The sequence below is a fragment of the Tasmannia lanceolata genome, unplaced genomic scaffold, assembly GCF_043159265.1.
Source record: "Tasmannia lanceolata isolate RefF3 unplaced genomic scaffold, GAP_Taslan_0.1 ptg000025l, whole genome shotgun sequence".
Lineage (NCBI taxonomy): Eukaryota > Viridiplantae > Streptophyta > Magnoliopsida > Canellales > Winteraceae > Tasmannia > Tasmannia lanceolata.
In genome coordinates this window covers 1,947,285-2,019,373 of record NW_027518702.1, presented here as the reverse complement: position 1 = coordinate 2,019,373, position 72,089 = coordinate 1,947,285, and the positions used below count along the sequence as shown (strand labels likewise).

The window sequence follows — 72,089 nt, the reverse complement described above, 5'->3', positions numbered from 1 at the left end:
ATAATCTCTCTTAAACTGTCAAAACAGTCAGTCCAGTCTAGATCGGTGTCTTAGATGTCTTAGGCATGTAGCTTAGGTTAGGCCACCGAACTATGTCGACTCTGATCCCAGTGAGGCTTGGCTACGTAGGCAGCTTGGATGCTTGATGGCATACCAATCACGAGTCGGCCCCACACACAATCAGTGAGGCTTTTTATGGTAGTTTTTATTTTCTTTCATCATTTAAAACCTTAAATTAAAATTGATTAAATCACTTAAGACTTTTCCCCAAATTAGAATTTTATGAGAACTTTCACATAGATTGAATCGAAACGAATTAAGAAAATCAAGATACAAATTAGGAAATACATTGAAATTAGATCTTACGATGCATGTCATATAGTTCTCACATTAATATAGAGTTAAATGAGACATTTAAAAGAAATTTAAGAGAGTTAACTTTTGGAATTGAAAACCGGATTATCGGGCAAGAATGGTGCCTGTGGTGGTAACTCCACATACCTTCCATTCTCGTAATCAGGTAACAAATCTAGATTTCTGGTCAATTATGGGTCCTAGATCTCTTATCTAGGTGGCGACTCTGTCATTCTCTTTTGCGTGAAATTCATATTGTTTTAGTGATCTCAAGTTCACGGAAAAGATGAATTAAATCAATAGTAATAAAAAAACGGCACAAGCCATTCGCGAGGGTACGAGAGACCAAGAGAGAGGAAGGCGGGTCATGTGCCGCGCCCCTCTCGCGGGATCGGGTCCCACACAATGATCGTGTCAAACGGGTCAAAGGGGCAGCCAAACGTAAAAAGTCCTGAACAAAACGGCGGTAGGATCTTGTCAATCCCAGAAAACTACGAATTTCAGGAACATTATTCGGCCTGTTCCATAATGTTACTGCCTCAATCTTCTTTGGGTCAACAGACACACCATCTTTAGAGACAACATGACCCAAAAAGGAGATTGAGTCGAGCCATAATTCACATTTCTTCAGTTTTCCATATAGCTTCTTTTTTCTTAAGGTTTCTAAGACAACTCTCAAATGATGCTCATGGTCATACTGACTTTTAGAATATATCAGAACATCGTCAATGAACACAACCACGAACTGGTCTAATAGTGGTCTGAATATCCTGTTCATCAAGTCCATAAAAGCTGCCGGGGCATTGGTTAATCCAAACGGCATAACAAGAAACTCATAATGGCCATACCGAGTTTGGAAGGCGGTCTTCGGTACATCTTCTGATTTAATTCTAAGCTGATGATAACCCGATCGAAGATCGATCTTGGAAAACACACATGCCCCTTGCAATTGATCAAACAAATCATCTATCCGCGGAAGCGGATATTTGTTCTTTATAGTAACTTTGTTCAATTCTCTGTAATCTATACATAATCGCATACTTCCATCTTTCTTCTTAACGAACAAAACTGGTGCTCCCCATGGTGAAACACTGGGTCGCACAAAACCCTTCTCTAACAATTCTTCTTACTGACTTTTCAATTCTTTCATTTCCAAAGGTGCCAAATGATATGGGGCCTTAGAGATAGGTGCCGTTCTAGGAGTTAGATCAACAGTAAATTTAACTTCTCTATTCAAAGGTAGACCTAGAAGGTCTTCAGGAAACACATCTGTAAACTCCCTAACTATAGGGATGTTCTCAATCTTCATATCATTATCATTAACTTCAACTACTGAGGCCAAGAAAGCTTCACAACCTTGTCTAAGAAATCGACAAGCTTGCATTGCAGACAAAACTATAGGAGTCGAGTGAGCTCCACTCCCTTCAAAACAAAACTTTTCCTCTCCCGAAATTTCAAAACTTACTACCTTCTTATTACAATCTACCAATGCATAATGGGTTGACAACCAGTCCATTCCCAAAATCACATCGAAGTCAGTTAACTCAGCAAAGATAAGATCCACTAACATTTCTCTGTTTTCAGTCCTAATAGGACACATCTTACTAATTTTGTTAGCCATATTCCTAAATCCAATAAAATGCTTAATCAGAAAACTGTCTAAAGCATAATTATATACTTATAATAATACAAACAATTCTCATTTGGAGCCAATATCTATCCAACACATATTTTTCATGATTCTTGCCCAATCACAAACTCGCATGCTTCCCAAGTGTCCCCAGGTGCATTTGAATTTATAATTGAGCCCTGATCACGCGACTGATTTATGTGTTATCAAGCGTCTCTGAAACACACAAACCTATCAAGTACTTCCTAATTGCTCTTTATCTAAATCCCCAGTTCTCACAATCAAAGTCCTTTGTTCAAATGATTCTACCTAGGACCTAAAGCCTAAGCTTTGATACCACTTTCTGTCACGCCCCAAACCCCACCCTGGGCGTAAAACATGACAGCGACGTACACCTGCAAGACAAGTCCCACAAATGTACAAGGCTACAAGCAATAACATAAATAACCTGGCATTCATAACTAAATATATCAGAGTATCAATTAGTGCAGACCCATCAGAGTCAAATCAAAATCTCATCTCTCCCCAATAGTCAAAACAAAATAAATATTAAGGTCTTTACATCTTATTCAAATACTCACTTCCTAAAGAATCTGAAATAACTAAACTAATTTCAAGCCATAGTCCAGTTCCAAGGCTAAGCGTCCTGTTCCTCGTTTTCTTCACGAGGGCTAAGACCTGAAAAATATTAAATAACCACAGTCAGCTGAAAAGCTCAGTACATAATAAAGCACTACTCTAAGTACAGTCTAAGAATGCCAAGGCTCAATAGGGTCAGATAGTCAAAATCAAAGCTGAGTTCTGAGGTCTTAGCTAAATCAATAGGCACAGAGTAGTTATAAGTGCATGTCAAATATGGTTCTAAATTAAAGGTGCAATAAGCCAAATTCAAAGTCTGAGTTCTGACCAGGTTCAAAGGTTTTCAGGGTTCATATTCAAAGGTTGTCAAAGTTCATATACACTTCAGAGTCATCGGCATGGTTCAGAAGACATGTTATTGCTTATACACTGACAGTCCACGGTGTTGGAACTAGTTCCTCAAAGTTCAGATACAAGTCGACAGGGCCAACGTTTTATCCCACTGACGGGCCAGAAGTTCTAGTGTACTACCCTCACGGTGGGTCCAGAATTGCCAATTATTTTACCCCCATATGGCAGGGTCCAGAAATAGTCCAAGCCTCCACAGAAGTGTTCAAAAGGTATCCAAGGTTCATATTCAGATAGTTCAAAGTATTCAAATGGTTCCAATAGTTCAAAGTATTCAAACTGCTAGTGTCAAAGGTTCAAAGTTCAGAACATGTATTCACAACAATTATTTCCAAGGTTCGGAGTTCAGAACAGTTATTTCAACGGTTCGGAGTTCAGAACAGTTATTTCAAAGGTTCAGAATTCAAAACAGTTATTCTAAAGGTTCAGAGTTCAGAGCAGTTATTATAAGAATTCAAAGTTCAGAGCAGTTACTTCAAAGGTTCAGGGTTCAGATACTTCTAAATATTCGTATAGTACTAAAGATTCAAAATTCAAAAGATGGTCCCAAAGGTCTAAAGTCCAGACAGATATTCATACAGTTCTTTCAAAGGTTCTAAAGTAGCAGTAGGTGAAACAAAATGGCATGTTAGACTTCAAAGCTAATTCAAAAGTTCAAAGGTGTCAATATAGTTTTCCAAAGTCAATACTGATTCAAAGGGAAAAGGGTTTACAATTACCCAAAGTAGTACGTTATTACGTACCTCAATGTCGTTCGTTCTTTCCTTAAATCTGATTATGTTTCAATATTCCGAACTGACCAGGGCATAGACAACAAATAAGGGTGTTTTTAGAATTACCATTATCATGGAGTCTTCAAACATTTCTGAATCTATTTTTATCACAAACTACGTCTTCTGCCGAGTCCATAGAGTACATAAACATCGAAAACGGATAAGAGATGAAGAAGTTATGATTCTTCAAAGTTTTACACATTTTCAGGGTTCGGAAGTCCGAAGGTTTCTTCGGAAGTCCGAAGGCCTCGGACCGATTCTTTTGGCCTCCCTTCGGAAGTCCGAAGGTTTCTTCGGACGTCCCCTTTGGAAGTCCGAAGGTTTCTTCGGAAGTCCGAAGGTCGCAGACTGGGTTTTTCGGAAAAATTCCATATTCGTCCTGAAAACTTCAAAAGGCCATAACTTCTTCGTTTTAACTCCGATTCGCACGTGGTTGGATTCATTGGACTCATATCGACGAGAGGAATCCATCTAATCCGATTTCATGCTCCAAAAATCTCAGATTTATTTATCATAATTTAATCTAAGATTTTAGGGCATGAATCAACCCTCAATTCTTAAAGTTCCATAACTAAATTCTTAGTTTATTAGGGATCTTTAAATTCATCCCTAAATTCTTATCCAATTGTTCTGTGAAACCAACATATATCTCACCTTGATTCACGGCTTCGACTCCGAAATCGCGATCTCCTCTGTCTTCTTTTCTTCTTTCTCTGATTTCTTTCTCTAAGGCGGAACAAAACGTTTAGGGTTTGTTTTAGCCTCAAAACGATATATTTATAGGCTTTATTAAGAATCCCTAATCTGAGTCAAATTCAAGCGGACAAAAACGCCCATTTTTAATAAAGGGGGACAAGATTTTAATGGAGGGTATTTTTGGGTATTTACAATAGCAAAAATCCACATGCAATGGCCAAACCTAAAAAGAGGGGCCACATGTGCCAAGTGTAGGCCAACCTTAAAAAGAGGGGCCACACGTGAGGGGGAGTGTTAAAGTATAAAACGATTAAATAATGCCTTCTCCAATAGCTTAAGCTTTTGGAGTAACTGGTTGTTTCACGGTTTCAATATTTTATTTTATTTTTTTTGTGCTTTCTTTAGCAAACATTTTATTCCAAAACTATTACAATTACAACAATTCACATGCACACAAACGTACTTCGGATAGAAGAGCATCTGAGAAGCTCACAGAAATATGAAATCTAATCAAATTGATACTGTAGGCATCCTTTCTCTTTGCTCACAGTTCGACAGAACGGACACCAAAAGAGGCTCGTTAAAATCTTGATAGGAAGCCTTCCCTTTTCCATAATAGCAAAAAGAAGGATCTTGCAGCTGTGAAGATGAGAGATCTAAAGGTATACGAGGATGAATGTATTTACTCCACATGAACCAGTAGTCCCTATTAAGGAATCTTGGAAATCATCAACAAGGTTTTTCATGGCATCAATTGCTTGGATCTGAAAAGATCATGGGATATTTGTGAATAGCCAGAAATTCTCAAAAAAAAAAAAAAAAATTTGGAAAATAGCCAGATCTCTATAGTAAGAGTGGTTGTTAGGTGGAGGCCCTTCGCAATATATCACATTAGATTTTTATGGGTCTAGCTTTGGTAGTTGTGGCCCAATGGGAATTCGTGGTATAATAGGAGATCTTGAAAAGATAGTTACATTAGTTTCTTCAAGACCTGTTAATGTTATGTTAAAGATTCTACTGAGACCGAGAATCTATCATGAGGCCAAGGAATTCAACTCTTTTTTTTTCTTTGAATAATGGATGGAATTCAACTTAAGAGATGGAATTCAACTCTTAGTGGTGTTTCTAACATCCATTTCTGGTAGTCGGTGACTCCTGAAATATTGTAAGTGGATAAATAATCGGTAACAAGGTCATCAGAAGGTAGCAAATCCCATTGAGGTGATTATTAATTATTCATATTAGATGTTCTTTTTTCATCATATGCATTAGGAGGCAAATTTTTTTATTATTATTATTATTTTTTTTGAGTGTGTGTGGGTCGGTGGGTGGTGGGAGGGGGGATTCATTGGTCGAAAAGGGTGTATTGATCACCAATTACCTATTGAGAATTGCTTGGACTAGTGTCTTACTGTCTTGTGGAGTTTATGCTGAGCTCAATCATTCCAGATGCTCTTTTCTTTTTCTTTTGATGTATCTGTTACTATTCTAAAGGGAGACAATGGAACCATTAACCATTAACCATGCCTATATTTTTTTGTTTTGTTGAAGTAGGTTTTCTCATATGGAAGTATGGAACATAATTCAACTAGAAACCAATTGTTTTTTTATTTTCGGAAATCCAAGGGATGATGTGCAGGTAAAGGAATCTACTTAACTCAAGGCTTTTCCTCTCTTTCAAGGAACCATGAGTTTTGCTGGCCGAAGGAGACTCGCATAGATAAAGACTTGATCTATGTTCTCATGGAGATTTGCAGATAAATTTGAGGAGATTAAATATAGATATCTAAGTCTCCTGTATTTGAATGCACTAAGCATCAAATGCAGAAGCCAGCTCTTTGGCTAGAGATAGGAGGTTTTTAATCGGCTTTCTTCGATTTGATGTACTGTTCCTAACTAGGGTTGTTGTCTTCATGTTGTGTCCCTAGTTGTTGGTTATTGGAGTTGACATGTTCTTGACAATTTATCCTCCCCTTTGCATTTGCCTTGATGTACCCGGGGCGATGACACTTGAAAGGGAAGGGGGACAATTGCCCCCCTTAATTTTTTGGAAAAACAAATATACCTTTATTTTTTAATATTTTTTTATACTTACCCCCTTTTTAAAAAAATATACCCCCCTTTCGAATCATCCCTAAGATAGAAAATAAGTTTAAAATTTTAATGTTACCATTTTTATATCCCTTGTGCAAAATTTACTATAATTTTTGCTCCCTTGTGCAAAATTTCAGATAGAAATTTTTTTCTATCTTAATTTCAAGATAGAAAAAAAATTACTATAATTTTTGCCCCCCCTTGTGCAAAATTTCTGGCATCGCCCCTGCTTGTGGTAGGTCCCACCTTGGACGGCTTACGGCTTCGATGAGATGAAAAAATCCTAAGGGGGGAAAATATCATTTCCCGGTAAGAATTGTTGAGATTGATCAATGTGGGCGTGCATATACAGTTGTGTTAGCCCCACCATGATTTAATGGAGTCCTCTCATTGTTCTAATTATTATTTAAATACTTTTCTTGTCTAGCAAAAGCGAATTTGAAAAGAAAAGTCTGTCTTTTCGAACATGGAGGATAAGGCATGCACATTACTGACTTTAAGATTGGATGGGCCCTACTAGACCCATTCGACCATGCCCTCCTTGGATGCTTCTTTTTAGGTCACATTAATAAAATGTTTCTTATGTGATGTGAACATATTTATTGTGTGAGTTAATTTGCATGGTGAATTTAACAAATAAAAAGGAAATAGTTCTCTCTTGCAAAACATATATTATGGAAAATGCTAAAAACGTTCCAAATAGACATTTCATGGTCCCCACTGGTGCCATGTCTATTCGATCAGAACCGTTGATTCTTCAGAGGGTTCCGCCAGTAAAAGATATAGCGTTGTTTTTTTGTAGTTCTTTGTCTACAAGATCAACGGTCTTTATTGCGCATATGCACATCTCTGTGTGGGCCATGGAATTGATTGTGACCAATGATCCCCCACGGTACTCTGCCTGCCAAGTCTCTCACGACAACTATTTGTGTTTGCAATGAAAAATCTTTTTCATTGCACATCCAAACTAGCCATTAGTCAATGTGTTGCCATCCAAGTCTCTCACGACAACTCTCCTCTAGATATGATATCTGAAGACTGAGATGGAAACTTTATCTTTGGAATTCATTGCATTTGTAAATTCACTTCTTTGTGATCTTTGAAATGTACTAATTCTTCATTAATGAAAATAGTGATACTTAATGTAAATAGGGTCCTTATAGGATGGATGTGCAAGGAAAAATATGAGTGCCCCGAAGTAAATGTGGGGCCCATCTGCTTAATGATCCAGACCATTTATTTCCTAGGCCTCACTATGGATAGACCACGGAGCAAAAGGCACTCAAATTGGATGATTCTACTTCTCCAATTTGAGGCTTCTAAATGGGCAGTGACAAAAAACAAAATCAACGGTAGTCTATAAAACCTCTAAAAATTGGAGGCTTAGAATCGTCCCATGTAGGCCTATTCTGCTCCATAGCTCATCCATTGCATTGCCTATGAAATAAATGATTTGTATTATTGAGCAAGTGGTGCCCACTTATACTTTATACTATGCGCCTCATATGTCCCCCCATGAAAATGAGGCTATTTCAGTGAGTTTTCATTATCTATATTGCTTACAAAATACACGGTGAAAATTTCAAGTCATTCCCAAACTCAGACTCAAACTAGAACTCAGCCAACTGTAAAAAGTGAATCAACTCGGGCTAGTCAATAATTGATGAGTCAATTTGTTATTCACTCGTGCTTGTCAAAGGAGTTCTGATCAACTTAATTATACTTAAACAAGAACCTGATCCAAGGTAAAAGGGAGTTAAGTCACACCAAGGTAAAAGTGAGTCGACTCAGGCAAGTATAGCCTATTGACGAGAGATATGAGTGAGATTAAGTTGATAGTAGTTTGTTTTTGAATGATTGAAGCATTAGCGTACAAAAAAGAAGCATTTCTGACATATTACCACTAAGGTTTCAAAATTCATTATTTTAATCAACCACTCCAATTGCTATAAAGCTTAGAAACTGAATAGATACATATCGGAGTGATCGACAAACAAAAGCAGGTGTTGGATTCTACAATACATTATATAGGAAGAATGAAACTTCTTTTCACCTCCCTTTATCACATTAATTAACATCTCAAACAAGAAGAATAAACACACAGAGAGTCTCCTTCGTTCCTTGAAAAGTATCTGCAGCTCTCTTCTTTTATTTGATTAATTTCTCCATCCTAACAAAACCATCTTGGATGAAATATAACGTCTTCCTACTGCAAAAACAACATCATTACAAAATTCAATACTATATTCTCTTATAACCATTAGTCGCAAATAATTATATTTAACTTCAAAGAGGCCCTTTAATACCCAGATGATAATATTAGATTAAGCTTACTTACCCTTTTCTCTAAGACACTTGCTTAGTAGTGAGGAGGAGGAGGTGAAGTGTAATAGTAGACAGGTGGAGGAGGAGGTGGTGACTTGTACTTGTACACTGGAGTTGGTGGGGGTGGTGGGGACAAGAACATGATAGGAGGCTTCTCATTGTGGGGTGGGGGAGGAGGAGAAATGTACTTGTAAGGGGGTGATGGTGGTGGTGGGGACTTGACTAGAGGTGGAGGGGGTGGAGAATGGTACTTGTAGGGTGGGTAGACTTCGTGGGGTGGTGGTGGAGGAGGAGAATGTGGTGGTGGTGGTGGTGGTGACTTGTACTTGTACACTGGAGTTGGTGGGGGTGGTGGGGACAAGAACATGATAGGAGGCTTCTCATTGTGGGGTGGGGGAGGAGGAGAAATGTACTTGTAAGGGGGTGATGGTGGTGGTGGGGACTTGACTGGGGGTGGAGGGGGTGGAGAATGGTAGTTGTAGGGTGGGTAGACTTCGTGGGGTGGTGGTGGAGGAGGAGAATGTGGTGGTGGTGGTGGTGGGGACTTGTACTTGTACACTGGAGTTGGTGGAGGTGGAGAGAAGTATTTGTAGGGAGGATATCCCTTGTGGGGTGGTAGTGGCCCCTTGTGGGGTGGTAGTGGGGGAGGAGAATGCGGAGGTGGTGGTGGTGGGGACTTGTATTTGTACACTGGGGTTGGTGGAGGTGGAGAGACGTATTTGTAGGGTGGATACCCCTTGTGGGGTGGTAGTGGGGGAGGAGAATGCGGAGGTGGTGGTGGGGACTTGTACTTGTACACTGGAGTTGGTGGAGGTGGAGACTTGTACTTGTAGGGTGGATACACTTTGTGGGGTGATGGTGGTGGTGGGGACTTGTACTTGTAGACATGGTGGGTTGGTGCATGGTGGGGTGGTGGAGGAGGAGGAGATTTGTACTCGTAGACATGGTGGGGTGGTGGAGGAGGAGGAGATTTGTACTTGTAGACATGGTGGGGTGGTGGTGGGGGTGGAGACTTGTACTTGTAGACGTGGTGGGGTGGTGGTGGGGGTGGAGACTTGTACTTGTAGACGTGGTGGGGTGGTGGCGGGGGTGGAGATTTGTATTTGTAGACGTGGTGGGGTGGGGGTGGGGGTGGAGACTTGTACTTGTAGACGTGGTGGGGTGGTGGCGGGGGTGGAGATTTGTATTTGTAGACGTGGTGGGGTGGGGGTGGGGGTGGAGACTTGTACTTGTAGACGTGGTGGGGTGGTGGCGGGGGTGGAGATTTGTATTTGTAGACATGGTGGCGTGGTGGAGGTGGAGGAGACTTGTATTTGTAGACATGGTGGGGTGGTGGGGGTGGAGGAGACTTGTACTTGTAGACATGGTGGGGTGGTGGGGGTGGAGGAGATTTGTACTTGTAGACATGATGGGGTGGTGGGGGTGGTGGTGACTTGTATTTGTAGACATGATGGGGTGGGGGGAGTGGAGGAGACTTGTATTTGTAGACATGGTGGCGTGGTGGGGGTGGAGGAGACTTGTAATTGTAGACATGGTGGGGTGGTGGGGGTGGGGGAGATTTGTACTTGTAGACATGATGGGGTGGTGGAGGTGGTGGAGATTTGTATTTGTAGACATGGTGGGGTGGTGGGGGTGGTGGAGATTTGTATTTGTAGACATGGTGGGGTGGTGGGGGTGGAGGGGATTTGTATTTGTATACATGGTGGGGTGGTGGGGGTGGAGGAGATTTGTAGTGGTAGAGAGGAGGTAGAGGAGGAGATTTGGGTGGTGGTGGTGGAGATGAGTAATAGTAATTTGCAGTGGCCTCTAGAGGCAAGTTGAGTGAAATCACAATCACCAAAAGAGTGGCAATGAAGGTGGCCTTTGAGGCCTCCTTCCCTTTCCTACCCATCTTTACTACTACCAAATGGGTTCTAGTTATGCTCTTAAGCAGCCACTCCCATCCCTTTATATAGCTACTAATTTACCTCCTCACTTGCCTAACCCTACTTGGTGAAAACAAAAAGAGGGGGGGAAAAAACTTGCATAGGAATCCCAGGTTATGATGAAAGTGAAATATTTTAGATGGATTTGACTTTTGTTATATTTAATTAGCATTCACAAGCAGCCACGGTCTGCCTGCTAAGCAAAGTAATAAAGTAGTGCATGTTTCCCTTTTTCATGCAATAATTCATTCATAGCACAAGAAAAGTCTCCCATTGTTAACCACGTTCTCTTTACAACCTCTAGACTAGCCGTTTTAAGGCGGCCTCTCTCTCTCTCTCTCTCTCTCTCTCTCTCTCTCTCTCTCTCTCTCTCTCTGTTAAAAAGTAGTACTAGATTATTCTGACGTTGCACTTTGAATGGCTTCTTTTACAGCTGTTATGGGATTTTCCTGTGGGCATTGGATAAGATGATAAGCCCAATTGCTAACTTTGAGTCTTTGATTTCCCTTTTAATTGATTTTAGTTTGTAACTTTGATTTCCCTTTTACTTTTGTCGGTAGAGTTGAAAAGACATGTTCTTGGGGACTTGCTAGGCAATTTCGCACAAAGCCATTTTGAGGCTCAGTTTTTCAGGGAAGAACAGCCACCTGGTAGCAGATTTTGTCTTATTCAATTAATTCACCAAATGACTTTCTGAGAAATTGCCTAGCAAGTCCCTGTTTTTGGTGCTTTGGCTATGCTGGCATACACCTACCCTTTTTTTACTAGAAAAGAGAGAACATGGAAGTTTAATTGGAATTGGCAGCTATCTGATTTTAATTTAATCATTTTACAGCAAATGATGTTGATGTTTTCAGCTAGGTAAATCTACTGAAAATAATTATGTCTTTTATTACCTAGGTAATTTTGCAAAATCAACTTTGCCGCCCCTCTTTTTCCATGAGAGAAATGCCACCTACGAATTAAATGAATAAGACAGATTTAGCAATGAGGTGGCTTATCTCTGCCGAAAAAGAGGGCAGCACAATGGCTTCTTGCAAAATGGTAACCTAATTTGGCTAACTGTGAGGATTTTTAGTCATTTAAACTCATGCTTCGTCCTCATATATATAGGCATAGTTAACAGAAATTGAATGGGAAGCTCACTTCCCCAGAAACTCGCTTCGGTTCACGATTCTGAAATTTAGGGGCCCACGTCTTTCCCGCTTTTTCTTAATTAAGAGTACGCTTCCTATTTAGGCAATTATTTCATCTTAAAAGAATATTTTCTCCTTTTGATGATGTTGAATGGGCGAATTTAAGAAAAGAGTGCAATTAAAACTTAAAAACTCTTCTTAAGTTTCAAATGAAACTTATGTGGATCTTTTTTCCAAAAGTTTGACATTATATATACATCAATAAAACATGTGAAATTGAAAATTCATATAACTTGTAATTCTAATATTCATGAAGTCTTCAGTTTTTTTTCACTTGTAATTCTTACCTATATTAACCCTTGCTCTCTAACCTAGTACATTTCTACTCTTTCCATGTTTCTTATTCACTTCGTGTGGAATTTCATTGAAGCTTCCCACATATTTTCTCTTTAACTTTTTTAGAGCTTTTCACTTCCCACATTTTCTCTTTTCTAAATTCCTCACCTCCCGCTTTTGCTTCCTGCATCGCTTCTCACCCTGGCAACTATGGTTTTAGGGCCTCTTTGGATGCCACAAAAAAGGTTCTTATCTACAAATAAAATTATTTAAGTTAATATATTAGAAAATGGGTCATTAAGGCCTCTTAGGAAATGGTTACTTATATCATTTCTAAAACTATTATTACCATTTTTTGCAAACAATCAGGGGCGACGGCACTTGTAAGGGAAGGGTGGCAATTGCCCCCCTTAATTTTTTGGGAAAGAACAAATATACCTTTATTGGTGAATGTCACCGAATGCAGAAAACAGATGAAAGGGCGCCCCATTGGTGAATGTCACCGAATCCATTTATTGTTCTTTGACTTATACAAGTTATAAATGCACATTGGTCCCGTTCCACCAGTAGGGTTTGCAAGAGAATTTAACATTCCACTTTTTGACGAATGATAGACTGAATGGCGCCCTTGCAAAAACCAGCTCCAAGGGCGCCCCCATTGGTCCAATCTTAAGAAAGTGATCCACTTTCTTACTTTCTTAAGATTGGACCAATGGAGGCGCCCATGTAGCTGGTTTTTTGTATGCCGCACTTCTTTCTATCATTCCTCACTTGAATATGTTTTGTTCTCCGGAACAAGATTGAAATATATAGTCAAGGGCATTTTAGCCGAAGTGATGTTTACGCCGCTGGTGATGGAATATATAGAGGGTTTTTTTTTGGAAACTATAATATTACTTTCATTTGTTTGGAGAAAAAAAATTACTATAATTTTTGCCCCCCTCGTGCAAAATTTCTGGCATCGCCCCTGGATGTACCCATTTCAATTTGAAAGAGCAAGTTCTGCTGGAGATGGACTTCCATTTTTGAGTTATTGATCGACTCTTATTGCGGCTAAAGAGTTGAATACTTGCCAGTTTTTGAGATGGGAAATGAAAGGAGCAGGCTTTATTGAACATTGTACATGGACATTCCATTAAAAAAGAAATGAATTGCCAATTCAAGCACATGTCGGCAGTCCTAATAAGGGTAAGAGGCAGGTTTTCATCAAGTTAGAAAATCGTTTCCGAAATTCTAGTGGATGGTTGGACCCCCTTGAAATAATATGAGAACTTGGAGTCGGGGAACTCAAGTGATATGACTACTAAACTAGACTCATCCTGCTGTGTTCTATACATTTATTTTTTCAAGGTGTAGTTGAATTCACGATTCTCTTCCCTTTCCTGTCCAAAGTTGTCAGAGTGGTAAGCAAAGCGGGAAGTGCCAAGTGAGGTCTCTAGGAAATTAGGAATGGGATGAAGCGAAAAATTAGTGAAAATTAAAAAAAATTAAAATGATATGTTGTCAATGTTTCTCAATTCTAAAATTAAGTAAATACAAACAATATAATCAGATTCAATCCAACCAGCATAAGCAAATTCAAATTCCTGTTTGCAAATTTATGTTTATGATTACATAGTAAGTGATGAAAGCATAATATTCGAATAAAGTGCTAACAGTTTTACATTTTGATTTTACGAGTAAATGTTTACAACTTTACATAATGAGGCAAGAAAGTAAGCAATGTATACTTAAGTCTTTAATACAGTTGAAAGTAACAAGCATTTACCATTGAGGCAAGAAAGTAATCATTGTAAACATAACTCTTTAACACAGAAATTAGCAAGCATTTATCTTAGTCAATTCACAAAGTAACTTACCTTGATAAAAAAAAAAATGCTTGTTCCTTTTTTTTTTCTTTTTTTTCTTCGCTCTTATTCTTTCTTCCTCCGGTCGTTGCTCTATTTCATCGATATTTCCAAAAAATATTAGAAATAGGAAAAAATGTATATCTTAGGAAAAAAAAAAAGAACAAACAAAATTCATTCCTATCCTTTTATTTTTTCTTCTTCTTTCTTCTTCTTCTGGATTTTCCGCAGGGATAGAAATAGAAATAAAATAAAAAAATTAGTCCAAATATTAAGAAAAGAAAAGAAAATTGCATTTCCTCTTCATTTTCTACTTTTTTTCTTCGTCTTCTTCGGGTGGTAAGCAGTCAGTTGCATGCAGGGAGAGAACCAAAAATAAAAGATTTCACTCCAGGCATTAAAAAAATTGAAAAGAAAAAAATACGACTTCATCCATCTCCCCCTCCTCCATCTTCTTCTCTCTTCTTCGGCCTCAGCTTCGTGCTTGGAGAGCGAGAAAGGGAGGATCTCGCACGTAGGGAGAGAAAGAGAGAAGGGGAGAGTGCACGTAGGGAGAGAGAGAGAGAAGGGATTTATCCTTTTTTTTTTCCTAAATGGTCACATTCTTGATTCTGAAAGAAAGGGAGATTTATCTATTAACCCTAGATTTTAGAATTTTTCCTAGTTACCTAAATTCCCTTACAATAAAATATATTTTTTTAAAAGCAGTATAGAGCACTTTATGTAAATAATATGCATTTTATGATTATTTTAGAACTTAAATGAGATTCTTCATTAAAAGTCGGGAAACGTAATTTTCGAATTCAAAATTTGTGAATCTAATTTACAAACAATGTGAATACAAAAATCAAGAAATACGACTTCAAAATCCAGCCATTGTCCAGCCATTGTGATTCTCGAAAAAAGGAAAAAGCTCCTCCTTATTAAACAAAATGTGCTTCCTATGGTTTGAAAATGTGATTCCCAAATTTCTGGGAATATATAGTTGTGAATTATGATTCAGAAAGGTGATTTTCATTAAGGGCTCGTTTGGATACCTCATATATTGTATTTGGATTTGGAATTGAGTGTTGAATACAAAATGAATAGATCCGACAGCTCATGTTGAGCGAGAGAGCGAGAGAGGGAAGGGGGTACTTCCTATTGGAGGGGAGAGGTTGAGGAGCAAAGAGGGTGAAGGAAACTGCCAGATCTGTGGATTTCCAATTTCTTATTTGCACAGCTTATTGTTGTCGTTGCCTTCAATTTGATAAGGCAAGCAAGTGACGTATGCAACTCTTCTTAGGTTTCTTTTAAATAAGAAACTATATTAATATGGGACTCTTGAAGTCGGTGGGGAAGAGTTATCTTTTAACGCAAGAGACCCTTGTATACAGAACAACACAGCAAAGAGACCCTTGTATATCTTTAACACAAGAGACCCTTGTATACGGAACAACACAGCAAAGAGACCCTTTTATCTTTTAACGCAAGAGACCCTTGTATACGGAACAACACAGCAAAGAAAAAAAATAACGTAAAAATGTTACTGCTGTGAGAGTTCTTTAAGGCTTGGTGGAAAAAATTAAGAAAGGCCTATATTGGGCTTTGAGAAGAGAGAGAGAAAACATCTTCAAGAATTGATTGAAGGGCTTGTGTTTCTTGGATCTCTCTTTGGCGAGGAAGAACAAGAAGAAGCAAGGTTATTCTAGGGAGCGAAGGCGCTTGGATCCTAGAAGGCGTAGAGATAGTTTCTTGTGTAATCCGGTGAAAGCTTTAGGCTTTTGTTATCCGGTGAGTGCTTCTTGCAACCCACTTATTTTTCACATAGTGAAATCTTTTAAAGTCTTCTCCCGTGGACGTAGCCACACACATCGTGTGGTGAACCACGCAAAATCTTGGTGTTCTTGTGTGCTTTGTTTGTGGTTTGGCTTGCACGTTTTATTATTTTGTTCTTGCAAATTTACTTCGAATACGTTGCCTAGTGTTAATACGTTACACCGGAAACACACTTTCGTGTTCGGATTCTTAACGCGTCACAGTGGAGGGCTGATTTGAGCCCAAATTCCGTAACACTTATTTGGAAATCTAACTTTTTCACTGTCAGTTGCTGAATTGGAAATCCAAGAATTTGATCGGATCCAAATTATAATGCAAAAAGGGCTTCAAATGTGAGAAATCCAAATCAAAATCTTCTCTCCATCCAAACAGGCCCCAATTGCATTTCCCACCTTCCAGGGGCATATTTGGCATCATTGTTCCTGTCAAATGACCTTTCTTCTCCTGAGTATGCGACTCCAACACTAGGCCTCTACCTTTTCCAAAGAGCTGACGACATGTACTTGTAAAACTTTTTTTGTTTGAATGGTTTTTTTTTTTACGTCCTTATAAAACTTGCCTTGTCAAATCTTATAATAGGTCACACTCTTGGCCGAGTAACCTCCCTATTTCGATTATTCCCCGGTACATATATGGCTGTCCGGAAAGGCGCTAATCTCACCAACGATTTCCTATTCTTTATATTCCCATTTAGTAACTCAATTTCCTGATGTGATTGTGTATACCATTCACATCAGTAGGTCGTATCTTAAGGAGATTAGCTTTGATTGCTTTTTTGTGTCTCATTTGGGAGAAGAAGAACAATTAACAGTCTTTTAGCTAGGATTCTTCGGGACATGTTCATTACATTTAGCCACAGATCGTCTGATCTTCTCTACAGTTGTGCATTGGCTGTACTTCATGATTTTCGTGGCATTTTGGAGTCTTCTATACGACATTCCTGGAATGAGGTTTGGTAAATAAGATTGTGGTGGACAAAACTTGTCCTAAACCCCCACAACACTCACCTCCTGCTCCCTCCCAAAAAAAAAAAAAACAAAAAACAACTTGTCCTTAGGGGTGTCAATGGATCCAGACGGTCCGATGGATCGTCTGAATCCGAACGTTAATGAACGGAATCTAAACATATGAATAGGATCCATGGGCATATTTCGGATCATGAAATCTGGGATCCAAAAAATTTTGGATTGTGTATAGGCACGCCACAGATGCCCATTGGATAGTCACGATCCGAAATGGTTTACAAAAATACCCTCCAAATTTTGTTAATGCTAACCGTTCTATGAAGGGTATTTTGGTCAAAACCTCTCTTATCACTTAATGAATCGGATGGGAATGCGATTTCACTCATTTCAGTCGTTTCATTTCATACTTTCACGAAGGAAAAGAGAGGAGTTTTGTTCTTTATGCATCGTATTCTTTGATAATAGTTATACCTTATATTTGTGTATGTAATATTGATTAGTTTTATTGTTTACAAGTATTATTATACACATAGATTAAACATAAATACAATTTTAATTTAGTTGAAGAAAATGCATAGAGACACACTAATAGTGGACTGTCATTCTATCTCTTTTTAAAAAATTAATTGTTTACATAGCTTAGTAGGACATAATAGGACAATCCGATGGACGGTCCGAATTAAAATGGATCATGATCATGACATGGAAAGTAGGATCAGAAGAACAATCCGATTCTGACCCGACCGATAAGGAATTTGAATGGATCGTGACTGTGACATAGGTGGATCCGACCCGAAGTGGATCCGTTGACACCCCTACTTGTCCTAGGTCGTCTCCCCCTCCTACCGAGTGTTAATCTGAATTTTGATGGTTGTAGCTCGGAGAATCCAAGTCCGGCTGACATGAGGGCCTGCTTCGAAATGATGTGAGTGAGCTTTGGTTGGCCTACTTGCTTCCTATTGGTGAGAGATTCTAACGACGCACAGAGGTTCAAACTGTCTGAAATCTTCAAATGTCCTTGGCTTCTTGATTCATAAGTCCTATATATGTATTTTTTGTTAAGCCTTACACTGGCAAATTGCAGCTTTGAGAAAAATGACTGCAAAATAGAAAGTTTGCTTCCTTATGTAATTTTTTTAGCCTAACGATAACTGAAACAAGGCACAGGGAAGAATTAATAGTATCATTAAAAAAAAAAAGGACGAATTAAGAGTGAATATATTTCGACGGTTGTTGCTGTTGTATGTTGCTTTGCTCCATGATCCAAGCATGGTCAATTGACATCTTTTTTATCATAATGTATTCTTCATTGTAAGATGTTTTGATTGTTCTCTCTTGATTCCTTTGTAATGAGCCGATATACAACCTCTGGGCTATGTATTCAAATTGTGTAGAGCATCTTCTAACATGGTAGGATGAAACGTATTCCATCTTTATGGAGTTCAATTGTTTTTGCCATGGAAAGTTCCTGACTGAAAACATTTACCAACATTCTGATGTGATCTGACCATTGGATCTTTCATCTTAGTTGATACTTTACTCATTGGATCTTTCATTTCATTCTCATAACACAGTGCCTGCAGTGACTGCTCCCACATGGCAGTCACTTGTCATCGAGGGCGATCTCCCCATGCTTATTGAGTTCTGGGCGCCATGGTGTGGGCCCTGCCGTATGATCTACCCTGTGATAGATGAACTTTCGAGGCAGTATGCTGGGAATTTGACATGCTTTAAACTGAACACTGACGAGAGCCCCGCTATAGCAACCCAGTATGGAATCCGAAGAATTCCAACTCTCATCATCTTCAAAAGCGGCGAGAAGAAAGATGCCATTATCGGCTGCAAGCATCGAAAAATTCGTGGAGAGGTAAGGAAGCTTATCTTTCAAAGGATTAGGTTTCTTCTAATCGTGCTAGCTTATCTTCAAGGCTATTCATGTTTTGAATTTAGACTCTCTGTTGCCATGGTATATCTATATTTATGTATATATAGTTATGGAGGCTGCAATTCTCTCCTGTTTTTTTCTGTAAACTCCTGTTCTCTTATGGCTTAAACCTCATTTTTCAGAATGAAATTTCTAGTGTTTGCTAAACTTATTTTTCATGGAAAGTTTTTTTTTAAAGGGATTTGCTAGGCAATCTCTTGGAAAGCTATTTCGTGACTGGCTTTTGCAGGAGGGAACAACCACCTTAGACGAGTTAAATTAATAAGACCATCTGCTAAAAGTGAGCATGTGTGGCTGTTATCTCATGCAAAAGTCAGATGCATATGGTTTTCCGTGAAATTGCCCACCAATTCCTCTTTTTAAATAGAAATTTTCCCTATTTCCAAGGGAAATTGCAAATCTACCTAGACCATATAATATTTTTCCTTGGAATTTTTTCCTTTGAATCCAAACAGGGGCGGAGGCACATAGAGCATGAGGGGCCATGGCCCCCCAATGACTTGCAACATCTCTTTTATGGTTTTCTGCTGTACATGCATTCTAAGCTAGTTTAGTGGCCATGGCCCCCACAATGACCAATGCGGGCAAGTGTAAATTAGTCCCCCAAGTGTAAGTTCCTGGCTCCGCCCCTGAATCCAAAGAATGCCAAAGATTCACTTCATCGAAAAACAAGCCAACATGGTGGAGAAAGGAGAAAACAGGGGAAGAAAGAACAGAGTAAGCAGAGGAAGGAATAGGGCACTTTTCTAAGCTACACCATTTGTTCTGACGAAAATAGTGATATGAACTTCAAGTCGTCCAACAATTTTCAATTTCAGGAATCCAAACAAAAAATATAACAATTTTCAAAGTTTGTTTCCATGAAAGAAAAAACAATAAATCCAAAATCTTCAAAGCTTCATATAGACAACCAACAAGAAGAGTAGAGGCACATGGATCTGGGTTAAGTAAAAGAAATTCAAATGTGGCGCAGTCCAAATACCAAGATCAAACAAAAACTAAGAAAGAACAAATAACAAGACGAACTCGTACGAAATCTCACGTATGCTGTGAAGATAAAAATTTATTCACTCTCAAAAACTCCCCCAACTCCAATCAATCCATCTCTTTTATTACATTTCAAAAATATTTCGAAGATCTAAAAAGTAGCTAACATCATATTTGTATATCTACCTAAAATACTAAAGTTTCCCTATGCTCAAAACTAGCTACAAATAAGAAAAGCAACTATAGCCTATCAAATCTAGGAAATAAACTAAATAAGAAAATGCTAACCCAACTTTAGGAATCAAAATATTAAGAGAATAGCAAATTGAATTTTTCCAAATCTTCAAGTTTGCATGATCTTGCAAGTTTCCCATAACACACGTTTCCACTATCTCAGTCATGTAAACTTGCAAGTTTCCGCCGAGATTAGGTCCTTATTCATGGAAACTTTCCCTATTTTCAACTTGTGAAACTTCCACTTGCAAAGCTTCCCAAAATAGCCATCCTCAAAATTTCCTGCTAATTTTTGGATTGCATCAAAATGAGAAATCACTTTAGCATTCAAAATCTTGCTTTCCTTAACCCCTGTTTATTTTGGATTTTGAGAACTGATTTTGAGTCCAAAATTGATTATGGGTCTCAAAATTAAACGTAAATTTGAGTCCTATAATCAGTTTTTGTTTTTGTCAAAAGCCAAGGCGGGTGGTGTGTGTGGTCAGCGGTCAATGTGCGGGCGTGCCAGATTTTAGAAAGCAATTCGAAATTCAATTCTAGTGGTCGACAATTGATTTTTTTGTCCGGATTGGATCTCATGCGATTGAGAAGAAGAGGAGAATGTCACTTCTTCCCTGGGTTATAAATCCTTTTTTCTAGAACAACGCGGTGCGAGATTAGAATGTCGACATGTGCAGAATGATTGCCTTAAGGCCACATTTGGATACCTTATGTTTTTTGTATTTGGATTTGGATTTGAGTTTTTGATACAAAATACATCAATCATCCTCATGCTCATGTTGTGTTTGTGCATGTGTGTGTATGAGAGAGAGAGGGAGAGAGAGAGAGAGAGAGAGAGAGAGAAGGGAGGGGGGGGGGGGCTTTTACACTATTGTAGCTGATTTGGAAATCGAAGGATCTGATCGAGGTCCAAATCTCAACTACAAATGTGAGAAATCCAAATCTAAATCTTGTGGGTATCAGTGGCGGAGCCAGGATTTATACATATGGGGGGCAGGCTTCAAATTTTAAAGGGGGCTGGGGCCAATTGAGTTTGGTCTATTGAGGAGTTTTGCCCAATTCAACAGGGGAGCTGCCCCCTTATGCCACATGTAGCTCCACCCCAGGTGGGTTTCCAAACGTGGCCTAATGGTAATTCCAAATTGGGATCTTAATGTGGATGATTGTTGATTTGTGAAACTATTGATGTAAAGAAATGGTGTCGCTTACCCGTTAACGTGGCTGAAAATTGATGGTTGGACTTTTCTCGATAGAAATATGTGGCCGATGGTTGATGTTTGAACTTCTCTCTATAGAAAAATGAAGCCGAAGAAAACAGACTAAACGCAAGGATAAGTGAAAGGTGAAAATTGATAAAGAAATGAGGTTAAATTGCCTTCAAGGGCATTTTTGTCTTTTTAGTATGACACAATTGTGAACTGACTTCAAAATTGGCCGCCAGTCTTATACTTGGAAAAAAAAATGCTTGGAAGGAAGCTCTTGCAAAAATCAGCTTCAAGGGCGACCTATTGGTTGATTTCTGCAAAGTCAACATGGTTTTCACTTTTTTAAGGCGTCATCCACTTTTTTCAGTGCCACTTTGTAAAAATTCAACCAATAAGGGCGCCCGCGCCCTTCATTCTATCATTGCTCTTATGTGTAAATCCTTGTTTTTGCCATCATTTGACTAAAATTAGCCTGCACTAGTGCAGTGATGAAAAAGTGTGGCCCATTTATTTTGTACCACACGCATTTAGGATAGTTTTTCCAAAGGGAAATGATTTTAGCACAAACATATTTTGATACATATACTTGCTTGTCTTTTAGTATCTAAAGCTATAAAAAGGTTATTATGATGAGGAAAGTGTCTCTAGTCTGGCAGACTAGAGATCATTCTCTAGTCCGCCGACAAAAAACATATAGGTCCCACCTTATTTAGGTGATGCAAAGCATTCATTTGATGGGCCCTGACATAGAGAGGGTGTCCACAAAAAATCAGCTCCATAGGATCATCCCAACCCTACGATTTGTGGAGCTTAAAATGGACGGCTATAAACCGCCACAAATCTGTCCATTATTTAGCTCCACAAATCAAAGGGCCTATCTATGATGGGGCTTATCAAATTAATGCTTTAGATCATCACAAAAAATGTGGGACCCATATGTTTTTGGTCGGCGAACTAGAGAATTATCTCTGGTCAGCAGACTAGAGACACTTTTCTCTATTATGATTCCCGAAAATCAATTTCGAGCCAATAAAATCCTAAATGACTAGCAAAGTGAGCATATGTATCAAAGCTTGGTTGTGCCGAAATCATTTCCCTTTTGCAAAACAAATTTTGGGAAATTTCCTATAGAAATGGAACTAATATTCTTTCATTTTTTACTTTCTCAATCCTATTTGCCAACAGGTCGATGGCAAGGTAACAAAACTTGACACTTTTGGTTCAAGTAGTGTCATTATAAGCCCTCGTTGCTGATATATTGGGGCATGGTAAAAAAACGAAGTTAAAAAAAACCACATTAAAAACGCTTAAAATTCTGTCATTTATCAAATATAGGGCGATGATATATTCGCACCCTATGGAGGATGATTCGCACCCTTTTAATGTCTAATGACGTCAAACAGCGTAGTCACATACCCTTCTTTTTTACGCTTTTTGACGTCAATTCAGGGTAAAAAGTGGTGCGAATCATCCTTCAGGGGGTGTGAATATATCATCTCGCCAAATATATCGAGGGTAAAGCCATAAAATTGGCCAAAAACACGTTTAATTAAAAAATTTCCTATAAAAATGGAGTTTTTTTGGTATAAAACTATAAAAACATTTTTTCCCCAAAAACAAAAAAAAACACCATTTAAAATGAAGTTTTGCTAACTATGGCCATAAGGTGGGAAAAAAAAACACCCATTAAAATGAAGTTTTGCTAACTATGGTCATAAGGGTGGCCGGGGAAGAAAAGGGGGCAAATATATCACTTCCCTATAAAAATTAGGAAAATGAAATCACAACCAAGTTTTAATAATGGCATAAACCTAGCTTGTCTTTTCTTTGTTAAATTGGCATGTGATAGCCTTTGACAGCTCGTTAAATAATTAAAGAAAAGATTGTTAGTGCAAATATCAAAAATTGGTTGTGCTGATATCACGTCCCAAAAATTAGTGACTATAACATTAGACTACTGATATTTGCACTACCAAGTTTTAATAATTGCATAAAGTAACCTTTGCTTTCTCTTTCTCTGCTTTAATTGGCTTCTAATAGAATATGGGGAACTGCAATAACATTTGGCACCTGTTTTTAAACAGAAAAGACAAGATGAGTTAGTGCATTTATTAAAACATGGTGGTGCCAATATCAGTAGCCTACATAATTGATTTCTGTGAACTTTGGTCCAACTGATATTGCCACACCTCCTTTGGTCCATAAAGGTGGATCATTAGATGAAGGTCCTTGTCCTTGTCCATTAGATGGGGATCGAAATGTGGGCCCAGCTCTTGGTAAGCAGTCCGTAGACTTTTTTTTACACGAGTCCTGAAACTAGACCCGGCAAAATGGGACCCGTACCCGTGGGTACACCGGGCCCACAGGGGTATGAGTACCAATTTCAATACCCGCGGAAAAAAAGACCCGCACCAACCCGTACCCGTGACCCACGGGTGGGTCTGGGTCGGGCGTCGGTTCCCGCGGGTTACCCTCCATTCGGTTTTCAACCTAGACCCAAGTGGGCGATCCGTGCGCATAGCATCCCCATAATCTCTTGCTCAGTCACAAGGCTAAGATAGTAAAAGTATATATATGGTCACTCTCACCCTCTCACACTTCCCATATAGGACTAAAGTTTTTTCATGACTTTAGTCCTTTTGGAGGGAAGTTCAAATACTTTGAATGATAAGCCCAAAAGCATAAAACAAGTCCCAATAAAGGACAAACACAAATGACTAAAAACACCACATTGGAAGTTTGAATTAGAAAAAGACTTTTTCACATAAAAAGTCAACAAGTACGTCTTCTTATTGTTTTCTAATTCCAAAGAGAACACTATTGCTATTTGGTAGATATTTTCAAGGACAACGTTTTGGGCCCTGGCTATTATTGTTGATTTGATTTAAGGTGCAAGTTGGTTTGAAAAGAACTTTTGTACAAGGCCCTCATTTTAGTAGAAGCACCCCTTTATAGGGTTTTTATTAGATGTATCCTTTTTATATAAATTGTCCGAGATTCGTAAAAGGGGCCTTCAAGGTAAAGCATAGTGAGCTTGTTTGGATCATGAACCGGGCATATATTACTTAGACTATAGATGGACCCAATTCGGATTGGATCCACCAAAGTTTGTGTCATGAATCATTTGAATCCTAACTAAACTGAGTCCTACATGCTGGGATTCACTGATCCTACTATTAATTTGCATAATTAAGATTCTAAACATTCGTCAGAATGCTCTAGATCCTACTATTATTTTTGCACAATACAAATTTTAAATAAAATTTGAATTTTCTGTGTTTTTTTGGTTCTTTACAAGGGAAAGTATGCATCGGTACTATTACTCAATCTTCAGCAAAGACATGCAACGAGTAGCGAAGATCCATGGAAGAGGATTTTAGGGTTTTAGTGTTCAATGAGCAAGGGAGAAAGAGTAGATAGATGGACACTTTGTTTAATTCAATTCATTCAAATGAGATTTTTTTAAAAAAAATTTGTTTCTTATATGTTATATACCTCAAAGGGATTTGCTAGGGTCCATCGCATAAGGCATTTCGTAGCTGGTCTGTCGCATGTCAGACCAGCTACCTCATGAATGAAGACAACATCTTTTATCTCCATTCACGAGGTGGGTGGTCTGACACTCAGACCAGCCGTGAAATGCCTTTTGTGATGGACGCTTGCAATTCCCTACCTAAAAATATAAAAATGCACCTCATGTTTAATCTGAGGCTCAGTTTCGTTGGAGGTGATTTTTCCACTTATGAATGGGCGTGAAATTTGTTTTGCACCCATTTTATGTCAAAAGAAATAGAGCTTAAGTAAAAAAATATGAAGGGTATTTTTTTTATTGAGGAATGCTAGGCTGACAGGCGCCCTTTCAAAAAAGGGGTAAAACTGCACTCTCATTAGTCAATATACATTTACAATGACACATAAGATTACGAGTATACCTGTCAAAAATGGATATCGAACAATGGGGAAGCCCTTTTACCCATTTTTTTACAAGGGCTTGTCACTATTGCTCTGTTTGGATGCCATTAATTCGTTGGGAGATCTATATCCCAGCGGTCAAAGGGGAGATTAAAGGGGAGATCTAAAGCAGATTAGTCAACGGGGATATTAAGGGTGGAAGAAAGAAACATTGTTTGGTTTGTCTTGCAAATATTGGGGGGTTTGGGATAAGGGCAAAAAGATCTCCCCAAGATCTTCTCCACAAATTTCTTTGATTTGAAGAAATTTGGAGAGAAGATCTCGAGCGCGCCACATCACCCGACCGTCGCCCGACAGTGCTAGTGGTCAAAGACCTTAAAAGGCAACCAAATAATCTCAAGAAGATCTCAAGAAGATGTTCTCCCCTCAATCTCCATAAAAATAGCCAACCAAACAGAGCATATAGCATTCCTCTTTTGAATTATAGTAAAATATATTCGGATCTCGGACATTCAATCAAACTTGTTTCGCAACTTCTCGTATTAATTAGGTGCTTGTCTCTACATCTTACATGAGATACTCCAACTGATCCCCATCGGCTGTTCATATTCCATCCAGGCTTTGTATGGATCAAGGGCGGAGCCACGTGTAGCATTTGGGAGGGGGAGGGAGCTGCCCCTGTTGAGTTGGGCCAAACTCCTCAATTGGGCCCAGCCCCCTTTAAAATTTGAAGCGTACCCCCTGATGTATAAATCCTGGCTCCGCCACTGGTTTGGATTCCACATTCCAGGCTTGCCTAAGGAATTCCCAGTCAAAAAATGTACAATAAAATGCACCTTTCTATTGTCTTACTAAGGGGCAAAAGCACATATAGCATGCAGGTGGCCATGGCACCCAATGACTAGCAAAATCTCTCTCTCTCTCTCTCTCTCTCTCTCTCTCTCTCTCTCTCTCTCTCTCTCTCTCAAGGTAAGCTTAGAGTTAACATGTACTTAGGCGAGGACATGGTTCAGGTCCAACTCGAGGAAACGAACCGAACAGGCCACTTTGTTCGGCTCGGTTCCATTCCAAATTTAAGTGGTTCGGTTCCGGTTCAGTTGTTTGGGAACCGATTGCAATTGGTTCGGTTCTGGGTTTGGGATCCTGGAACCGAGATTCATGACATCCCCCCCAACCGATAAAATCACCCCCCTCCTTATAACGGTTCCATGAGAATGGTTTACTACTGCTTGAGGATAAATTCACCCCCCTTTAATGTTTTCTTTGCCTTTTAAGTTTTAAACTTTACGTTTTTGGTTGCCTTTTAAACTTAAAGCTAGTTTTAAACTTAACGTTTTTGGTTGCCAATAAATGGGAAAAAATTTATAAAATAAGGTTAGGTAAAGCCGGAACCAAACCGATCAAGTTCGGTTCTGGTTCGGCTCGGTTCCAAAGATAAGTGGTTCGGTTCTTGGTCCAAATTTTGGAAACCGATTGCAATTGGTTCGGTTCTGGCTATACCTCAGAACCGAACCGAACCATGTCCACCCCTACTTGTAACCTTAGTAAGGGGGCCCTCCAATGACCAATGCAGGCAAAGTGTAAATTAGTCCCCCAGGTGTAAATTCCTGGCTCCGCCCATGCTTTTACTATGCTTGATTTTGTCCTAGTTATGAGCCCTATTACAAGCTTAGCATCCAAACACCGTAAAACCCTAGGAGGGTTTTACAATCCTGTCTCCTCCTCCCTTTACATGCCCATGTGAAGGGTAGCATGTGGGTGGCCATGGCCCCCAATGTCTCGCAAAATCTCTCTCTCTCTCTCTCTCTCTCTCTCTCTCTCTCTCTGTGTGTGTGTGTGTGTGTAAGGTAAACTGAGAGTTAACCTGTAACTAGGAGTGCACATGGTTCAGGTCCAACTCGAGGAACCAAACCGAACCGGCCACTTTGGTTCAGTTCCGCTCCGTTCCAAATTTAATTGGTTCGGTTCTGGTTCAGTTGTTTGGGAACCGATTGCAATTGGTTCGGTTCTAGATTTGGGATCTTGGAACTGAGAACCGAGAGTGATGGCATCCCCCCAACGGATAAAATCACCCCCCTCCCCATAACGGTTCCGTGAGAATGGTTTACTGCTGCTTGAGGATAAATTCACCCCCCTTTAACATTTTTCTTTGCCTTTTAAGTTTTAAACTTAACATTTTTGGTTGCCTTTTAAACTTAATGCTAGTTTTAAACTTTAAGGTTTTTGGTTGCCAATAAATGGGGAAAAATTATAAAATAAGGTTAGGTAAACCCATAACCAAACTGATCAAGTTCGGTTCTGGTTCCAAATTATGGGAACTGATTGCAATTGGTTCGGTTCTGGGTATACCTCAGAACCGAACCGAACCGAACCGAACCATGTCCACCCCTACCTGTAACCTTAGGCGGGCCCTCCAATGACCAATGCAGGTAAAGTGTAAATTAGTCCCCCAAGTGTAAATTCCTGGCTCCGCCCCTGGTTTTACCATGCTTGATTTTGTCCCAGTTATGAGCCCCATTACAAGCTTAGCATCCAAACACCGTAAAACCCTAGGTTTTACAATCATGTTTCCTCCGTCCCTTTACATGCCCATGTGTTGTCGGAATGGTCCGAATAATTGTGTGGGTCCCTTGATGGGAGTTTTTATTTGGTGCCCGACCGTCAAGCACCGTAAAAAACGGTACGGCCCTTGATATTTAATCCAACAGCAGCGCACTTTGTAAGTTGTTGTTGTCGGATCAAATAAATATCAAGGGTGGTACCTTTGATGTACCACCTTGAGGGGACTTCACTGGTTACCATATAAAGAGAAAAGTAGGGAATGCGGGTACAAGTTTCGAGAAATTATGGATTTCGGGAACCTTTTAAAACTAGCATCAAACCCGGGTGACTCTTCAAAAATGGGTGGTAAAAAGACCCCAATACCCTTCTGACATCAACAAAGTCCTCGTAGTTGCCCTTCCTGACAAATTCACAACCCAACGTCAATCATTATCTTTAAAGTTATTTTTCACTTATCTTTTGGGGAAAAGCAGCTACGTTATTGGTTATTGAATACTAGTGGACAACCCGTGCGATGCACGGGGCAAAATATAACAAATTTGCCAAAATTTTGTTAACATACGTAGGATATTGAGAGATAGAAACAATTTTGAAAAAATCATGGGACATAGTGGAAATTTTTTCTCAAATAAATAGAACCAATTTTGGTATTATATGTATTTTGATAAAAATGTGGGATATGGTGAGATTTTGTCTACAATCCAAATATATCACCTTATAGAGAGAGTTTTACATTTTTTGAGGAGGGGTGCCATGTGGCGCACCCACATCCTCCGGGATTCTATTTTACACATCTCTTTTGGTTGAGAATGGCAACGTTAATCTCTTTTGGCTTAATAACACTGCCGGATTCTAGAGTACACCGGTGGAAATATGGTGTACGCTGGCGGAATTAATGGGTACGCCAACGGAAATAATAGGTACGCCGGCGGAATCTCATACAGAGAGATGGCGGTATTGTTAGAAGACGTCATCGTTCCATATTGATGTCCATGTGTCGTAGATCCGACCTTCTATGCATATTGGCGAAGACCAAGATTTAAACGAACCCAAGGGACTCTGGATTTAGAGGAAAATTTCAAATCCAAACCAAACCAGTTGTGTACAGAGGTGCCGGCGTTCTAAGAAATTTTTTAACACGTGCAAAGCATCCCTCGTCTCTGGTTATTTCCGACGGCCAAGATATAAATGAACCTAATGTTATGTCAGTTCAAATACACATTCAAACGAACCAAAAGAAGCCTTCTGAAACGTGGCAATTTAATGGGCAGTAATGAAAAAGTAAGCTGAAGGACGTTTCTATTGATGTCAGAAGAGTATGGGAGTCTTTTTACCACCCATTTTTCAAGAATCACCCGTGTTTCATGCTAGTTTTAAAAGGTACTAGAAATCCGTAATTTCTCGAAACTATATCCACATTCCGTACTTTTCTCCCCTTGATGGTCTATTCATTACCAATACTTTTTTGGGTTTTACACTTTTACTAGCCGTGGTCCACGTATCAATCATAACGTCCGGTGTACGTTAGCGTCAATGTCAGTAGACCTGGCAAACTTGACCCGTGCCCGCGGGTCGACCCGACCCACCTGCAAATTTGCGGGCACGGGTCTGAGTTTTAGTGACCCGTTAAAGCTAACCCACGGGTGACCCAACCCGCAAAAACACGGGTCGGGTCGGGTCAACCCGCGGGCACCAGCAAAAAAGACAGGGGGGTCATCCCAACCGTTCATACTGTGGGTCCTACCATAAAAAGGTCAAAGTCCCATAAATTGCTCCAATCAAACAATCTCAATCCTTCAATAAAATCCAATCATCTATTGTGTGTGGGACCCAAATGGATTACGTAGAGATCTGGGTCTGCGGTATCTTCAGATTTTAGAAGCAAAAGCCAACCTAAAGGAATAGAAATTAGAAGAAGTTGGGGTTTTATATGCAAAGAGCTCGGCGGAGCGCCTTTTCTCTGTTGTTTCCGGCGAGAGAAAGATCTAGATAGATAGAGTGTTTCGGAGAGAGATGGGCCTGCAGTTGTTTGAGGTAGAGAGGCAAGGGTAGCGGTGTGTCTCTGAGAGTGAGTGAGAGAGAGAGAGAGCTCTCTAGGGAGAGATTTTGCAACGTGGAAGAGAGAGAGAGAGAGAGTCCCCAAAAATCCGTTTCTAAGGATAGAGTCGTGGCGGGGAGGAGGAAGTACAGATTCTTGGAAAGCTACTTGTATAGGGAAGCATAGATATGGCAGCTAAGGGGACACGTGTTCAGCTAAGGCGAGCAGGATCTAAAATATCTCAAAAAAAAAAAAAATCTCTCACGGAAGACACCTAATACAGAGAGAGGCTGTGGGCCATCTAATGTTTGAATTTGCGGGTGACCCACGGGTTGACCCGGCCCACCCGCAGGCCTTGCGGGTCACGTAAATTCTGACCCGCAAAAATGCGGGTCATTTCCTGACCCGACCCGCACCCGCATCACCCGCAGGTTAACCCGGCCCGGCCCACCCGTTTGCCAGGTCTAAATGTCAGAATTATAGAGCTGCCACCCGTCTCATCCAAGCCCTCCAAAATTTTCGGGAGTAAAAAAAAGAAAAAAATCATCTACACACGTGCGTTCAAGTATTGTCACGTGCCATATCATGAAAGCGTTCCGTTGCGTCTATAAATAGCCCAGGCTGGAAAAACTTTTCTCTACCATTCGCCCTTTTATTTTCCCTTTTATTTTCTAGTATTTTTTCAACTCTCTCTCTCTCTCTCTCTCTCTCTCTCAGATGAGATTAGATTCGAGGCTATGAAATAACACAAAAGGATCTCTCTCTTCAAACAAATCGGTAATCTTTTACACCTTTCCTCTTTTACTTTTGATTCCTTTTCCTTCATACATTATACTCTCTGTTCTTGTGTTTTTTTTTTTTTTTTTTTGCTTTTTTTAATCAATGGTCCGATTATTTTCTTTTCATTTTGCTCTGTTTCTCTGTCTTTTTTAGATAAAATCGATCAGATCGTCATGAGAACGAGTCATTAAAGGTAATGACTCGTTCTCTTATCTGGGTTTGCCTTAGAAATTGAAATCTGGGTTCAGTAATTTCTCTTGAAATTAATTTGTTACCAATAAATTTATCTGTATTTTTATTTTTTATTTTTTTTTGTGAGTCACAATTTCCCGAGGCAACCGATCTCCGAATCAGACGCTTTAGAATTTATTTAATTTTTTTTTCGAGATTTTAAATAAAATTTTCCTTTAAAGGAGAGTATGTGGTAGACTTTAACGTTTTTGAACGTTAAGTGGTGTGAATTATCCTACAGGGGGTGCGAATTTATCAGCCGAATAATCGGGTTGAACTCGGGTCGGGTTCAGGTTGAGTTTTCCCAACCTGGGTTGAGTTTGGTCAGGTTCGGGTTCGGGTTGAGGGCTTGGACAACCCGACCCGAATGTAACCCGGCATTTTTTATCATTTTTTTAAAAAAGGTAAGCTTAAAAATTCGGGTTGAACACAGGTCGGGTCGGGTTCGAGATGAGAAAAAGGGTTCCTCAGCTCGGGTTGGAACTCAGGTCGGGTTGGGGTCGTGTTGAGTAAATGGTTCCTCATGTTGGGTTGGGTTTGGGTTGGCCTCAATCCGACCCAACCCGACCCGAGTTGCACCCCTGCCTAGGCAGGTCTTTAAATAATAAGAAGATAAGATGTGTTCTTGCAAATATCAAAACATGGTTGTGCTGTTAACATTTCCCAAAATTTATTCTCAAAATAAATTCAATACTTCTATTAGATATGGTTTAGTGATTTTGTGGCTTTTTTATGTGAATCTGTGATGATTATCTGAGATTTCACCTAATTTACTTCTCGTATTTCATATTAGATGGAGTGATTGGTTCCACCCACATCACATCAACAGGGTCTTGATCGTTCAACTCGCCATGGATAAGGCCGTAGCCCAATAAATAAAATAATTCAGCTCAAAAGGTATAATATCCCAAAACTTCTAGATTCTTATCCCCAATATTGCTCTTTTTATTCATCTGTACTATGACTTGTCTGTTTACTATTTCTGAAAGAAACTTAAGACCTATCCAGTTTTCTTCATATCATATTTCTTATGATAAAACTATCTATGAAATAAACATCAAAGCTATCCAGTTTTCTTGCTTTAGCTCAAGAGAGCTAAATAAAATAATTCAGCTCAAAGAGACCCTTTCAGGAAAATGATAACTGCACTCCTTGTTTTGACAATGACCCTACTCTCTTTTTTTCTACTTATTTCGCATTTTTCCATGTACTTCTCTTTCAATACATGTAAGTCGTACTATGTTTCCTCTCTGAATTTTGGAAGAACTTTTCTTTTTTAAAGAAGAAAAACTCCTAAAACCAATCTCAGCTAATATAATAAGCAAATGGGATTTCCCAGGCAATTTCGTGGAAAGCCTCTTGGTGGGTCACTTTTGCAAAAGAGAGCAGCCATCTTAAGAGTGAGCCCCCACAGAATAGCTCTCTGCGAAATTGCCTAGCAAATACCTAAATTTGCATATATGCCCTTTTTTGTCTTGTTCAACAATGGATCTTTTGGATGTGTTTATTTGTCTGTTTGTGTGGACCAAGCATCTTTGCATTTTCTTCTTTTCTTTAGCCATGTGGCCCATGTCACAAATATCGTTCTCAGGAATTTCTCGCAAGGGAAAATCTCGGGATACATTATGTTATTTTTTTCGGATTTATATAAGGAAGAAAGCTATAAAAGTAAAATTATTTAAAAACTATATAAATATATAAAACTTAGGGAAGTGATATATCCGCCTCTTTTGGTTAATTGGGACACCCAGCAGCAGTGTATCAATGAGTGCAGAGGGGCTGATGTACTTCATGTTAGAAGGATTCAATGGGGTTGATTGCCATGTACCAAAGTAATCAAAAGGGGTGGATATATCACTTCCCAAAATTTAAGAAAAATATAAATTAAAAATATCATAAAAATATCGGGATAATGTTGTGATAGTAACGCGATATTTTATGATAAAAATGAAAATATCTCTATATTTTTTAAATCTCAAATATAAATCTCGGGATTATTTCAAGATTTTGCCGTTTTATCAAAATGTCAAGATAAAAACACAACATTTTCAAAACATCGGAGATATTTGTGACAGTTCTTTAGTCCTAATAATTCACAGATAGTCGATTGCTACACGTTTTGTGCTTTTGGTTGGTTCTTATCGTCTGACGTAAACCTTTGTCCACATGCTATGGTGGTGGGTCTAGGCAGCCTTTTTCAATGATCTCTATCTGGAGATGCCCTTTCTATCAACCCTACAACCTTGTTCTCTCTCTCTCTCTATTGTCTTCCTCAGGATTAAGGAGAACCCATGGAAGAACCTGGGAGTGACCAGGAAGTAGTAGTTCCTCAGAAGAAGCGGGATTCCAACATAGCACCCACAGGGGGCTTTGATTGCAACATCTGCTTAGAATTCGCCCAAGACCCTGTGGTCACACTCTGTGGCCACTTATACTGTTGGCCCTGCATCTACAAATGGCTAAACCTCGAAACCTCTACCACCCAGCAGTGCCCAGTTTGCAAAGCATCACTCTCTGAGACCACCCTCGTCCCCCTCTACGCCAGGGGTCACACCCCCACCCCCAAGCCATCCAAACACCAAAAAGGAAGAGTAGTGTCCTTACCAAAACTAGACATCCCAAATAGACCTCCTGCGAATCGCCCTGCAGATTCCCTGAACTCTCCTCGCAATTCCCTTAATCGCCACCACCACCATGTCCATCACCACCAACATTTCCATCAGGATTACGTACCTTCTCCCTTGTCCATGAATTTTCAGGCAAATTTCCCGGCGAGTACGCCTAGGACTACACATGGTTTTCATCCTACGGCGAGTGCCTTGGCGGAAATGGTGGTTTCGGTGCTTCCTTGGCTGTTTGGATGCCCTGGAGCAGGGATGTATTCCTCTATTCCTGGAACTCCGAATATGATGAATACACCGAGGCTCAGACAACAAGATATTCAGGCAGAGAGGTCTCTAGGTAGGATTTGGGCATTCCTTTTGTGTTTTTGTATTTTATGTCTTGTATTCTTCTAGTTTTAACAATAATCTCCTTTTAGTATTGTTGTATATGTACGGAGACTAAGACTATCATCTCAAAATTACAGCAGCAAGTTTGTTGCTGAAAGGGAAGATAATACACCCCACGGTAGAACTCTTTCTGAGCTTTATGTTGATATGTGGTGAAGATAGAGGTATCTTATCCGGGAAATATGATATATTCGGCTCATCGGGCCACCCCTTGTAGTGTAAAAGAGTATTCATAAGCATGGTTTTAAATTTCGACCGAAATCTGAAATTTCGGGGGTACAACCGAGATGTTACAAAATTAAGACCGATTTTTCCTAAAATTTCTTCCGAAATTTAAGGAACTTCACCCAAAAATCTCGATTTTGTTCATTATTTATTATTTTCCTGAAATTTTCCGCTGAAACTTTGTATGACATAAAATAAGATTTCGGCGGATTTCGGCCGAAATTTCAAACGCATTCCAAAACCGAAATTTGAAACCATGCTCATAAGTCATAAATATACCGGGAGCTGGCCCATGTAAGAGAAGGAAGTGAATACATCACTTACCTTCTCCTTTTTTTTGTTTCTTTTTTTGAATGGCACTTCTCCTTGTTGCTGCTTTGTAAAGCAATCAAGGGAACCCATTATCAAAATCAATCGAGGGGGAAATAGTTTTCTATGGTGGGCTGTAACAAATATTAGCTTTTCTATTATTTTTCTGGTTAGATTGCTCAGGTCCTGTTTGTTTTGGATTCTGAGAATTGATTTCGATTCCTAAATGGATTATTGCCATTTTGTGTCCAATAATAAGATTTGGACTCGAAAACAATTTTAAGTCTAATAATCACTTTTGAACTAGATATCAATTTTGACAATTTGAGTCCGCCAGTTGGTTTTGGACTCGAAATCAATTCTCAAAATCCAAAACGAACAGGGCCGTAGGTTTTGCTCATTCCATCTATGAGCGCTCTAAAAACACCTATCAATAGCTACAAAATGAGAGTTTTAATATGGTGGCCGACTGTCCACCAACAAGGGCAGAGAGAGAGAAGAAAAACTCTCCCTCTTGATTTTTGATCCAGGTCAAAACCCCTTTTTTTTACTTTTATCTTGATAAAAAAATTGTTGATATTTTCTCTCTCTAAAGGGCGGCCACCGTATAATTTCTCCCAGAATGAAAATGAATAGAGAAGGCGTCTTTGAGATTTCGAATATAATGCTTTTTTATGTAATACTACTAAGGAAAGGATATCCTGCTCCCTCTTTTGCTAAAGACACTCCACACTTTATTAGGAATTGTGACGGCCTTTATATTTAATATTGAAATATCATTATTAAGACAACGATGTGCGAATACCATGTCCCAAAAAATATTCTGATTCTGCATGTTTACAACGAGAAGCAGTCTGATAAAATTAAGATTGAGGCTTGTGATAAAAGGTCAATGGAGATTTGTGGAGTTAGTTGGCTATAAATTAATGAGGAAACTTCAAAGCTTTTGAAGTTAAAATCAGAGAGTGGAATCAAAGCTTTTTTCTCATGTCTCGCAAGTCGCAACCAAGGAAAAAAAGGTTCAGGGAATCTGTGTTTACTTGGTAGGAGAAAGGGACATATATATATGATCGGAGAGACTAGAGAGTGAGATTTGAGGAGGTAATGAGTAAGTAGATAAAAAACAAGGAAAAGAAAACATTTACCTTAAACAGAGGATATTTTTTCTTTATTTCCAGCCCCATCTCATGCTCTTCTCACTTAGTACCTTCTTAAATCTCAGTCTCACCAGCTCTGCTCCCGTTTCACACTGGTTTAACAGGTTATTCCATGAAATTTTCATGAAATTTTTTTCATGATCACCAAACATGCCCTGAAGAGGAAACTTGCAAAGCTTTTATAGAAATTAGGGCTGATTTTTTTTGGAAAATGATATTTACACCCCTTTTGATCACTGGGGACACCCAGCGCCAGTGTACGCTGCAATCAAATCCACTGGATTTTTCTGACATAAAGTACATTAGCCCCCCTTTTGTCATTGATACACTGACGCTGGGTGTCCCTGGTGATCAAAAGGGGAGTAAATATCACTTCCCTTCCTCCCCCCCCCCCCCCCCCAATTTTGTTATAGTAGAGAACCAGACATAACTAGGTGGGTGAACTCTAATGGGGTTTTTAAAAAGCTGAATAGGTTTTGTAGTTGAGTATTCTTAAAATGATATTTTGTCTTTGTTTATTGAACCCATGGGTTTTCACACTTATAAGCATGCTTTACATGATTATTATGTGTAGTTTAACCTTATTTGCATAAGATAATAAGTAATGAATACTTTTCTCAAAAGAAAATAATTTCAAAGGTACCACCTCATACCCAAGAAAATGATGATATCAATGAGTCGTGTAGAGGTTAACATGGCAGATCTTACCATTGATTTCCCTTCCAATATTTTTGAAAAAAAACTAGGAAATAAGCTACAATATTATCTCTTCCAATATTGACTTTCCCTTTAACATTCTCCCTTTCTTCTTCTCCTAAGATTAGAAGCCAAACCCTAGTTCTTATTCCCAAAACAAAACTAAAACCCTACCGTATTGCAACCGGTGGCGTGATCAAGAACACCGAGACCTCCAACTGTTTGAGATGGATTAGTGCTTCTCTTACAAAATGCCTTCTACTTGGGCCCTGTTGGATTGTAAGAATTTTATTGGAAAGCTTCAGAAAGGAAAAAAAATCTAAAATTTCTTATTTCTTACACATAAAAAATGATAAGGTAAACCAACCCTATTCAGTTTTTCAGTTAGGGACCTTCCGTTTATGATGTTATCCTTCTAAATTAATCAGACATAATTCCTCAATGAAAGAAAAGTTCCATAGAAATAATTTTCCATCTCAGAGATATTTTCTTGCAATCCAACCAAGATAGGAATTTCTTAGAAAAGTTAGAAACAAAAAATATTCCTAAAATTTCTTACTTTATTTATCTATGAAGAAAAGATAACTCAAACCGACCCTTTTTAATTTTTTTTGAGGGATTTTCAATTTATTTAATTCCTAAAATGATTTTTTTGTTGAAGGTTTTTTGACGAAAATATTGGAAGAGATAATTATTGTTGCTTATTTCCTATTTTTTTTCCAAAAACATTGGAAGGGAAATCAAAAAACGCTAAAACTTATTAAATCGGTTGGGGGGTAAATTTGCCATTTTAAAATTAACGGAGAAAATTGAAGTTCGTGAGTTTTAGGGACCTTTTAGCAAATATTTTTTAAAAGTAGGACTGTTAAGCTAATATGCTTTTCTTAGGGACTAATAAGCAATTAGTTTGCCATGTAGGGACTAATCGGCAAAACTCCCCAACAAATAAGATTGAAGCTTGTGATAAAAGGTCAATGGAGATTTGTAGAGTTAGTTGGCTATAAGTTAATGAGGAAACTTCAAAGCTTTTAAAGTTAAAGTCATAGAGTGGAATCAAAGCTTTTAAAGTTTTCTCATTTCTGGCAACCAAGGAAAAAAAGTTCATGGAATCTCTGTTTACTTGGTAGGAGAAAGGGACATATATGATCCGAGAGAGTGAAATTTGAGGAGGTAATGAGTAAGTAGATAGAAAACAAGGAAAAGAAAACATTTACCTTAAACAGAGAATATTTTTTCTCTATTTCCAGCCCCATCTCATGCTCCTCTCACTTAGTACCCTCTTAAATATCAGTCTCACCAGCTCTCTGCTCCTCTTTCACACTGGTTTAACAGGGGATTCCATGAAATTTTCATGAAATATTTTTCATGATCGCCAAACATGCCCTGAAGAGGAAACTTGCAAAGCTTTTATAGAAATTGGGGCTGATTTTTTTCCCCCCATAATTTTGTTATAGTAGAGAACCAGACATAACTAGGTGGGTGAACTCTAATAGGGTTTTTAAAAAGCTGGACAGTAGTTTTGTAATTGAGTATTCTTAAAATGATATTTTGTCTTTGTTTATTGAACCCAGGGGTATTCACACTTATAAGCATGCTTTACATGATTATTATGTGTAGTTCAACCTTATTTGCATAAGATAATAAGTAATGAATAATTTTCTCAAAAGAATATAATTTCAAAGTTACCACCTCATACCCAAGAAAATGATGATAGCAATGAGTCGTGTAGAGGTTAACATGGCAGAACTTACCATAGATCCTAGTGTATATACTTGAAATTTTTAATTCCATCTTTACGATAGGGGCAAAATGGTTCAAGTACAGAGGGATTGTGAGGCCAATGTTACAATGAGGCTAGTAATATGGAGGCAAGCTTAACCATCTCGAAGAACTTCTCATGAGGAAGAATGAATATGCTTTCCACATTAATTGTTTTGTGTATCAAATTCAATCCGCGTTAGTCACTTTTGGCAATATATATATATATATATATATATATATATATATATATATATATATATATATATATATATATATATATGAGGAAAATGATTATGAGCTTGAAGCTCATATAGCTTATATGAGCTTGAGGGCCCAAACACATGGGTCCCACATTTTTTGTGGTGATCCAAACCATTCATTTGCAAGGCCCCATCATAGATAGGGTGTGTACCAAAAACCAGCTCCATTGGATCATCCTATCCCCTCCAAAAGCGGAGGGCAAAAATGGGCAGATTTGTGGCAAACGGTGTCTGTCCATTTTGCCCTCCACTTTTGGATGGGTTAGGATGATCCTATGGAGCCGATTTTTTGTACACACCCTATCTATGATGGGGCCTTGCAAATGAATGGTTTGGATCACCACAAAAAATGTGGGACCCATGTGTTTGGGCCCTTAAGCTCATATAAGCTATATGAGCTTCAAGCTCACAATCATTTTCCTTTATATATATATATATATATATATATATATATATATATTTATATATGATGCAGTGCCAACATGGCATCCATGTCATGCCTAGGTGGTTTTGGTGGAGTTCCAAGGTGCAGTCCCTCATTAATGTTGCTGCCCCGTTTTGAACCTGATTTTTGAGATTCTAAATGGAAGAATTATGAAAAGTTGTAAACTACAAAGTTGTAGGTCTCTTTGAGATCTTTCCAAGAAAATACTTGTGCTTGAAAATTGGACAAGAGAGTAGAAATTTATGGCAGTTTTTGTGGATTGTGTCTGTGGGTTCCCAAAACAGTCAAAGTTAGTGAGTTCCAATGCAATTAATGTTATGTTAGTCTCTAAGCGAGCTAGTGGAGGAGCTTGAACGAATTTGCTTTAGTTTTCTTTTATTTAAAGAGTTAAAAACTATCTTGAGAGGGGATTTTTGATGTTGATAAACTTATGTAATTGATGGAATATCAATTGGGTTGAGCATTACTCCCATTTTCTTCTTCTTCTCTTGTTGTGTTATTGATTTCTATTTTTCTTCTTCTTCCCTCTTAAGCACCCGTATTATCTGGTATCAGAGCCAATGTTACTTTCTTGGGCTAGCTTCGATTTGATTTTCATGGCGGCACGAAGAAGTAGAGGAAGGCGTGGTAACCAAATGATGGAAGATTTGAGAGATGAAAGAGATGATGAACTTCAAGCACTTTGAAGACAAGTTGAGCAACTTACTGTGCGACTTGAACTCCAAGAAGCTCATAGTGAGCGTGGTAGATCAAGCCGCGAAGGTTCTAGTGATGAATCCGATGTGAATCCCTTCGCCAATACTCGTGAAGAGGCTAGGTTGTGAAGGTTCTATCATGATTTCGACACCATCAAGATTGAGTTGCCGGAGTTCCATGGTCGTATACAACCCGAAGATTTTCTTGAATGGCTTAGTGCCATTGAGAAGTTCTTTGATTACAAGGAGACACCCGAAATCCAACGTATGAAGCTTATGGCTACAAGGCTTCGTGGCTACGCTTCAACATGGTGGGATAAGGTTCAAGAGATGAGAATCCGCAAAGGAAAGCGTAAGATCTCTTCTTGGGAGAAAATGAAGTCAAGGCTTAAGGAGAAATTTCTTCCGTTGGATTTTTTCCAAATTATCTTTTCTCAATTCAATAACCTACGCCAAGAATCCAAGAGTGTTTTGGACTACACCGAAGAATTCTACAAACTCATGGCTCGTAATAATATTCAAGAGGGTGAAGATCAACTTGTGGCAAGGTATATTTGATGGTTTGAAGTTTTCCATTCGTGATGAGGTGGAAATGCACCGATCATTGAGCGTCAATAATACTTATCAACTAGCCTTGAAGGTGGAGGCTAAGCTTTCTCGTTGTGGTGCTAAAAAGTATGTGGATGTTCGTAGTCTCTAGCCTTCCTCTGAAGGTGAATCTTCACATGGTGGAGGTACAAAGTCAAGGTCCGAATATTTCAATAAAAATTTTACAAAATCAGCCCCTATACATCAGGTTGAAAATCAGCCCAATCGTCCCAACAATTCAAATGCTTGTTTCAAGTGTGGTCAAGTTGGCCATCGTTTCAAAGATTGTCCAAAGAGGCAAGTAGTTGTCTTCGGTGATGAAGAAAATGATGAGGATCTTGTTGATGATTCAAATCAACCCATATATGATGAGGATCTTATTGACTATTCAAATCAACCCATATATGATGAGGAAGATGGCATACAAAATGAAGAAATCAAACCTGCAGAAGGAGAAAGTTTGGTGATCCAAATAGCACTTGCTACACCAAAGGTTGAATCCGATGATGATTGGCTTCGTTCCGATATTTTCAAGACTCGATGCGAATCTCATGACAAGGTTTGCTCCATTGTGATCGATGGTGGGAGTTGTGAGAACATCGTATCTCATAAAATGGTGAACAAGCACAAGCTCAAAACCGAACAACATCCAAAGCCGCATCGGATTGCATGGTTCAAGAAAGAGTATGAGAGTAGCTTTTTTATTTCAAAGAACGAATTTAATCAAAAGACCAATGATAATGGTAAATTCAATGCTCTACTTGTTGTTGAAACTAACGAGTACGAGGAACTTCAACGACAATTCAATGAATTCATCACCAAAGAAATTGGATCCGATTGCATATTAGGTGAACCGATGGATATTGAAGTGATGGGTGAATGGAAAAATATTACATCGATTTTTTCATCCAATTACATCGATCCATTTTTATTCGATACTACATTGAAGCTCACAGTTGATATTTATATATTCAAATATGTTCAAAATCTAGACAAATTATCACTTCTTCATGGAGATTATGAAGCGGAGTTTGATCTTGGGAAGTTTCAATTGATGATCATTCTTCAATACTTCAAGGTTTGAGGGCGAGTTTTCTTGAACCAAGGAAGTTTAGCAAATTTCAAGATCGTGTGGATGCCCCTTTTCAAGTGCTTAAGAAAATTGGGGATAATGCATTCAAGGTTACGCTCCCTCCAAATATCAATACTCACCCAACTTCAATGTTAAAGACTTGACAACTTATCATGGAGAGCTTAATGAGATCGTGGGCGAGTTCTTTCTCACCCGAAGATAATGATGCAGTGCCAACATGGCATCCATGTCATGCCTAGGTAGTTTTGGTGGAGTTCCAAGCTGGAGTCCCTCATTAATGTTGCTGGCCCGTTTTGAACCTGATTTTTGAGATTCTACATGGAAGAATTATGGAAAGTGGTAAACTACAAAGTTGTAGGTCTCTTTGAGATCTTTCCAACAAGTATTCGCGCTTGAAAATTAGAAGCCAAACCCTAGTTCTTATTCCCAAAACAAAACGAAAACCCTACCGTATTGCAACCGGTGGCCGTGATCAAGAACAGCAAGACCTCCAACTGTTTGAGATGGATTAGTGCTTCTCTTACAAAATGCCTTCTACTTGGGCCCTGTTGGATTGTAGGAATTTTATTGGAAAACTTCAGAAAGGAAAAAAAATCTAAAATTTCTTATTTCTTACACATAAAAAATGATAAGGTAAACCAACCCTATTCAATTTTTCAGTTAGGGACCTTCCGTTTATGATGTTATCCTTCTAAATTAATCAGACATATTTCCTCAATAGAAAAAAAGTTCCATAGAAATAATTTTCCATCTCAGAGATATTTTCTTGCAATCCAACCAAGATAGGAATTTCTTAGAAAAGTTAGAAACAAAAAAAATTTCTAAAATTTCTTACTTTATTTATCTATGAAGAAAAGATAACTCAAACCGACCCTTTCTAATTTTTTTGAGGGATTTTCAATATATTTAATTCCTAAAATGATTTTTTTGTTGAAGGTTTTTTGACGAGAATATTGGAAGAGATAATTATTGTTGCTTATTTCCTAGTTTTTTTCCAAAAACATTGGAAGGTAAATCAAAAAACGCTAAAACTTATTAAATCGGTTGGGGGGTAAATTTGCCATTTTAAAATTAACGGAGAAAATTGAAGTTCGTGAGTTTTAGGGACCTTTTAGCAAATATTTTTTAAAAGTAGGACTGTTAACCTAATATGCTTTTCTTAGGGACTAATAAGCAATTAGTTTACCATGTAGGGACTAATCAACAAAACTCCCCAACAAATAAGATTGAAGCTTGTGATAAAAGGTCAATGGAGATTTGTAGAGTTAGTTGGCTATAAGTTAATGAGGAAACTTCAAAGCTTTTAAAGTTAAAGTCATAGAGTGGAATCAAAGCTTTTAAAGTTTTCTCATTTCTGGCAACCAAGGAAAAAAAGTTCATGGAATCTCTGTTTACTTGGTAGGAGAAAGGGACATATATGATGCGAGAGAGTGAAATTTGAGGAGGTAATGAGTAAGTAGATAGAAAACAAGGAAAAGAAAACATTTACCTTAAACAGAGAATATTTTTTCTCTATTTCCAGCCCCATCTCATGCTCCTCTCACTTAGTACCCTCTTAAATATCAGTCTCACCAGCTCTCTGCTCCCCATATTCTCAAGGTCTGATGGGAAATGAGATCACTCTCCCTTATTTTGATCGTGACATTCCTCTGTTTATTTTTACACTAATTTGATTGGCTGCTTGTAGTTTCTCCTATTGCTTGAATAAAAAAATCGGAATAGGGATCGTATTCCGATTTCTCTGGAAACAGAATGAAAAATATCAAAATGAAATATTTAACTGAAAAAATATCATTCCGATCGATCGAGGAGGAATCAGAATACTACCTCTTGGGGCGGGGAAGCAGATTCCTGAATGATTTAATTACATCCGGGGTCATTTCCACCACTTGAATTCCGTTTAATTTTTCTAACCAAATGTCGGAATCAGGTGGAATCACAATATGATTCCATTTCGAACGGCTGATGACTTGATTGGTAACTACGAGAGAGGGAATAGATTTACATATCTTGTTGTTACTTTGATTAGTACTTTGATTTTCATTCTTCTTCTTTTTTGCCTGAAGTGTGTTGATTTTTTGGCATGTGTCTTTCACATCGTGGGTCCACTAGGTGAATGGTCCAGATCATGCTGATACCACATGAGAGGGTGGTTAACGACTTGCTGTCTGATATAACGACTTGGTATCTGATACAAGTGTATTTTAGGGGGTTATATAAACAAGTGGGTGTGATATAAAACATGTTTAACATAATTAGTAATTAAATTATTAATTAATCTTCACGTCTCTATCGTCAAATGATCGAGACCTACCATTTGGAAGTAGGGGTGCAACTTGGGTCGGGTTGAGGCCAACCTGACCTGACCTGAGGAACCCTCTCTTTTTTTTTTCCAACCCGAACCCCACTCGATCCGATATCTAACCCAACGAGGTTCAACCCGACCCGACCCGATGAACCCTTTTTTCTGACCCAACGCGAGTTTTTAATACATGACGAGGTTTCAGTCGGGTCGGGTTGCCCAAACCCTCAACCCGGGTTGGGAAAACTCAACTCGAACTGAACCCGAACTAACTCAAACCAACCCGACCCGACTTTTTTTCGGGTTGAACCTGACCCGAGATGCACTCTTATTTGGAAGACTCTTCCCCGTAGATCTTTCCATCGTAATCACATTAAAATTAAGTAATTTTTTAAATTGAAAAATGATATATTCACCCCCTTTTCAAGCATTTTCACGTCGTTTTGTTTTTCTTTTCCTAAAGTTTACTTCATTTTTACCCCTACTGTTTTTTGTTCTTGAAAATAAATTCATTTAACAAAAAAAAGGGAAACAAAAGTGGTTGAAAATTTCATTTTTATCGATTTTTTGTATGTTAAAATGGGATTGAACCCTACGACCTCAAGGGTGAGGTATAAAGGGGCAGAATCATCATTTCCCTTTACATGTTTGCTTATTGAAAAATGTTCAAGCAATTGATCAAAAAAATGTTTAACCGTTCCTATCTATATGTGCACGCATTTTCTATCACGGGTTGACTTGAATTTTTTTCCATTGAGCTGTTTCTTTCGAGGTAAAATGGGCCTAGAACAAAGTTTTGGCCCATTTTTCTAATGGGCGCAAAAATTTGTCTTATGCCCATTTAATGTCTCATCATATACTGATCATAACTCGACCTGAGATATTTTGAAGAAAAGGAAGTGATAAATCCACCCATTTTGATTACTTGGCACACCCAGCAGCAGTGTACGTGGCAATCAGCCCCATTGAATCCTTCTAAGGTGAAGTACATCAGCCCCTCTACGGTCATTGATACACTGGTAGGGTGTCCCAAGTAATCAAAATGGTCGGATATATCACTTCCCTTAAGAAAATATCCAACTTGTTCAAAAAAGTTAAGCGTGTCAATGGATCCTCTTCAGATCGGATTCACGGTCTGGTCTTGATCATGATCCGTTCAAATTCTTTATCGGTTTTGAATTAATTTTTGGTAAAAAAACAAATACACCCTCTCAACTTTCTGACATTTTCAACAATAATCCTTACTTTTCGAAGTCATCAACGACACCCCTTCACTTTTCACCGTCTATTAAGTAGACCCCCTGACTTTTCACCCTATAGTTCAAAATTCATCAAAGACACCTCCTAACAATTTCTTCATCCCCGTCCACCCTGTCACGTAACAATCATTACTGAAAACTAAGAAGGTGTTGTTGATGACTTCGAAAAGTCAAGTCTGTCATTGAAAATGTTAGATAGTTGAGGGGGTGTACCTGTATTTTTCCCTTAATTTTTTTTTTTTTCACTCTATTTGAAGAGATTCAAGTACAATGACAGAATGAAGAGTTGCTAGGGAGAGGAAATTGAAGTAGAAATTCTCTTTTAAATAATTTTTCTGAGGAACCTGTTTCTCAATTTACCATTGATCAAGCAATCCTAACCGTACATACATGTCTAAATAAAAGGTATGCAGAGAGATCAGGCTACAAGCTTCAGTACTCCTCGGACTACCAACACTTTTTCTCCACCAAAGCTACTTAACCTTAAATCCTCTCTAAAACCCTACAACAATTTTCTCCTTTGAAGTTAGTTTTTGAAACCCTACAAAAGTCTCCAATGAATTCGTCTCTCTTTTCTCTCCTGAATCGTTTGACAAAACCCTTAAGATCCCATCGAGTTTCTGAAAGCAGATGTTACTGTGCAGGGAGATACTCTCGCACAAATCTGTATTCGAAGATCAGTCCGATTGGAAACCCTAACATCAGTGTGCTTCCGGAGCTGGACAAATGGGCCGAGACTGGGAAGAACGTGCGAGTGCAGGAGCTCCAACGAATCATTCGCGATCTCCGAAAGCGCCGTCGATTCAAGCAAGCCCTCGAGGTCTCTTTTTTATCCTTCTTCAAATGATTTCTTTTCTGTTTTAATCCATCTCTCTCTTTTATTAATTTCTCATTGACTAAAAGACTAGAAAACGATTTTGGGTAGTACTGATGAACACTAGAATGCACACGATCGATGTGTTCTGTTAGAAAAGGAGGTTTTTGAATAGTCTAGGATCAGATTTCTATGGGATTGGCATGAAGAAGCTGAATGGAGAAAAGTATTAGGCCGAGATTCAGAAAAGTACTGTAAAACTGATTTGCAGGTTGCATAGAGACTCAATTTCCCTTTTATGGGGAGTTTTGTAAGTAACCCATGTAGTAATTTGATTAGATTTGCTATGGTTTTTCAGACAAAGTGGAACTTAGTGGGAAATGGTCAGAAATTTCTAAATGTAGATGCTGTAATGCCGTATTAGATTTTGCTGGGAAGTTCATTTTCCATTAGTTTTAAATATATTTTAGAGAGGAATGATAGATGCAAGGGCCCTCTTTATGCAAGGGCCGGCGAAGGGCCTTTGAATAGATACACGTCATTTTAAAATCGGTTGAGAAACTGAATTCGGTTGCACTTAATGACGTGGATCTATTCAAGGGCCCTTCTTTGGCCCTTGGGTAAAGAGGGCCCTTGCATCTATCATTCCTCTCTTTTAGAAACCCATGTAGTAATCTATATTGATTTGATTGGGGTTTCGGGTTCGGGCGAAATGGGTGGGAAGTTGTTGTAAGACCATATTGTAGGTGTTGTCAATTTTCTAGACAGCCCTAGGTAGCTGGCCTTCCTGGGAGCTTAGGTAGTCTTCTTTGCAAGCTTAGGTAGTTTTCTATGCACAAGATATATTGTATTCATTTCTGTAGAACCAGTGTGAAAAATATGTAAATAATATGGAAAATTTATAAAGTGTGCTTATGCTGACTAATTTCCCTTTATGTGGAGGGATTATGATGTTTTTACCCTTCTATAGGTGGTAGCTATTGTCCTTGGTGCTGGCTGCTGCAGTTGTGTAGGTAGCCCGCCTTGAAGCCTTCAGGGATTACCTTGGGTTTGGATTGCGTATAGGCGTCTAGGACATAGTTACCAGGGTGGGAAACGAAACGTGAAACGAAACGGGAAACGCATGAAAACAAATACAGGGGAAACGAGAAACGAAAAACAATAGAATATCGTACGAGAAACATCTTAGGAAATTATGTGTTTTTTTCCAAAATGATTTTCGTAAGTTCCACACATGTTTCCTACACGTTTCATATGTGTTTTCTACGAGTGTTGCATACGTTTATCACACATTTACACATTACTTACATAAGTTTTCCATATGTTTCCCATGTGTTTTAGAAACACTTCTCCAATTTTGTATCATATTTGGAAACGTTTCTGAAACGTGTTTCTCTCATTTTAGGGGAAACGAGTTTCCCAACCGCAAGAAACACATTTTAGGGGAAACGGGTTTCACACCCACCCAAGGAGTTTCCGGCAACTAAGGTCTAGGACCTTTAGGTGCTATGCATTGCATTACACCCTGACTTAACAACAGGACTATGGTTGCAGGAAAGCTCAATTTTCATGTATTGGGGAGTTGTGTTTGGTTTCAGTTGGGCTGTTGGAGCTTGGGAATGGGTGGTATTTATAGGCTATCAATTTATAAATGCATTGAAATGATTGGGTCATAGAAGTGTTAGGGAAGGCATAGAAGCATCCTGTAATGTTGTGTCATACGTTGCAGGGAAACTCATTTTCACATTCGACCAGAGTTTATCTGTTTATGTAATATGAGTCAGCTTGATTTGGGTTTTTGGATTGAGCTGGATGGTTATCGATCTCCAAAATGCGGGGAGTCAATTGAATAAGAAGTGTTAAGATGAGATTTAGAAGCACTTTTTATTATTGTATTGGAAGGTTAATTCCAAGCTCATTTCCCTTTTCCACGGAGTTCTTTTTTGCGAAACTTCTCATTCTGCCTCTTTATAAGCAAACGAGTCAGGTGGGAAAGAATTGCTCAAAGCAACTCCACTTCGCTTCGAAAAACAATGTTTTTTCCACTTGAATTGTGGGATTTGGAGAAACGGGCATCATGGGTTGGGTTTGCTGAATATGTTCTTCCCATTTTTTTTCTTTTTTTATTATTCTCCGCACAAAAAAGTGCAAAAGCGCTGCGTAGAGTGATTGCCAGATGTCACCGTTGTAAGTTGGATCAGTTCAATTTGGGTTTTTAGATTGAATAGAAATAAGCAGAGAATGTGGTCATATCAATCTCTGAATGTGCAGAAATGACATGGGGAGTGATGACTGTAAAGAAGCCTTAGTTTGTGGATAGGATTCTGACTGTGGTGTAGTGTTGTAGGCTGCAAAGAAACTTTCTTTGTGGGGATATTTCATAGAAATTCATTTGTAACTTAAACTTGTAAATCATGTGTTCTGGATTTGACGAAAGTGTAGGAAATGGTCAGAGAGCATCCTGTTTTGTTTAATCAAGTGGAATTGTTTTGGGCATGCTACGGTAAATGCAATCTAGACATACTCTGAAGAAATGGCAAATGAATGGTACATTTGTAGAACTATAAGGTTGGCTGCATGGACATAGCAGACAGGAAGAGGAAATTTTCTTTCTAAATATTTCTTTACAAATATTAACTTTGTTGACTTATTTGAGAAACTGGCAAATGAATGGTTCGTACGATCTAAGCCCGTTTAAAACCCATTGTAGTCCGTTTTCAATATGATGTTTCGTGTTTTAATTATATATTTGGTGAAAAGGGAGTTGAGTCGGGCTGCATCATTTTTTGCACTTCGCTACATGTTTCTGTTTTACATCAAATGGACTCCTTGTCACCCTTCTTTGTAATCATCTTTGCTGGTTTTCAATAAAATCTTTACTGGTTACTATCTCAAAAAAGAGGGAGTCGAATCGGGCGAGTCAACCATTTAGTCTGGAAGTTTCTAAACCGTGGAAAGAACCCCATTTTTTTTCTTTTGGGGGGTGGGCGGGGATGGGTGGATAGCTGAAAAGAACACCAATGCTTTCAAGTATTATTAAAAGAAACTTTATTTTGCTGTCCAACTCCAAACCCTTTTCTCTTTCTTGTATATTTGTACTTTCATAAATGAATTATATTTAGAAATCAAAATTCATGAAAGCGTGTCATTTCAGACAGGGCAGGACACGCGTGTCAGCAATAAATTCAAATTGTAGACTAAATCATAGATGAAAAACCTATGTAGAATAGTACCTAGTGTAATGTACAAGGGATAACAAGAAACAAGGGGAAAGATAAATTGACGCTTTGTCCTAGCAGTGGTGTTGAAGTGGTTCTGTTAAACATATCATGACAGATATTTCCTAGAAAATAGTGAGCCCTCATTACCTTCGTCCTGCATGAGCATCAGCATCAAGACCATTGTAAAGTCCAAGAGACTACTGTTGATCTGATATCATCTATTTTGAGATGTAGAACACCATGTCTTTACTGTCAATGACATTCCACTCTCATTACATTTAATGTGCTTCTTAACATCACGATTATTTCTAAATGCAGGTATCGGAGTGGATGAAAACCAAAGGTGTTTGCGTATTAACACCAAGTGACCATGCTGTGCAGTTGGATTTGGTTGGCAAAGTCCATGGGCTTGCCTCTGCTGAATCCTACTTTAATAGTATGAGCGAAGAAGATAAAACTGAGAAGACCTACGGCGCTCTCTTGAACTGTTATGTCAGAGAACGTTTAACTGATAAGTCCCTTTCCCATATGCAGAAAATGAAAGAGTTGGGTTTTGCTTCTGAATCTCTGCCCTACAATGACCTTATGTGCCTCTATACAAACATAGGGCAACATGAAAAGGTCCCTGACTTATTGAAGGAGATGAAGGAGAATGGAGTCAAGCCTGACAATTTCAGCTATAGAATCTGCATAAACTCTTACGGGGCAATATCCGATATTGACGGGATGGAGCGTGTTTTTGAAGAAATGGAGAGCCAACCCCACATTATCATGGACTGGAATACGTACGCCGTGGTGGCAAACATCTACACAAAAGCCAAACTCACAGAGAAGGCTATTGCTGCCCTAAAGAAATCAGAGGAGAAGCTACTTGGACAAACAAATGGAGAAGGTTACAACCATCTAATTTCGCTCTATGGCAATCTTGGAAATAAGGATGAGGTAATGCGGTTATGGGAGCTTCAGAAATCTGTTTGTAAGAGGCTTATTAACAAGGATTATACTACTATTCTTGGATCATTGGTGAAGCTTGGTGACTTCGAAAAAGCTGATGATTTGCTGAAACAGTGGGAGTCTTGTGGTAACAGTTACGATTTTCGTGTGCCAAATGTGCTTATTATTGGATATTGTCAAAAGGGGTTGGTGGAGAAGGCCGAAGCGAAGATTGAAGACATTTTTAAGAAGGGAAGGGTTCCGATTCCGAACAGTTATGGGATTTTGGCGGCGGGATATTTCGATAAGGGTGAAATGGCGAAGGCTGCAGAGCATATGAAGAAGGCTGTTTCCTTAATTCCTGGAAATCCAGGTTGGAAGCCTAATCCTAAGGTGATTAAAGCTGTGTTGGGTTGGTTAGGTGATGAGGGTGATGTTGGAGAGGTGGAGGATTTTGTGGGTATGTTGAGTGCTGTAATGCCTATGAATAGGGAGATGTATCATGCCTTGATTAAGGCAAATATCAGAGGGGGGAAGGAAGTGAATGAGCTTCTAAACAGCATGAAAACTGAAGCCATATCTGTGAATGAAGAAACAGAGAGTATTCTGAGCTTAAGGAAATAGAACTGAGTGAGTGAAACAATTGATCTGTGGGGGCTGGAACTCTAATGGGTCTTTCCTTTTCTGGCCATTTTGCACAGGATCGGCATTTTATGTAAGCTGAGACTTTGTAGCATCAGCATTTGAGTAAATGTCATGGATGTATTGAGATGAAACTAGACCATGTGATAATCTACAAAATCAATAATCTTGATCTCACAAACATGTCCTTGTGCTGGGCCTAATAACCTGTTTGGCACAGGGTTTCAAAAATCCAAGGATGGATCAGTCGAGCATATTCTAAACCCCAACTTCTGTTTAGGGCATGCTGGCCACCTTGATTTTTTTTTTATGATAAACTTGCGCCTCCAAGTGGGTGAGACAGAGTAGTTGGGCCGGTGAAATAACTAAAAATCAGGAAACAAGGTTCTCCAAGTGGTGAGAAGGGGCTAAAAATCAGGAAACAAAAAACTCTGCTCAAAATATGATCAATTGTTTCTTGATTTTATGCCACTTATCATCAGTGGAGACACTAGTTTCCTGTTTTTTGTTTCGTAACTTTTATCCACTTCAGCCTCAGCTCCACTCGGAGACACTGATTTATCATGAAAAAAGAATTCATGGTAGCCAAATGTGCCCTTAGGGTCACTTTCGTTGCGGTTAGTTACCTGGTAGAGTAATGGTGAATTAAAATTTAAGTTTCCAATAGGGAGGAGACAAGCCAACTAGTTACCTTGTAGAATAGTGGTAAGTAATGTTTTGTTGTCAACCTGGTAAGGTAGAGGTATGAGGTGTTATTACCAATATAAAGGGAGAGAAGAGAGAAAAAGCATCAATCCCAAGAAATCCAAGCAATTCGTGGTTTTTTGCTTGTATTTTGTTGGGAGTTCGCTATCATGCCATGCCATCAGACAAAGATGAGATTGCCACGAGACTTCCTGTTGGTCTTTGGGGATTTCATTCCCTTATAATGGCAATCTAACATAGGATTTTGATGATTTAGTACCAAAAACCTATCCAAAACCCCTAAAAAGGACTTTTGTGCAACCAAACATAATAGCGTTTTTGGATAAAAGATTAAGTCTTCCCTTCTGTTCTCTGTCCAGCAAGCAAAGATAACCGGTTACATAGCCACACAAGAAGAGTGGGAAGGGAAGGGTGGGGATAGTGAACTTTTTCCTCTTATTCCAAATCTTTATTACGGTTTAGGATTTTTATTTTTATTTTTTGGGCAGTGGTATTTCCCCCCTTCCCCTCTTCAAGTCTACAACCATAGAACACTACTAAACCTGTCTCTCTCTCCAACATAAACTGTTGGTGGGCCCAACAATTAATTTGTTGAAATCTTTGTCGAGCACTTATTAGCCCTTCAGCTGAAGAGGGGCCTTAAGAGAGGGGAAGTCAGTTTCTTGGTAACCTTGAACATGGGAGAGACAATAGTGGGGGAGAGTCCCACTCCTAGCAGCATTCGACAAGTTCTGGATGAATATGCACATGTCATGTCCGAGAAACTGCCCAAAACATTGCCACCGAGGAGGCCAATGGACCATAATATTGAGTTGCAGTGGACCATAAGATTGAGTTGGAACCTCGTAGCATACCACCAGCTCGTGCCCCTTATAGAATGGCTCTTTCCGAATTAACATAACTCAGGAGGCAACTGGACGAACTTCTTGAAGCAGGATTTCTCCGACCCTCAAAAGCACCCTATGGTGCCCCTGTGCTATTTAAGAAGAAGCACAACGGTAGCCTTAGGCTGTGCATTGACTACCGAGCCCTCAACAAGCTAACTATCAAGAACAAATATCCCAACCCCCTGATTACAGATATGTTCGACCAATTGGGAGGAGCAAGGTGGTTTTCTAAACTAGACCTGTGGTCTGGCTATTACCAAGTGCGGATCGCCAAGGGAGGCGAACCAAAAACAACCTATATGACAAGATACAGTGCCTTCGAATTTTTGGTTCGGCCTTACCAAATGCCCATGCAACTTTTTGCACCTTGATGAACGGGTTGTTCCATGGCTTTCTTAACAAGTTTGTGGTAGTGTATCTTGATGACATCGTGGTGTACAACAACACCTATGAAGAACATGTTGAGCACTTGAAAAAAGTTCTTGATGTACTCCAAAGCAACCAGCTCTATGTGAAACTGGAGAAGTGTTCCTAAAGAAATCAGAGGAAAAGCTACTTGGGCAAACAAATGGAGAAGGTTACAACCATCTGATTTCGCTCTATGGCAATCTTGAACATAAGGGTGAGGTAATGAGGTTATTGGAGCTTTAGAAATCTGTTCGTAAGAGGCTTATTAACAAGGATTATACAGCTATTCTTGGATCATTGATGAAGCTTGGTGAGTTCCAAATAGCTGAAGAGTGGGAGTCTTGTAGTAACAGTTATGATTTTCGTGTGCCAAATGTGCTTATTCTTGCATACTACCAAAAGGGGTTGGTGGAGAAGGCCGAAGCGAAGATTGAAGACATTTTTAAGAAGGGAAAGGTTCCGATTCAGAACAATTATGGGATTTTGGCGGCGGATATTTCGATGAGGGTAAAATTCTTAGAAGGGTCGTATAACCTCCGGGCAAAATCTTTATGCGCAGCGGAATAAAATCGCATAGTATAACATTATTCTTCAATTTTGCCCTTAGCCCAGGATTTCTAGGAACTAGATTATATGTTGGTGATAAAATAAACAGATAGAAATATACCTATGTAGAAGTTACCACGAAGAAGATCGTGTGCTTGATCTACTCCCCGAATCGTCACGAACGAACCCTTCTTCACGAACGCCGCAAGTTGATCCGATGGGATCCGTTGATTTTGCACAACAAATAGAACAACCTTTGTTCTACTTTTATAAACTAATCCAAATCAGTTCTTTGGATGGGAAATCTAATAGTAGATGATGGAGCTTTAATGGTGATGAACTAGAAGTAATGGAGAGAGGGAGAGAGGGATGTGGAGAACATCATGTGGGTCCCACAACAATTCAATTACTTTCTAAGAGATTGTCTTTATGTACCTTCTATAAGAAGGAATTTGATTTCTGTTTCGAAACTCATCTCTGATGGGTATTCAGTTAATTTCAATAAAAATTCAGTTTTCATTAAAAAGGAGAATTCCATTATAGTTGAAGGTACATGTTCAAATGGTTTATATCTAATTAACGCCAAAGAGATTGTGAGTAACATTGAGAGTATTCCAAGTGTAGATGTTCCAAACCTCAAAAGGGCAAGGGACACAATAATTCCGACTCAACTTTGACATTTTCGATTAGGTCATATTAGCCTAGAGCGGATCACGAGGTTAGTGAAAGATGGTCCATTGGATTCTATCCCTGTGGAACCTTTTCCAACCTGTGAGCCATGTCTCCAAGGCAAAATGACTAAAACTCCCTTCAAGGGCAAGAGTGGAAGAAGCGAGAACTTGTTGGAATTGATACATACAGATGTATGTGGACCACTTTCTCATCCTTCAAGAGGAGGGTTTGTCTACTTCGTGACTTTCACGGATGACCATTCAAGGTACGGTTACCTGTACCTAATGCGTCACAAGTCTGAGACCTTTGAAAAGTTCAAAGAATTCAAGAATGAAGTAGAAAACCAATTAAATAATAAGATTAAAACTCTTCGCTCCGATCGGGGAGGAGAGTATCTCTCGGATGTGTTTAAGGACTACTTAAAAGAATGCGGAATTACTTCTCAATGGACTCCACCTGCCATGCCAGAGTTGAACGGTGTGTCATAAAGAAGGAATCGAACTATGTTGGACATGGTTCGATCCATGACGAGTTTTGCTAAGGCGCCATTGTTTCTTTGGAGGTATGCCTTAGAAACAACGCTCTACATCCTAAATCGAGTTCCAACTAAATCAGTGCCAAGGACCCCATATGAGTTATGGACGGGTAGGAAACCCTCATTGAATCATATGAGGATATGGGGTTGTCCTGCCCATGTTAAAAAAATAAGTGCTGACAAATTAGAGACTCGAACTGAAAGGTGTCTCTTTATTGGATATTCAAAGGAAACAAAGGGTTATTGGTTTTATAACCCTGGCGAACAAATTTGTGTTGTAAGCCGGAAGGCCGCATTCTTGGAAGAAGAGTTCATCTAAGATGCAGGTGAGATGGAGAGGATTGCCTTGGAAGAGCAATATGATAATCCAATAGAGAGATCTGAGAAAACTAAGCAAGAATCTAATGAGCCTACTCCGACACTTCGACATAGTATTAGGGAGATCAGAAGACCACGTAGATATCTCTATCTGGGTGAGAAAATTAATCCAAACATGGAAGAAACGGATCCCCTTAACTATAGAGAGGCGATGTTAGACATCTATGCGAGCAAATGGTTAGATGTTATGAAATTCGAAATCGACTCTATGTATTCCAACAAGGTCTGGACTCTAGTTAATCCACCAGAGGGTATTAAGCACATTTGATGCAAATGGATCTTCAAGAAGAAGAAAGGCCCTGATGGAAAGGTGGAGACCAACAAGGCACAGCTTGTGGCAAAGGGCTATACTCAAAAGGCTGGAATGGATTATGAGGAAACATTTTCACCTGTAGCTATGTTAAAGTCCATTAGGATTTGTTGGCTATCGCTGCACATTATAATTCTGAGATCTGCCAGATGGACGTCAAAACCGCCTTCTTGAATGGAAACTTTCAGGAGATATTTATATGGTCCAGCCAGAGGGTTTTTAGGCTGCTAGAGAGGATAGTCAGAAAGTGTGCAAGTTGCAGATATCCATTTATGGATTAAACCAAGCATCTCGCAGTTGGAATCATCGTTTTGATCAAGCGGTCAAAGAGTTTGGCTTCTCTCAAAATATTGATGAGGCTTGTGTATACAAGAAGGTCAATGTGAATGCCGTAACATATTTGGTTCTATATGTGGATGACATTCTACTCATTGGAATGATGTAGGAATGTTATCTAACACAAAGTTATGGCTTTCCGTTACATTTGCAATGAAATATCTGGGTGAAGCTTCTTATATATTAGGACTTAAATTATTTAGGGACCGAAAAAGTAGGTGTGGAGCCCGATCCCGAGGAAATTGGCAAGGACACGAGATCCCCGTCGATCCTCTAAGATCTCCACATGTGAAGGAGAGCTCTACCAAGGAACTCTCGAAAGAGTGCCCCTCACTGCATGAGTGGCGAGTAAATGAGATACCTCTTGATTCAGGGACGAGCCTGGAACCTATACGTACCTAAAACAAAGAAGAGTCGCCATCCAAGGAAATAGGCCCTGGATCCCCATGAAATACTCTGTTGCAATAGATAACAAGATATACAAAAGTTCGTGCCTGATGACGAATGGGGAAGGTCCAAAGAGCACCCAAAATCGTTCGAGTGTAAACACCCAGTTTCTTATGCCATTTTTATTAACTTTGAAGAATTTTGGGTCAAAATCACGTGAAATGGGAATATATATCTCCGAGAACACGTCTACCAAATCATGCATGTCTCGAAGATGAATAATAAGCACACACAAAAGAAATGAAAGAAGAGTCTCCTAAGTATAACTAGGTTATGAGTGTCATGCCTAATTGGTGTCTAAGTTCTAGTGGATGAACACATGCATGCCACAGCTAAAGGTATAAGATCTGTACAAGAAAGTAAGAAAATACAACAAGCACACAACACAACTCGACTCCACACATGACTCGACACGACAAACCCTAGACTCTAATGCGAAATTTGACTCGGACCAAGATGGTCATCCCGGCTGCTTTACGTATCCCGGCCTCGGGAAGAATCAGAGTCAACGTAGTTCGGTGGCCTATTCTAAGCTATGATGCCTAAATATGTCTATACCACACTAGACTCGACATGACACGACTCGACTTATGTTTAGTTGTTTAAGTATTTTAGACACGCCTATATGGTCCTAAACTAATGCAAGTCAACCTAGTCTAATACAGGTGAGCCCTACATCCTATGTGTAACTAGATTGTATGTCCTAAGAAAAATAATGGGCTAACTAAGTGCTTCCTAGTCTAGCCATCGGCTCGACTAAGTGTCTAACCGACCATGACTCGAGGCCACCTAACTCTAGGGACACTCACACAACATGACACACAATGCATCAACCTATCTAGGATAGACTCCTAAATCTAAGACACCCCAAACATCTAGGGCATACTCATAACTTTAGAGGAAGATCTTTTGAAAAGGTTTTGAAGAGTTTTTCATTTTTTTAGCGTTTTGAATTTATTAATGATTTTTAAGAATTTTTTGAATGTTTGAAATGTTTATTTTTGAAGATTTGACTGAACCTGAGATAAGGATTCCAAGCTGCCTACGTACCCCGTGGAAGGGAATCAAGTCAATGTAGTTCGGAAACAGATTCTCCTAACAACTCTCCTAATGAATCATGACTTTTGAAAATATTTTTGTATTTTTAAAAGTGTTTTTGATGTTTTTGACTCAAGATGACAGATTCCTATCATCATAAGGGTAGGACAGACTCCTGTATTCTGCAAAGGCTGGACATAATCCAATACTTTTCAGGTGACTGGACAAAATCCCATGACTCGGTGAAAGGCAGGACAGAATCCTAACTCTGCAAGGGTTGGACAGAATCCTATACCTTGTATGATGAGCTCGACAGAATCCCAACTCCCTATGACGATAGGATAGACTCCTGAAAGACTGACTCTCTAACTAAGGACATGCTCATATGCTAAAGGACTGACTCCTAGTGCATAACCCTAAGGGAGTGCTAACAAGGCAAAGCATGTCTTCTAGAAGAAGAGGAGATAAATGGATGTTTGTGAGACTAGGCAAGTCTCCTAAAAGAGATGACAGCTATGACCAATGAGACAAAGCCTGTCTCCTACAGCTAACTCTAATGAGACACTGAATGTCTCCTATGGAGGGCTCCAAGTAACCTTATCATTGCCCTTGAATGATAAATAGGATTAGGACAACTAAAAGACTAAGTTAGTCTTTAACCTAATAAGGGTGTACTAGCAATGAGACTTAGGTAGTCTCCTATGGGTTGACTCACTAATGAGATAAAGCCTGTCTACAAATGGTATGACTTTTTCTATATGAGACATAGCTTGTCTCCTAAAAGATGGCTCTAGATAACTCCTTCATTGCCCTTGCAATGAATGGGGACTTCTAATGTACAAGGTTGCATGACTTAAAAAAGACTGGGCAAGTCTTATAAATAAAAGAGGGGAGTGCTACTTGGACCGAGCAAGTCTCCTAATGATGGGCTTTGGCTAACGCCTTCATCGCCCACTAGGCTAAGCATGAATCAAGCATCAAAAGTAAGCATTTGCATTCTACAAGGAAGCTGAACATTTGTATTTAAAATTACACCATCCAAATGGCACAACTAGAAAAAGTGATACACATAAATATTGTAGGGAACACATCAGAGAACACTTGAATAGTTATGAACTTTTGCTGGTTCGCGTCGGAAGGGGCCGAAACATGAACATCTCCAGGCAAATTTCAGATTTCAATTCTGTAGTTTTGCTTTTCAAAAGTTCTGATTTGATTTTGCCAAACAGATGATCAAAAATATATTTTCAAGAAAAGTATTCAACTACAAAGTTTTATAAAAGTGATCAAATAAACTTTTCTCTGTTGAAAATTTTGGCTGGATCTTGCCAGAAGTGGCCAGCAAATGACCATTTCCGATCGAGTCCAAATCTAGAAATGTAGTGCTTTTGACTGATATCTTAAAAGTAGCATAACTTTTTCATTTTTCATCGTTACGAGGCCCTTAAGATGTCAAATCGAAGATCTCAGAAAGATCTACAACTTCCATGTGTATCACTTTTGCTAGATCTAATCATATTTTAGTAAAAAATTCAAAATAAAATCTAGACAGCTTGTAATTCAACACAATTTGATAACATTTAACATCAAAACTTCATTCAAACATAGGATTTATGGGAATTTGACACAGTTATATGATAATACATGCTGATGAGGCTTAGATCTAATCATGTTAGTTTCAGTTTTAAAGATTTTTAAGAAATTCTCACAAAAATTGCATAAATTCACTATTTTTCAAGTTTTTTCTTGAAATTTCACATTAAAAAGCATCCAAACATTAGATCAGGGAATTTCATTCAAATTTATGATAAAATATGTTATTTAAACCTATATCTACCAATTTTATCATCAGATTTCAAATCTTACATTGATTTTCACAAAAACACACATAAATTCACCATTTTGCACCGAATTTTAGGCTGAAATCTTAAAACAGCTATAACGTCTTCGTTTATTTGCTAACTTTTTGCCGTGAGCTATCAAATCGAAGATCTCGATGAGAACTACACGTTCTAGTAAGAATTTTTTATAAATTCAAGTTAAAAATTGATATAAAAAATGACCAAAACTAGGCTGTACAAAACCTAATTTTGTCATTTTTTCTCAACTGTTAACTAAAAACTTAAAAACTAAGGTGAATTACTCAAGTTCTTGATATGAACTGACATTTTAAAGATATTTAGGTAGATTTTAACCCTATGATGTTAGATCTAACATTTTTCATGCATTTTTCCTTTAGATTTTTCATTTGAGGCTAGATTTTCAAAAGAAACTCTAAAAGAAACTCAAAATCTACTAACCTTGTGCTCTTCTTTTGGATCTCTCCTTGAAAGATTATTCTCCTCCTTTATCTCTCTAGATCTCATTCTTTCTCTCTCTATAATCTTCTCTCTCTTTAAAAATCTCTCTCCCTCTCTTTAAAATTAGATCAAGAACCCTAATTTTTTTCCAAATGAGATCCCAAATGCTCTATTTATAGAGTTTCCTTTTAATTTTTGTCCCCCATTAGTTTATAGGACAACCCTTTTTCAAAAAATTTACTTTTGTTATGGTTGCAAAAGGGTGATCTAAGGAGAAAATTTCAAGTAAAAAATTAACATAATTTTATCCCCTTCTACCCTCCTATGTGTTTTACATTTGATTTTGATGAAATGGGTGGTCTCGAGAAGAAATTAGGTCAAAAACTAGAGTGGGATAATTCACCCCCTTTAAAGGTAGCTTACATCCTAAGCTAAGTTTTCTTAGTATAATTAACTAAATCACCCCCATTTTCACTCTAGTGTAAAAGCTGGCTAAGCTAATGGTTAATACACTCCCCTATTTACACTATCATTCTAACTCAACTCATCTTATTAGGGCTTTTTGCTCGGATTTTAACAAAATTTTGCAGAGACCTAGCTGGGACCCTAACCTACCCTAGAGAGATTTGGGGTCCTAATTCACTGATTTAGTAGGGTTTCTTCTTCACACGAGAAGGTTTAGGGCCCGGTTAAAATGTGGTGTCTACAGATGCCCATCTTTGGCAGAGCGTGCTTGTCGCGCGAATGCCAAAGCTGAACAGACATCACATTTTGACTGGCCCAAGATTGATTGAAGAGAAAGAAGAATGAAGAAATAATTTTGTGAAGGTTGGATTGTTGGAAGGATTGGTTTGTGCTTGGAGGCGGGTGGTTTTTACTCAGAGGCAGGTGGTTTTGCTCTGAGGCATTAGTTTTTGCTCAGAGGTAGATGGTTTTTGCACAGAGGCAGGTGCTCTCAAGGAGACACTGATTTTTGCTAGAGGCATAGGTTGTTGCTCAGAGACATTGGTTTTTGTTCAGAGGCAGGGGTTTCTGCTCAAAGGCATGTGTTTTTGCTCAGAGGCATGGGTTTTTTATCGGAGGCATTGGTTTTTGCACGAAGGCATGGGTTTTTGCACAGAAGCAGATGCTCTCAAGGAGACACTGGTTTTGCTCAGAGGCAGGTCCTCTCAGGGAGACTTTGGTTTTTGCTCAGAGGCAGGTGCTCTCAGGGAGACTTTGGTTTTTTGCTCAGAGGCGGGTGCTCTCAGAGAGACTTTGGTTTTTTCTCAGAGGCGGGTGCTCTCAGGGAAACTTTGGTTTTTGCTCAGAGGCAGGTGCTCTTAGGGAGACTTTGGTTTTTACTCGGAGGCAGGGGTTTATGCACAGAAGCATATGGTTTATGCACAGAGGCAAATGGTTTATGCGCAGAAGCAGATGGTTTATGCACGGAGGCAGATGGTTTTTGCACGGAGGCAGAATGGTTTATGCACGGAGGCAAATGGTTTATGCACAAAGGCAGATGGTTTATGCACAGAGGCAGATGGTTTATGCATGGAGGCAAATGGTTTATGCATAGAGGCGGATGGTTTATGCACAGAGGCGAATGGTTTATGCACTGAGGTAGATGATTTTTCGCTTGAGGTGTATGCTCTCAGGGAGACTTTGATTTGGGCTTGAATGCTTGGTTTGATTACAAACCTTGTTTGTAAGCAGAAACTCCTCTGGGAATTTGAACAACAAATGCTGCTGAGGACTTTTTGGGTTCAGACCTTGCTGAGAAGGATTTTGATTGAGGGATGCGACTCAAAGGAATGTATTTAAGAATCTTCTGTCTCTATCCATTGGGTTTGGATGCCGTGTAGAAACGGACTTGAATGTCGTGTGGAAACGAACGTAGATGTCGTGTGAAAACGGACTTAGATACCGTGGAAGGCGAGGCGAGGACGGATGCTGTAGAAAGCAAATGCTGGATGATTAGGAAAATTGGATTGGATTCGAAATTAGAAGAGGATTTTGACTGACTCAACTCGGGATTGATTGATCATCTCTTGCCAAGAGAAATAAAGAGTACGTGTTCTCTGCTGAGGATAAGACTTGAATGACTTGCTGGGGTTTTGGGTATTGACTCTTTTTAAAAGATGAACAACATTCTGCTTAGGTTTTGAAGACTGCGGGAGCTAATTTTAGACTCCACTGTGGGATTTGATTTTCTCAACATTGATTTTGCTGAGGATGATTTCAATTGAGGAATTTGATTCAATGTAATGTACTCAAGCATCTCTTGTCTCTATCTGTTGAGAATAGCTATCACAATTATCTTTTTGTGCTTGGTATCTTTTATGACCGATAGGTCATAAAAGATGCCCCTAGTGTGATGTACTTTCATGACAAAAGTCTTAAGAATGCAGAACCAGGATAGGTAGGGAAATTTTGTGTTTGCATGGGTTTCTTTGGTATTTGAATAAGGCAATCTCCACAATGACTAAATCTGAGAATTTCTTCTTTTACTGCTCACTGCTCGAGGCTCTGATGTCTTTGGCAAGTCTGAACAAGATGTCTCTTACTCTTCTTTGATTCCTTAGCCAGGATCGACTCTGGGTTTTTCTTTTCATTTAAGAAGGTATGCACCCATTCTTTCCAGTGCCAGACAATTTTCAATTTTGAAAGAAAAAGAATATGAATGATGAACAGACTTCCAAGGACTCGATCAAGGAGGATTCAGAATAAACTTGATTTACTTTGAAGAAACTCAACATTTATTTCAAGAACTCAACTAACTTTTGATTCACTCTCAGATCTAATGTTTTATATCTTTTTATGGTAAGGCTAGCCGCTCTCAGAGTAATCTCGAAGACCATGTCAAGAGGCTCTAATTTTCTCCATTAGGACTTCCGTCATTGTTATTACCCCCTTCAGATTGCTCTGTTTCAATGCCCCTAGTTTAGAAATGCATCAAAATAAGTCTTGCCGACACTACTCAGATTCCGGAATTCCACCCTGTGTAGAAGACTGCTTCTCCATCTCATCAATTCTCTTCTTGAGAAAATCGTAACTCTCATGACTTTTGTCTTTCAAGCTTTTCAGTCCAGCAGACCATTCATCTCAGCTTCTGCTTGGATTGTCAGCAACACTTGTACTTTGGAATTCCTCCTGACTGAGGAACTTCTTCTGCATCTCATAAAGTCCATTTTATGAGAAGTCCTTGCCCCTGACTGGATCGCCTTTTCAGGTTTTCAATCCAGTAAACTGCTACCCTAACTCCTGCATAAGCCAACTTTTTATTATTGTCGACTTAGCAAGTAAATGATCATCGCTTTTGTCTAGGCTGCCCTTTTGGGTTTTCAACCTAGTGGGTCTTCAGACTCTCATTTTTTTCTTTTCTTTCTGTTTTTTCTTTTGTTTGCCTTGAACCTTTGCTCGTTTTACTAGAAGGACTTTCTAGGTGGGCTTAGGTTCAAAATGGTATGATATTTCTTTAGTTCAAACGATTTGGATCGAATCTGGTCTTGACAGATTACCTACGTGCCCCAGAAATAGAGGATCAGATCCGTGTAGTTCACTTCTTGGGGTTTGTCAAAGAATGGTTTAGCTTTTAGCTTCAAAAGATTGAAAGGGAATAATTTTGTTTTATCCCAAAGGTAGACCGAACCTAAGTTGATCAGGTTGCCTACGTATCCCTGAAGAGTTGGGGATTAGGTCTGACGTAGTTCGGGTGCAAAAAATGCCCCTAGTTTATAATGTGTTTGAAAAAATTATTTGGCTTTATAGCTTTTGTGGCTCAAAGGGTTCATAAAAGGATTTTTAAACGTTGGAATTTTGGCTACAAAGGCTCAGACGTCCAAGGATGGCATCCTGGTGGTGTTTTAACGTGCAAGCTCTTGAATGCTTAAGGTTCAATGGCTTTGAATATTTTTGTCGAGTAGTCTGGCAGTTTCTGCAGACAAGACTTCAACTACGATGCTCAAATCTCATCTTGGCTCGAATCCATGTCCAAGATTCCGTAACTCTCAATAGTCTCCAAATGTTAAAGACGATTCTCATATTTAATTTATCTCATTGACTCCATCATTTGAGTCTTTGATATTCTTAAAGAGTTGACTTAGGGACACATTCCTTTATCCTTCTTGCCTTTCTCTCGCACTTTTTTTTCTTTTGGATGTTCTCTTTCTTTTTCATACTCTCTTTCTTCTAGATGTAAGAATTGTCCATGCTCATGAAATATTCCCATTTGGAATCTCATTAAAGATATGCGACCCAAATGTTCTTTTAGGGCTTACTCTATGAATATGACATTGATATTTGAAAGTCTTCTCTCAACTTCTCATCAACCCCTTTGGATGTCTGATGCTCATCTCTCTTGAATTTAGCTCTTCAACCAGATGTCTAAAGATGATGATGGAGTCTTGCTTTGCTTGCTTTGCTCAACGACAGGGCATTCACCCGGTTTATCCTAATATGATCAAGCAAGACTACCTTGAACCCCTCTAAATAGGTTTATCAATTCTTTGCGCTCCTCGGGAAATAAAGTTTTGTCAATCCATCTTTCCCGAGTTTTGGATTTCGATACCACTATCAACAGCTTCGATTTCTTCTTTAAGTAGCTATGCTCGACGCTCTTCCTCTTGTTTGACCTTCTTTCAGATCTCGAGAAAAATTTTGTCTATATTTTCATCTGAGAAGGGTGTCTTAATTTTGTTTAAACATTAAATCCAAGAGTGAATCACGGAACACTGATAACGCTCGAGTCAAAAGTTTATTTCTATGGAGATTTCAAGTACATTGATAATTTTTTGACGCGCCTCAATAGGCTCTACAAGGACTCGACGAAGAATTTTACTTTGATTCAACGAGAAAAACTGACAGCAACATCATGCTAAAGTTGACATTGACACAACTAAACTCTATCAACTTTGATAGTAGAGGATTAGTGTCTACTCAATGAAAGACAAGTTTCAAAACATAGGACACTTCTTCGAAGGTAATGAATTGGCACTGAAGGTTCAAGGTAGCATGCCTTCCTCCATGATAATGATGACTACAGAGTTCGATCTCGGAGTAGGAATCTCAGAAAAGGTATCCCCACAAGGCCTAGGTTAAGTGAGGCAATAAAAGGCTATGTTGGCAATGTAAGGGAAGCAATAAATTGCCTTGATCAAATGTGTTTAAAAATGGTTAGTCTTTTGGAGGGCTAGTCATCTGCTGGACTCAGACTTTTGAATTGGATGCACATACACTAGATCCATAGTCATGGGATAAAACTCTGAACAAATCGATATAAGAGCAATCTTGAGCATACCTATTGGTATTTTGAGTTTGAGTATCAGGAAGAGACCGTCTATAAGGGTCAAAGGAAATAGGCAGTGATAATATGACCTATATCAATAGGGTCTCGAGGAATCCTGAATCCATTCCTTTAGGTCTTCTTTGGATATGAAAGAGCAAGAATAATAAACAACCTTAATATAAATAGGTTTTGATCTCAGCAATAATCATGCACTCGTGAGATAGATAAGCAAGGTATAACCGATCCATTAATGATCACGGTATGATACAAGAGTACAAAGTAAAGGACAGGCGAACATAGATCAAATGGATAATCAATGGCTCAGATGGTAGACCATGGCCATAAAAGGACAAAAGCATGGTCAAGGACCAGATCTAAAATTTGAATGATGGATGGACACGCAAATAATTTTTATGTACAAATATTTTTTATGTAGAAAAAGGTAAATCCTAACCAATGAATATATAGGTGGAATGTAACAAATGGATATATAAGTGAAATGTAACAACGGATATATAGGTGGAATGTAACCAATGGATATATAGGTGGAATGTGTCATCAATTAATCAAAAAATAAACCACGGTCATGAGTGTGACAAGTAGAAGTCACTAACCACGTTTAAATCTGAAAAATGAATTTCTATAATAGATTGGATTAGATAAAGAAACATCACTACATAAGTAGGCCCTATTCTAATAATTAATATATATACATATATATATATATATATATATCCTAACCAGGGGCACCACCCCTAAATCTAAGCTAGCAAAGTCAAGGAAGTCTCGACTCATGACAGACTGATGAGTGTACTAAGACAGTGTTGTAGCCACACAGGTGAACTACCCAAGTTTATAAATGGGACAAGGCTCCTAACTCTAGGCTCAACATGTGTAAGCAACACATGTTCATCCCTATATAGAAATAAAGGACAAATGCAATATATAGAGAGCGTAAGGCTGAGGTTCACCTGGTCGGGTGCATAGTTACTTGTATGCCGTGACTGTCGCCCAGCATACGAACTATGTCTGTTTTACACACGAAGTGTCCAAGTGTTGAGTATGCTACTAGTGCGGTGGCGCTAGAAGGCGGGTATAGCCCTCACAACTCCTACTCATAATATCCCGAATAGGTCATCTGATAGTACATCCACAACAAACCACAGCAGAAAGGTAACCGCAAAACAAGATAATATATGGAAGGAATGAGAGTGAGTGTATGAGCCCTTGTTTTATTACGCACCTATTTGGTGCCCCTGGGTTTCTAACGAAAAGGTTCCCATTTATAATTATTTTGGCCCAAATTTCTTCAAAATTAATTTAAATGGCCTTTTTAGCAAAGTTAGGCAATATCTCGAAAGATCCTCAGCAGAGTCGTCAGCTTGTGGACCCCGATCCTAATAAAGCTAGCGAAGACACGAGATCCCCGTCAATCCTTTAAGATCTCCACACGTGAAGGAGAGCTCTACCAAGGAACTCTCGAAAGAGTGCCCCTCACTGCATGAGTGACGAGTAAATGAGATACCTCTTGATTCGGGGACGAGCCCGGAACCTACACGTACCTAAAACAAAGAAGAGTCGCCATCCAAGGAAATAGGCCCTGGATCCCCATGAAATACTCTGTTGCAATAGATAACAAGATATACAAAAGTCCGTGCCTGATGACGAATGGGGAAGGTCCAAAGAGCACCCCAAATCGCTCGAGTGTAAACACCCGGTCTCTTATGCCATTTTTATTAACTTTGAAGAATTTTGGGTCAAAATCACGTGAAATGGGAATATATATCTCCGAGAACACGTCTACCAAATCATGCATGTCTCGAAGATGAATAATAAGCACACACAAAAAAAATGAAAGAAGTGTCTCCTAAGTATAACTAGGTTATGAGTGTCATGCCTAATTGGTGTCTAAGTTCTGGTGGACGAATACATGCATGCTACAGTTAAAGGTATAAGATCCGTACAGAAAAGTAAGAAAATACAAGAAGTACACAACACAACTCGACTCCACACATGACTCGACACGACAAACCCTAGACTCTAATGTGAAATTTGACACGGACCGGGATGGCCATCCCGGCTGCTCTACGAATTCCGGCCTTGGGAAGAATCAGAGTCAACGTAGTTCGATGACCTATTCTAAGCTACGATGCCTAAATATGCCTAGACCACACTTGACTCGACATGACACGACTCGACTTATGTTTAGTTGTTTAAGTATTTTAGACATGCCTATACGGTCCTAAACTAATGCAAGTCAACCTAGTCTAATGCAGGTGGGCCCTACATCCTATGTGTAACTAGGTTGTATGTCCTAAGGAAAATAATGGGCTAACTAAGTGCTTCCTAGTCTAGCCATCGGCTCGACTAAGTGTCTAACCGACCATGACTCGAGGCCTTCTAACTCTAGGGACACTCACACGATAAGACACACAATGCATCAACCTATCTAGGACAGACTCCTAACTCTAAGACACCACAAACATCTAGGACAGACTCCTAACTCTAGAGGAAGATCTTTTCGAAAAGGTTTTGAAGAATTTTTCATTTTTTTAGGGTTTTGAATTTATTAATAATTTTTAAGGATTTTTGAAAGGTTTAAAATGTTTATTTTTGAAGGTTTGACTGAACCTGAGATAAGGATCCCAAGCTGTCTATGTACCCCGTGGAAGGGGATCAAGTCAATGTAGTTCGGAAATAGATTCTCTTAACAACTCTCCTAATGACTCATGACTTTTGAAAATATTTGTTTGTATTTTTAAAAGTGTTTTTGATGTTTTTGACTCAAGATGACAGATTCCTATCATCATAAGAGTAGGACAGACTCGTGTATTCTACCAAGGTTAGACATAATCCAATACTTTGCAGGGAGCTGGCTGGACAAAATCCCATGACTCGGTGAAAGGCAGGACAGAATCCTAACCCTGCAAGGGTTGGACAGAATCCTATACCTTGCAGGGGCTGGATAGAATCCCAACTCCCTATGACGATAGGATAGACTCCTGAAAGACTGACTCTCTAACTAAGGACGGGCTCATATGCTAAAGGACTGACTCCTAGTGCATAACCCTAAGGGAGTGCTAACAAGACAAAGCATGTCTTCTAGAAGAAGAGGAGATAAATGGATGTTTGTGAGACTAGGCAAGTGTCACGGACCTTTGGTTTGGGATTGAGGTCCGTGCGGCACTTGTGTTGCCTCACAACAAGCAAGTAAGCCTAGCAAGGTTATGAGAATCAAACCTACAAAACAAACACAAATGGAGTGCTAAGTTTCCAAACACACACAAAGCAATAGGGCACGCGAGTAGGCAAATGTTAAGCTTTATTGATGATTCCAAAACAAGTTACAATAGGATCATGCCAAAAGGTCTACAACTCCTAAGGGTCCCCGATCACCCGTTGACTAGAATGGAATCCCTGCTAGGATATGCACTAGCAATGCACCACTCGATGGCCAACCAAGATCTCAGGGTAAAGAGCTTTAGCTACCAACCCCCTTAACCACCAATGGCGACCAAAGGTGCTATAAACAACGACTTTTGAAGACGCAACAAGACGAGCACGTTTTGGATTTTAATACCAACCACGTCCTCACTACAACATGTACATAGGCATGAGTCTTACATATTACATTGATAGACCAAGTCACGGGCCATAGGCCATGCGAACAGCGCTGGACGAAATGGCCACGTGACACAAGTCTCCTAAAAGAGATGACATCTATGACCAATGAGACAAAGCCTGTCTCCTAGAGCTAACTCTAATGAGACACTGAATGTCTCCTATGGAGGGCTCCAAGTAACCTTATCGTTGCCCTTGCAATGATAAATAGGGTTAGGAAAACTAAAAGACTAAGTTAGTCTTTAACCTAATAAGGGTGTACTAGCAATGAGACTTAGGTAGTCTTCTATGGGATGACTCACTAATAAGACAAAGCCTGTCTCCAAAGGGTATGATTTTTTCTATATGAGACATAGATTATCTCCTAAAAGAGGGCTATAGATAACTATTTCATTGCCCTTGCAATGAATGGGGACTTCTAATGTACAAGGTTGCATGACTTAAAAACGACTGGGCAAGTCTTATAAATAAAAGAGGGGAGTGCTACTTAGACCGAGCAAGTCTCCTAAGGATGGGCTTGGGCTAACTTCTTCATCGCCTACTAGGCTAAGCATGAATTAAGCATCAAAAGCACGCATTTGCATTCTACATAGAAGCAAACAATTTGTACTTATAATTACACTATCCAAATGGCAAAACTAGCAAAAGTGATACACATAAACGTTGTAGGGGACACATCCGAGAACATTTGATTAGTTATTCACTTTTGCTGGTTCTCGCCGGCAGGGACTGAAAAATGACTATCTCCGAGCAAATTTCATATTTTAATTCTGCAGTTTTACTTTTCCAAAGTTCTGATTTGATTTTGCAAAACAGAGGATCCAAAATACATTTTCAAGAAAAGTGTTCAACTATAAAGTTTTATAAAATTGATCAAATAAACTTTTCTCCGTTGACAATTTCAGCTGGATCTTGCCATACATGGCCGGAAAATGATCATTTCCGATCAAGTCCAAATCTGGAAATGTAGTATTTTTTACTGACATCTTAAAAGCATAACTTTTTCATTTTTCATCGTTACAAAGCCCGTGAGATGTCAAATCGAAGATCTCGGAAATATCTACAACTTCCATGTGTATTAATTTTGTTAGATCTAATCATATTTTAGTGAAAATTAAAAATAAAATCTGGACATCATTTAATTCAACACAATTTCATAACATTTAACATCAAAACTTCTTTCAAACACAAGATCTATGGGGAATTTGACACAAATATATGATAATACATGCTGATTAGGCTTAGATCTATTCATCTTAGTTTCAGTTTTGAAGATTTTTAAGGAATTCTCACAAAAAATTCATAAATTCATCATTTTTCAAGCTTTTTCTTGAAATTTCACATTAAAAAGCATCCAAACATTAGATCTATGGGAATTTCATTCAAATTTATGATGAAACATGTGTTTAAACCTATATCTACCAATTTTATCATCAAATTTCAAATCTTACGTGGATTTTCATAAAAACACACATAAATTCACCATTTTGCACCGAATTTTGAGCTGAAATCTTAAAACGGCCATAACTTCTTCGTTTCTTGGCCAAATGTTTGCCGTGAGCTATTAAATCGAAGATCTCGACGAGTACTACACGTTCAACTAAGATTTTTTTATAAATTCATGCTAAAAATTGAAGAAAAGTTACCAAAACTAGGTTGAACAAAATCTTGTTTTGTCATTTTTCCTCAATTTTTAACTAAAAACTCAAAAACTGAGGTGACTTACTCAAGATTGAAATCCCACTAGGCAACCCAAGAGGGGGGTGAATTGGGTTTCTTTAAAAACTTATTATCTTTAAAAACTCTTTACCAAAATTATCCTAGTTTTAATTTTTCTCAATTAAGTTAGTTTGATTAATTAAGCTTAATAGTAATGATGTAAACTTTATTCCCTAGTTGATTTTATAACTTGATTAGAATGATGAGAGACTTAATTAGCAAGAGATGAATATGCAATTTCAACATAAATGCTAATCACTCCCTCAAGCAAGGATATGAATATTAAAGCACCTACAAGAGAGAGTAAGAGAGATTTGTACCGATCATCAATCAAGAGGAGGTAGAGAGACAAGACGCTTTGACACAATGGCTTTTATAGTGGTTCGGTCTTAAACCGAAGACCTACTCCACTCCTCTCAAGTTTGCTCTCTTTGAGGTATCAACTATCTTCCAAGGAACTTAAATACGGCGTTCATTTCGCCTTGTACAATCCGAGCGTCCGAGCATCCGAGGGTCTTAAATACGGCGCCCTTTGTTGCCAAATACAATTAAAAGAAGAAGATATTGCTCACTTGCCTCTAGATAGGCTAATACAAAGTAAAGCTCACAATACACTCTCAAAGATGATTACAAGTAATGCCTAAACCAATCTCAAATGATTTTCTCAAATCAAGGCACAAGACGTTGGTGAGAGAAAATTAACCCAAAAATAGTTTCAAGTAGTTTTCTAGGGTTCTTTAGAGTTGGAGCATATTCATCTTTTGTTTTGGACCCTTTGAATGGGTATATATGAAGTCCCAACTCCATGTGACCGTTTGGGGGGCAAAACAGTCAAAACTGGGTCAAATAGTCAACTAGCCATTGGCTCTCCAACGGCTATATTTTTTTGAACAAATACACTGCTCGGAGTTTCGAGGGTATTCTCAGAGTTCCGAGCTCGGAGCTCCGAGGGTATTCTCGGAGTTCCGAGAAACCAAACAGAGATTTAATTTTAAGAGCCTCGAGCATTTCTCGGAGTTCCAAGACTGGATTTCCAGCAATCAGTGTCCAACTTCAAAAATTCATATCTCTTTCGTTTCCCGTCGGATTTCGACGTTCTTATACTCTACGGATATGAGAAAAATGAGAGCTATATGGTAAAAATATTTTTAAAAATATTTGAAAATGTTTTAAATAAGTTATGATAGGATTTAGTTGCTGGTCCAGGTTGTTCACTTAGAACTCTGTTTTGTTCAATGTTGTGTTGAATGTCATATGGGACCCAACATGTTGGTGCACCACCATGGCCATTCACTTATCCATTTAAGTCATTAAAGGGTGTGTTAGTCTCTTTGAAAAATATATTTTTAGGGGTTTTAAGGTGTGCCTTGATCAAGAAAAAATACAAGAGAGAAAGGTGATACATACTACCATTCTAAGTACTCTCTTGTTCTCTTAAGCCAATCTTCATTTGATCTTCAATGGTGTGCTTGGCTTGTTTTGGGATCTTCAAGGTTGAGCTTCTTTGCTTGACACCTTCAAAGGATGATGCCACCATTTGGTTCAAGCTCCTTTGCAAGTTGTTGATCCACAAGCTTTGGCCTTCATTGATCTTCCTTTGTTTGTTCAATACTTTGAGATGGTTGTGTGGAACTTCTCCTTGGTTGATCCTCCAAGGTATGGTTTGTCCAAATATGCTCTAGCTCCTTTGTCCTTTGTTTGGTTCATCTTCAAGCATAGGCTATTAATTGTGTGTGCTAGCATGGATTGACATGTGAATTCCCTGTGTATAGCACAACACTCAAGGCAAACAATTAGTCCATAAAAGACTAATCAATTTGTGTTTGTTAATCATCAAAACAAGGTTATTGAATGAACCCGTGGGCTAACAAAGATCTTGATATGAACTGACATTTTAAAGATATTTAGGTAAATTTTAACCCTAGGATGTTAGATCTAACTTTTTCATGCATTTTTCCTTTAGATTTTCCATTTTAGGCTAGGTTTTCAAATGAAACTCAAAATCTACTAACATTGTGCTCTTCTTTTGGATCTCTCTTTGAAAGATTCTTCTCCTCCTTCTTTCTCTCTCTAGATCTCATTTCTCTTTCTAGATCTCCTTCTTTCTCTCTCTAGATCTCCTTCTTTCTCTCTCTAGAATCTTCTCTCTCTAGAAATTTATCTCTTCCTCTCTTTAAAATTAGATTAAGAACCCTAATTTTTTTCCAAATGAGACTCCAAATGCTCTATTTATAGAGTTTTCCCTTAATTTTTGTCCTCCATTAGTTTATAGGACAACCCATTTTTAAAAATTTTGCTTTGGTTTTGGTTGCAAAAGGGTGTCTAAGGAGAAAATTTTAAGTAAAAAATTAACATAATTTGATCCCCTTCTATTACCCTAAGACACCCTCCTATGTGTTTTACATTTGATTTTGATGAAAATGGGTGGTCTCGGGAAGAAATTAGGTAAAAAATTAGACGGGATAATTCAGCCCCCTTTAAAAATAGCTTACATCCTAAGCTAAGTTTTCTTAGTGTAATTTACTAAATCACCCCCATTTTCACTCTAGTGTAAAAGCTAGCTAAGCTAATGGCTAATACACTCCATTATTTACACTATCATTCTAACTCGATTCGTCTTATTAGGCATTTTTGTTCGGATTTTGACAAAATTTTGCAGGGACCTAGCTGGACCCTAACCTACCCTAGGGAGAAATTTGAGGTCCTAATTCACTGATTTTGTAGGATTTC

General features: G+C 38.8%; 4 protein-coding genes, 1 long non-coding RNA gene and 1 pseudogene across 5 annotated transcripts; 4 read left to right on the top strand and 2 right to left on the bottom strand.

Moving 5' to 3' along the window:
* Positions 1-1,480: 1,480 nt before the first annotated feature.
* LOC143858243 (uncharacterized) lies at positions 1,481-1,975 on the bottom strand. The gene has a single exon (XM_077368898.1). The coding sequence runs from the start codon at positions 1,973-1,975 to the stop codon at positions 1,481-1,483; it is 495 nt and encodes a 164-aa protein (XP_077225013.1).
* A 6,430-nt stretch (positions 1,976-8,405) lies between these two features.
* On the bottom strand, positions 8,406-10,785 carry LOC143857804 (uncharacterized). Its single transcript, XM_077368298.1, has 3 exons — positions 9,408-10,785; positions 8,873-9,305; positions 8,406-8,743 (listed from the first exon to the last, which is right to left on the bottom strand). Exons 1-2 carry the CDS (start codon positions 10,748-10,750, stop codon positions 8,894-8,896), a joined length of 1,755 nt encoding a protein of 584 aa, XP_077224413.1. The 5' UTR covers positions 10,751-10,785; the 3' UTR covers positions 8,406-8,743; positions 8,873-8,893.
* Positions 10,786-16,757: 5,972 nt separating this feature from the next.
* On the top strand, positions 16,758-19,093 carry LOC143858241 (uncharacterized; annotated as a pseudogene).
* Positions 19,094-29,654: 10,561 nt separating this feature from the next.
* On the top strand, positions 29,655-32,483 carry LOC143857684 (uncharacterized). The gene is made up of 2 exons (XR_013238731.1): positions 29,655-30,546; positions 31,574-32,483. It is a non-coding gene; the product is annotated as an uncharacterized LOC143857684 (long non-coding RNA).
* Positions 32,484-33,071: 588 nt separating this feature from the next.
* On the top strand, positions 33,072-33,947 carry LOC143858240 (uncharacterized). The gene is made up of 2 exons (XM_077368897.1): positions 33,072-33,733; positions 33,821-33,947. The coding sequence occupies exons 1-2, from the start codon at positions 33,072-33,074 to the stop codon at positions 33,945-33,947; spliced, it is 789 nt and encodes a 262-aa protein (XP_077225012.1).
* Positions 33,948-45,062: 11,115 nt separating this feature from the next.
* On the top strand, positions 45,063-50,372 carry LOC143858202 (pentatricopeptide repeat-containing protein At4g21705, mitochondrial-like). Its single transcript, XM_077368853.1, has 2 exons — positions 45,063-45,401; positions 48,935-50,372. The coding sequence occupies exons 1-2, from the start codon at positions 45,138-45,140 to the stop codon at positions 50,171-50,173; spliced, it is 1,503 nt and encodes a 500-aa protein (XP_077224968.1). The 5' UTR covers positions 45,063-45,137; the 3' UTR covers positions 50,174-50,372.
* The last annotated feature ends 21,717 nt before the right edge of the window (positions 50,373-72,089 follow it).

Bases quoted from the DNA above. Each gene is read 5' to 3' on its own strand.
- LOC143857804 (XM_077368298.1), bottom strand. From the start codon at position 10,750: ATGGGTAGGAAAGGGAAGGAGGCCTCAAAGGCCACCTTCATTGCCACT. The intron at 9,306-9,407 runs CAAGTCCCCACC...TCCACCCCCAGT, and splicing joins CCAACTCCAGTGTACAAGTA to CAAGTCCCCACCACCACCAT.
- LOC143858240 (XM_077368897.1), top strand. From the start codon at position 33,072: ATGGAAGAACCTGGGAGTGACCAGGAAGTAGTAGTTCCTCAGAAGAAG. The intron at 33,734-33,820 runs GTCTCTAGGTAG...ATCTCCTTTTAG, and splicing joins CAAGATATTCAGGCAGAGAG to TATTGTTGTATATGTACGGA.
- LOC143858243 (XM_077368898.1), bottom strand. From the start codon at position 1,975: ATGGCTAACAAAATTAGTAAGATGTGTCCTATTAGGACTGAAAACAGA.
- LOC143858202 (XM_077368853.1), top strand. From the start codon at position 45,138: ATGAATTCGTCTCTCTTTTCTCTCCTGAATCGTTTGACAAAACCCTTA. The intron at 45,402-48,934 runs GTCTCTTTTTTA...TTCTAAATGCAG, and splicing joins GATTCAAGCAAGCCCTCGAG to GTATCGGAGTGGATGAAAAC.